The sequence below is a fragment of the Mytilus galloprovincialis genome, chromosome 8, assembly GCF_965363235.1.
Source record: "Mytilus galloprovincialis chromosome 8, xbMytGall1.hap1.1, whole genome shotgun sequence".
Taxonomy (NCBI): Eukaryota; Metazoa; Mollusca; class Bivalvia; order Mytilida; family Mytilidae; genus Mytilus; species Mytilus galloprovincialis.
In genome coordinates this window covers 36,916,464-36,988,552 of record NC_134845.1, presented here as the reverse complement: position 1 = coordinate 36,988,552, position 72,089 = coordinate 36,916,464, and the positions used below count along the sequence as shown (strand labels likewise).

At 31.8% G+C, this 72,089-nt stretch overlaps 1 protein-coding gene and 3 long non-coding RNA genes across 4 annotated transcripts; 3 read left to right on the top strand and 1 right to left on the bottom strand.

The window, feature by feature from the left end:
* Positions 1-11,465: 11,465 nt before the first annotated feature.
* On the top strand, positions 11,466-19,056 carry LOC143043272 (uncharacterized). Its single transcript, XR_012968285.1, has 3 exons — positions 11,466-11,714; positions 12,395-12,471; positions 18,947-19,056. It is a non-coding gene; the product is annotated as an uncharacterized LOC143043272 (long non-coding RNA).
* A 3,286-nt stretch (positions 19,057-22,342) lies between these two features.
* Positions 22,343-27,195, top strand: LOC143043271 (uncharacterized). The gene is made up of 3 exons (XR_012968284.1): positions 22,343-22,571; positions 23,252-23,328; positions 27,065-27,195. It is a non-coding gene; the product is annotated as an uncharacterized LOC143043271 (long non-coding RNA).
* Positions 27,196-36,157: 8,962 nt separating this feature from the next.
* LOC143043270 (uncharacterized) lies at positions 36,158-39,867 on the top strand. The gene is made up of 3 exons (XR_012968283.1): positions 36,158-36,294; positions 38,261-38,316; positions 39,738-39,867. It is a non-coding gene; the product is annotated as an uncharacterized LOC143043270 (long non-coding RNA).
* A 23,456-nt stretch (positions 39,868-63,323) lies between these two features.
* On the bottom strand, positions 63,324-65,366 carry LOC143043269 (uncharacterized). The gene is made up of 3 exons (XM_076215660.1): positions 65,300-65,366; positions 64,494-64,570; positions 63,324-63,392 (listed from the first exon to the last, which is right to left on the bottom strand). Exons 1-3 carry the CDS (start codon positions 65,364-65,366, stop codon positions 63,324-63,326), a joined length of 213 nt encoding a protein of 70 aa, XP_076071775.1.
* Between the last annotated feature and the right edge of the window lie 6,723 nt (positions 65,367-72,089).

The window sequence follows — 72,089 nt, the reverse complement described above, 5'->3', positions numbered from 1 at the left end:
AGTATTTCATAAATGACACAACGTATTTCTGAGATAAGCAAATAATCCATATCACTTTCCTACAATAAACATTACAACTTTATCCCATTTGTTTTATTAGGTTTGTGTATATATTTTTGGTCCAAAACACTTAGCCAAAAGCATTTTTGATCCGCCACATGGTATGTACTAGTGTAGGTGTCCACTGTCCGCTTGACAACTCATAGTATTTTTTATAGGAAAAGTTTCGTTCGTGTCAAAAATCCATGTATAAAGGTTATCATAAAATTTTGAAACATTGTTTGTTTATTTGAAGAATGTATGCATCAAAAACAAAAAACGGGAATACCGAACTCAAAGGAAAATACGGAAAGTCCCTTATCAACTTGCAAAATCAAAAGCTCAAACACATAAAACTAATGGAAGCAACTGTCATATTCTTGACTTGGTCAGGCATTTCATTTTGTAGAAAATGGTGGACATCTATGTGACTTCTATGCGTAATGATGTCGATTGAAAAATTACAAGTTGAAACTGCTAACCCATTCTAACATTTACTCTTGAAGTTTTAAGAGAAATATAAACTAAAAATATATTCCAAGCTGACGTCATTAGCAAATGAGCAGATATCGATGTTTTAAAAACTTTGACGAAAACCATTGTTTTCGAGGATTGCAATATTTAGTTTTAAATTTTTACACAAGAAGGATAAAAAGTAAGATTACAAAAATACTGAACTTAGAGGAAAATCAATTCGGAAAGTCCATAATCACATGGCAAAATCAAATACCAAAACGCATCAAAAACGAGCGGACAACAACTGTCATATTCCTGACTTGCATTTGGTACAGGCATTTTCAAATGTAGAAAATGGTGGATTAAACCTGGTTTTATAGCGCTAACCCTCTCACTTTGATGACAGTCTCGTCAAATTCCGTTATATTTTCATTGATGCGTAAACTAAACAGACACAATAAATAAAAAAGTCAAAATAAATTATTGATATCCATTATGCAACTGGTACTTGGTATCAATTGTTTCTGTCAGAAATCAACAATTATGCTTCAAAAAAATGGAAAAGAAAAAACCATGTAAGGCAAACAGATTGGATTACAGATGAGGCTCAGAACAATCAAGTTGGAATAGAGCCATACATTTTGCAATTCATGAACCTTTTACAGCTTGCGATAAGGTGTGGGTTTTGTTCGGTGTAGAAGACTGTACGTTATCCCATATTTGATAATAACAATGTCTCATTGATTACCATAGTATTTATCACCATATCTCCTTGTTTCAAATGTATGAGATGATTACATAAGAAAATAAGAATAGTAAAATAATAACTGCAGGATGAAGTATCAATTAATCTGTAGTTGAGAAACTTCGATTTTGTTTTGATAACAAGTGCTATTTTGTTCGTTTTTTGCTCATCTGGCCTTACATGCCAAGTGAGCTTTTCTTATTACTAAGCATCTGCCATTCGTCGTCGTCGTCGTCGTCCGTCGTCCGTTAACTTTTACAAAAATCTTCTCCTCTGTTACTATTGAGACAAATTTAACGATTTTTTGAAACTGTGTCACAGTCATCAATAGAGTATCAGGTTTGAAAATGTGTTCGATGACCACGCCTGCCAACCAATATGGCCGCCATGGCTAAAAATAGACGAAGCGATAACATGATGTTTTAGCTTATATCTTGAAAACAAAATCTGACAGGTTAAAAATGTTCATCAGGTTTAGACATCTTGTCAGGGAAATTTTTAGATGAATCAGACTACCCGTTTTTTTGGTTACTGCTCCTTTTCAGATTTTGATTATTATCTTGAATATTTTTATATATATATATAGATTGGCTGTTAGCAGCAATAATGTTCATCAAAGTAAGATCTACAAATAAGCCAGCATGACCAAAAATTGTCAATTGTTCCCTTAAGGAGTTATTCCCCTTTATAGTCAATTTTCAACAATTTTTAACAATTTTTCGTAATTTTTTGTAATCTTTTCGAAACTACTGTGACAAATTTAGCCAAAATCATCATTATGGTATCTAAGTTAAAAATGTGTTCAATGACCCCGCCTGACAAAAAACATGAACACCATGGATGAAAATTGAACAAAAGAGTTAAATGCAGATTTTGGCTGGTTACACTGAAACTAAGCAAAAGTATAACGGTTGCATTATATCATGTTTCCATTGTTAAGCAACATATCAGGTTTGCGATACAGGTTCATTGGAGCCTTTAGTTAAATATTGTTTTTGTCTCAGTAAGGGACCTGAAATTGATTAACATGCCTATCATTTATGAAGACCACATGTTGAGTTTTAATTAAGCATCTTTAATTTGCTGGTTTTGTTTGGTTGATGTACGTATACCGAAAATCTGCTTTTTATTAAACAGAAATTAAAACAGTGCTAATAACGCTTAATTTCAGGTCAAGACTATATACTTATACAAGTAACTATGATGGTATTTTTTTTTCATTTCTCGTATATTCAATAATGTAAGCATTTATTCAGAATTGGATAGGTAAAAATTGAAACCCAGACAAGATCTAGAACACTCATGATTTATGAGGTCAAATGCATACACATTATACAGACAATCTTATGCACAGCGTATGTAGGTAGATTCGTTTAATTTTAAATTATACAAATTTACGTGCTTTCGAGAGTTAAAGAACTAACTGAACTTCTAGTGGTCAGATAAAATTTGATACTAGTAATTGTCAATTAATCATTTTGACCACTGTCATTTCCGTTAATTACAGAAATTGCAGTTGTTTGTTTATTTGCATCTTCTCCTAGAAACGTCTTAGTTATGACATTTTAAGTTTAAATGTCTAACATATCTAATGGTACATTCTAAGGCTACTTTGTTTTTTTGACCCGGAAAACATCTTCGCATGTTTTACTTTATTATATCAATTGTTAGCTCTACAACCTAACGGGAACAGAAAAATATAATTACCATAAAAAGCGTTAAACATGAAGGATTTAGATAATGAAATTGTCTTTTTTAATATACTCTATACTTTTATCATTGACAAATAGACATAAAACATGCAAGTATATAAAAGCACTGTCTGAAAATTAAAATATCCCAGGCAGAGTTGATCAAATCGCCTCTGTTTCCGACTATAAATAACTATATAATACAGCTTCTTATTGCGGATACGTGTTAAATTGGCACACAATTTAATATAGTTAGACAGTTTCGACTAACTCTATGTCATAAATTTTATAACATGTAGAGGCTCCGCTGTTGAAATTCAATAAATACGTTTATGCAATAGAAACATAGAAATACTGTGTCTGTAAAGTAATTCAATAGAATTAATTTCTGAATGCAATTCATTGAAATGATTGCTTTATGTTGTCTTAGACGCCGGCAACACAGGAGATCTAAATACTAGTGTGTCTTTTGATGTCAAGTTTCCTCAATTGGATTTTTCAATTAGATATATTAAAAAAAATCCTGATACATAAAAGAATTAAAAGAAATCGAACATGATATTTTCCTTTACAAATATTGTAACAAGTATATTATTGAGCATATCTAAACATGTAGACAATGACATAACAAAACATACATCAACAGATCACAAAATGCAACCTCATCTAAAAATGTATTCCTTCAAATAATCCAACGTTCTATTCATTGCACCACATTTGTACGAACATAATCATCTCGTGTTTCCAATAAAACAGATAAATAGTTATCAAAGGTACCAGGATTATAATTTAGTTCTCCAGACGCGCGTTTCGTCTACCTAAGACTCATCAGTGACGCTCATATAAAAATATTTATAAAGCCAAACAAGTACGTAGTTGAAGAGCATTGAGGATCCAAAATTTCAAAAAAAAAAATTGTGCCAAATACGGCTAAGGTAATCTATGCCTGCACGATCTCTGTATGACAATGTTGGAACATAACAAAGTCAACAGTAGATTTGAATACAAATTTTCTGGTTAAAGCACTAAAATGTATCTAGTTCTCTAAAGGGCCACTAACTAAGAGATATATACAAAAATTAGATTATCCAATTGTTTGTTCAATCATTAATGAAAGTGAAATACAATGTAGTGAAATAAAAATTCGCTTTTAGCAGACAATATTGTTTAATTTAGTCAAAATAAACTAAGAAACATAGATGAGAAAATTAGTAACATGCAAGTGGATAATTTGACCTTATTTAATCTTTTTTATGTGACCTTCAATTCTGATTTGATGTCCTTTGTAAATTAAAATAGAAAATTCTGAAACAAAATCTTTTCCACAGAACGTCTCATAGAAAATAGCCAAAACATATCAAAACATGTATTTGTATAAATAAACCATTTTCTATTCACTAGACATCAAATAATGTAGATATAGGCAACTATAGATCACCGTACGGACTCAGTAAGGATCAAAATCCTTATCCGTATATAATAGTACGATTGTAGGCTATAAACGGATCCGAAATAACATAGTGTTAAAAAATTAAAACGAAAAAAAAAAACAAAAAAAAAACAAACAAACAGTATGAATAATGTAAGAAACAATAATGTTGAAATTAACGAAACACTTACATGATAGCTTTATATATACAGACAGTATTTGACAATGACTGAATCACAAACTTCTGACTTGAGACAGGCACCTATACCAGTACAGGCGGAGTTAATGAAAAATTTAATAATATACCATGACACATATAGTACATGCATTGACATCCGTGCCGTGAAATCACAACATATACAGATATATAGAAAGAGTAAGGAGGTAATATTTCTAACGTATTTACCCTTTTCATTATAAAAGAATGCTTTAAATGAGTTGCAGAAAATACGTTTGCAAATTAATATTTAATCGTTTAAGAAAACTGTGGCTGGATAAAATTGGCTAGAAGTGTAGTGTAGAAAGCTAAAAATTCATAACTGTTCAATTTGCTGAGTATAACCTTTGAGTAGCATTGGGTTACACAAATTCTACTGTATCAGATATAGGGATAGGCGGTAATAAGGCATTATTCAAAAGAGCCGTCGTCTTCTCATGAACAATTTACACTCTAATCGAAATGACGACCACGTTCGGAATGAAGATGATAATACGATATACTTGATCATTTCATTTTTAATCGATATAAAACTAGATAACAACTTTAACAGTGACATTTCGAAAGATTTGTTGTGACAAAAGAGAAATAACTCATTTCAAGTTTTATGCATTAATGAATATAAAAACAGATAAATAAATATTTGTACAAATTACATCAGTTTATTGAATGTTTTAGAAAATGTGATAACTATTTCAAATGGAAGAATTGTTTTTACTTTTGGATAATATGAGTTCTTCTGTTGTCATAGAGGTATTGGGAATAAATGCCTTTACTTGTTACCACTTATATGTTTCACTTGTAATTGCTGAAGTCCTGTGTTTTTTTTCAATTGCGATTTCTTCTCGATTGTGACTTACCGAAGGGAACACAACATACATCACTAGTAGCAATATAGAGCACTGCTTGATTATACGAGTTGATCCCCGGTTGTTGTAGTTTTTTTTAGTTTTTGGTTGCCCTTTTTACATATGTTTATCTTTTTTTAATTGCAAGAATATATAATGAGCTAACTACATGGTATTTATTTGCGTTCTCGTTTTGTGTTTTTTAGCGCTCTTTGGAATATCGTTGTTATATCAATTATTACTTTTTTTTAATTTTTCAATTACAATATATCGTTCAAATTAGTCCATGAAGTTTGCCATTTTCGAGCGCTCTATTCAACAACAGAACTGTCCGCCGGAACCTTTTGTAGTTAACTGTAGTCGAATCATAAGCAATCATGGGACATCTATTCATTTATCAATTTTCAGACCGTTTGAAAATTTGAAAGCTTTTTATAGATATTGCATTTGGCTAGAGATAAAGTTTACAAGAATGTGTTCAAATACAATTTATTATTAACTTATTATTAGTATTTGGTTACTAATAGTAATTCTGTTCATTCGATGGTTGAGCATCAATACTGTATTTCCATTGCTTAACACTAATTTATCTAAGAACATTGTAATTCATTACCTTGTCCACTGTGCATGCATGCGCTACGAGGATAAAATAAAGGTACTTTCAGTGATGTTTATTTTTTAATTCATTTCTGTTCAAGCAATTTCAAAAATACATGGTCCGGTCATGTTATGCGACCGTAAAACACGTGTAAAGTTTAGCAAGCTATTACTCCAGGTTTAATCTATCATTTTCCATAGGAATTTGCCCGTACCAAGTCAGAAAAAAGACAGTTGTTATCCATTCGTTTGATGTGTTTGAGCTTTTGATTTGTTCCATTTAATTAAGGACTTTCCTGATACATATTTAAACACTCATACGCGCATAATTGTAATATACATGTACTTCAACTTCTAATATAGAAAAAGGAGGGGGAGTATAACTGCCACATATTCGCATAAGTGCCCTATATATGATCGCAAGCCTTCAGCAATAAGAACAATGCATACTGTATAGTAAGGACCTCGACATGAAAAATATGAAACAATTCAAACGAGAAAAAAAAACGTTTCAACTTATACCAAAACAATTTTATAAGAAAAGGTAGCGACAGAATGCAAGTTCCTGATTTATCACATACGTTATTTAACCTTTCTATAATATAGGGATATAATTAGCTACATCCGGTTTAAAAAAATTGTTATAATCGTATGACAACTACATGTAACATAAAACATAGCATTGAGTTTTAAAATGTGTTGACTTACCTCTAGAAATTGACAATAATCATAGTCGAGAACAAAACTTTTATAACAGAGATATTATTTTGACAGTGTTTAAAATTGTAAACCAGGTATCTATTTTTAAAACAACTGAGTCACTACCACTGCTGGTGAATGTTTCCTTCTCGAAGATATCATAAGTCTATGTGTGTTTCTTGGTTAATTGTGAGATTGCACTACTGTTTGGGTAACGAGTTCTACCAACGTCCACAAATATCGAAGTTGTAAGTAATAGTAAAAGTTCAATGATAAGTTAATATTGATATTAAAAGACCTCCGAACAAAAAGGGGTGTTCAGATCCCCGAGCCCGAAGGTCAAGGGGATTTGAACAGCCATTTTTGTGAGGAGGTCTTTTAATGTCAATATTAACTTAATCATTGAACTTTTACTGACTTACAAACCTTCAAAAATATAAGAAAAGTAGATAAAAAGCACTTGCAGAAACCTAATTCCCCATAATTGGACGAGTCTAAATATGTTCAACATAAATGATAGTTAAACAGTACTCAGACTGATATATACAATTAACAGTTAACAAATTGCAATGAAAACGGACCGATTTAATGGCATTACATCATATAAATATTTATTTGTCATAATTTTTTTAGCATTAAAATAACACCAAATGATAGTTTTACAAAATTAAGGAGTAAATTTATATTTTTTTAACCAACTTTTCAAAATAACGATTTCTTATTTAATAAATGAGGAAATTAAAAACCCAAACAGACCTCATTTAAAACTGACCAATGAACATTCTGGCCAACAACTTCTTGCTATATATACTTGATAATTTTGAACTGTCAGTAATCATGAATTAGATTCGTTAAGATCAGACCTTAGAAAACAGTAAGTAAACTCTTCAAACATTATTCATCCGGTAAATGTTCATTTTATTTCTGATTCGGTAATTTTCCTACATTAAGTTACATGCGAATGCAAAATAATTAGTTTTGTCTATTCAGTCCAATTAATTATATAAGATGTTGCTTAATTTATTTTCTTTAAATAAAAACTATGCATGCAAACTTCAATGAATAAAACCGTATTACACTAGGTTTCACTGGCCCGATCAAGATGTGTTAGGTGAGATTTATTCGCAAGTTCAATGTATTAAATCGAAACAAACTCTTTAATTTAGTCGTCCGTTATTCCCTTCTCATGTCTAAATGAAGCAAAATCACCTGAAAAAGACTATCTTTTTTTAATATCACATTGCCTGACAAAAAAAAATCATATGTTATAAATCGTATTAAAACAGTAGGTAAGAACCATAGTAAAAAAATATTTAAAACTTTTTAATAAGCAGTCAGTTATGTAATAGATTGAAGAGACCCCCCCTAAAAACCCCTAAAAATTTAAATCATGTCTTTGTGTGCTAAGTACTAGTACAGGGACATTAATAAAGTTGAGTGTGATTGATTGTTGTTTGCTTTACGTCCAGTAGCAAATATTTCATGCTTACACATAGATTTTAAATACAATAGGTAGGTCGTGCAATAGGAGGTCGACAGTGAGGTTGGACGTGAAACTTTAAAATACTACTGGAAAATGAGGGTATATTGAATAAGGACAGAAATTTAGACTTGCAACAACTAGCAACATTCGTACCACTCAAAAAATAAGTGTAAGACTTTTTAATTTGCCGAGAGCGTTGATCCATAAAATCTACCCAGAAGTCAATCATCGATGTTTACGTGAAGATTACAATATCATTTCACGCATCCAATTTAGGTTAGATACCTTTAGCTCGCTTTAGTAACTGTGAAAATTCTATGACTGTATTGTGAATTGTGTTTTGGTATGATATTCTGTACTACCGATCACTAACGCTCTCCTTGTTGGTCTCATGAGGGGGTGTTCGTCTCGTGAGCGGGAAGTCATTTGTTCGAATCCCGAACGGGTCAAACAAAGACGTTAATTAAATTTGTATTCTATTTCAACGCTAAACACGAGGCATCATAGAGTAAGAGCACAGACAGGCCGGCTCAGAGTCGGAAATGTGTCCGGGTCGGGTGACTTTTCTTCCTGCGAACTAATACCTTGTGAGCTTACACAATACAAAAACCACTCAGCGTGTCAGTCTAGTAAAAACGGGGTTAATACTCTTATTATATTTACATGTTATCGTCCTGAATATTAATTTTATTTGCCGCTGGTCGTCATCAATTATCATCATTTATTTTCCGTTATATTATACAGTGAAGTGTTTTTCTTTTACTGGTTTATGTTACAGCTTCTTAAATTTTCAACGATCAAAATTAAAATAGGGCAGGTGAAATTTTTTAACCAAACACTTGTGATTGTTGGGATATCTTTGACGGTAAATAATATTAAATCAAATGTGTCTTTTCGGATATATAAAATTTGACGTTAAATGTTATTGAATTACCTCCGTATTACTATTATTTAGTCATGGGTCGGTTTTGAACTTATTATTCTGTATACGCATCTTTCTATAAAAAAAAGACTGAATGTTGACTCTAAATATTTTAATTTATCTGTTTCTTTGGGTTGCTTTCGCATGAATGTATACCTTTATCTCTTTTTATTCAAAACCAAATGATTCACTTTGGTATAGAAATATTGACATCTCTGGACCTCTCCCGTCCAAAAGTACAGATCCGTATACCATTGCTAAATGGGTGCGTTCGTTTGGCTTATCGGATATATAAATGCGCAGCTTTGTCCGATCGAAATATAATAGGAAATTCATGTATATCCGAAGCCTGGTGTAGTAAGAATTTCACGCTATCTATACCTTTAAAAACATTAGCGGGAAAGACGATCTACGCACGAGTTGAATGATTGAAATGTGTAAACAACAAGAAAGGTCATCTAAAACTTTTCAAATAAGTCGCATGGCTGATTTTAACAACATTTTTTGTGCTAGGACAATAGTAGATGAAAACAAAATATAACAAAACCGATCAGCAAGACAATATAAAAAAAAAAAAATTAAACGCCCAAAATAATTGAATTCTTTTATAAATTGTTGTCAACATTTTTTTATCTTTTTATTTTGCTTTTATGACAACTATTATACCAGTCTGAGATATAAATAAACTTGAAACAGCAAATGTTGTGACATAGACGAGACAGCCGTCATTGTACGCTTCAATATATGAGTTATTGCCTCTCAATGAAGATATATTTTTTCTGTTCTTATCCCCTCCCCCTATATTAGTTTTGCTTGAAAGTAACCTCTGCTGTGTACTACGACAACGTTTTTTTAATGTTAAAAAATGATGAAAGAAATGCTAAGATTTACGCTTATAAAAATCAAATATATATACAAATGAAATATATAATAATTGGAAAACTGTTTGAGATAATAATCAACTGAGGACAAATGATTATACATCACTAAATGAAGCTGATTATTTTATTGCTCCTTTGTGTCCAGTGGAAAATATGTCATGCATATTCACGACATGATGCAAAGTGGATCAATCTAAAGCAAATGCTTACAAATTTAGAGTGGCACTTTTTACAATAAGGCAGAGCGTTCGTTAGAGGTAAAACGTATGCTGTAATAGAATAGATTTGAACCATGATGATCGAACTCGTAAGTTAAGCTATTAGCCGGCCTCCTTCCCTCTTTTTTCTTCACCATTGACGAATGCCATAAACAAAACGTCACGAATTTACAATCAATAACGGCCACTATAAATAAATGAGATATGGATTTTTTTTTATAAATAAATTCCTATTGCAGCCAACATCTCCCGGTTCGGGACAGGTTATTATTTCCACAAAATACCGTTTAATTATTGATCGGAGATACTTAAGCAACCAAAAGCACTTTAAATAAAAAAAAAATCTTCAATTGAAAACTATGGTATTTCGCTGGATGTTTTTTCCCGGTCCTATTTCGGACCCCCTGATTTTAAGAGGGCGTATCTAATTAGTCATGCCCAATTAACTTTAAGTATATTGAACCTCAACTTAAAGACCTACACCGGGTAAATAAGTTCGAGGTACAATAAGTAGACAATAGAAATCCTTTGTAAAATGAGATCGTCCCAGGTATCTTATATAATTATTTTGCGATGAATAACAATGAAAAATGCACGAGCAGGTTTGTAACTGTTAATTGTATATATCAGTCTGAGTACTGTTTAACTATCATTTAAGTTGAACATATTTAGACTCGTCCAATTATGGGGAATTAGGTTTCTTCAAGTGCTTTTTATCTACTTTTCTTATATTTTTGACGGTTTGTAAGTCAGTAAAAGTTCAATGATTAAGTTAATATTGACATTAAAAGACCTCCTCACAAAAATGGCTGTTCAAATCCCCTCGCCCTTCGGGCTCGGGGATCTGAACACCCCTTTTTGTTCGGAGGTCTTTTAATATCAATATTAACGTATCATTGAACTTTTACTATTACTAATAGAATAATTATTATTTACAGTACAAATTTTACTGCACAAGATATATATTGGGACAAAAAAAAATGTCTTTTTAATGATGTTCGAGGCAAAACTATCAAAAAAAGACAATAAACCGTATGCATGTAAAATAAAAAATTCCAAAAAAATAAATAAAAATCATTCAAATGTTAAACTGTTCCAATGACATAATTGTTTTTCATATAAGCTGATTAAAGAATAATTTTTAAACATGTCGTAATCATAATATATTTCTTAACCTATGTATTATTTAAATTTTTGCACTTTACACAATACATATTGCAGAGTTTTCATTGTTGTGGATTTTTGACATTTTAAACAAACGTTGTAAAACATGTTGACACAATATATAATTCCTGTAGTAACTTTTATGTACGAACCAGCTGTTCTATCCCACTGAATGTATATATAGTTGTCCTGAATCCAGCTCATCGTCAGCCTCAATATAATCGTCAAAGCGAATAGTTGAAATCAAGCTTGATAGACATGAAGTTATTTGGAATCATAGTCCTTGTTGCTCTGTTGATGGTGGCATCAGTTACAATGCCAGTTGGTAAGTAGAGTGAGAACAGTAACAATGATTAAATTATATGCCTCAAATTGTCTCGATTTGTATTGCTATTTCATTATGTTTGTTGTTGGAAATGAAAAAAAAAAGCTTTTTTTTTTAAGTATGTCATTAAACTAACAAAGTAAGTACAAATCTGCGATAGGATATATAATATTGACGGTCAAAAGAATTAAGAACATATCAGAATATTCATATAAATGCAAAAATACTACAACAGTAATGTTTTATTAGGGCATCTGTTAGATTCATATTCGTACTTAAGTCCCTTTTCAATGGTTTGTAATGCTACTTGTAACTCTTTTTTTCAAGACGTTATTTTTTTGCTTAATTTGCTTAGTCTTTACTTTTTCTATGTTGCATTTTGTGTACTGTTTTTTTGTATTTTCGGGTTTTCTGTTTTTTTTGCAATGGCAGTATTAGTTGGTTTTCGACTTATGAATTTGAATTTCCCTTTGGTATTTTTCGCCTCAAAATTTATGTATATATATAAAATAACCAAACTTATCCAATCCCCACAATTCAATTTTTAAAATGATACATCCGTAGAAGTTTATTTTTCGCAAATTAACATTGATTCCAAAGTTTATACACAGAAAACACAACGAATCGCTTCTGATTGTAGACCAATTATATTCATTGATAAAAAAATCTTATAATTTCAGCTGCCTCAGGAAGATATAGGAAGGGTCATAGAAGATATAAAGGAAGTCATTCTAGCGGAGGACATTCTGGCGGAGGGGTAATTGGAAAATTTTAGAATTTATTATTTGATTGATAAGGAAAACTGTTTTTCAATGTATGGAATACTTCTGCTTTTATATCCTGTAAACATATATCAGTGTTGCCAGTGACTGGTTGATAAAGATTATGTTGATAGAATATCATATGCTATCTTTATTCTATAAGATATGAAAAGGGTTAAGAGTTGTCGATTACAATTTTGCCAGCTTGGTAATATGTGCATTTCACTACTATGAATGATACCCGTGACTTTGAAGACTGCTAAGCGACACAAAACCAATAAACATATTATATGCCAAATGTTAACATTTGTTAACAAACATTTGGGTAAACTTTTCACAAAAATCCTAGACAGATTTCAATTTAAAAATAGCATTATTATGATTTGTCCATATCGTGACGATGGTTTCATGATTACAGAGTGCAACACATCACAAATTGATGAGTTCTTTGCAATTGCAAACAACATTGACCCTGTACTTAAGTTTACATATAATTTCTCCAATACAGAAGTGACGTACGTAGAAACTGAGGTGTACAAAGGGGAGCGTTTTAAATGGAGCGGTTTCCTTGACATCAGGTTACATGTCAAACTATCTGAAACGTATCAGTACCTCCCAATTACAAGTGCACATCCTAAACATACTTTAAGAAGAATTATAACAGGTGAAACAATTCGTCACATAAGAAGCAATAGCAACGAAATGATCTTAACAAACATCTTCTGACTTTGGAGAATAAACTTATAGATAGAGGTATGATAAGTTGGAAACTGCAAAAAACATAAAAGATGTGAAATACAAGATTAAACGATGCAGTACTCTGTCAGATAATTCTAGACAAAGGGAAATTCCACTTACACTAGTAACTAAATATAACCCTACAGTTATAAATCTTAACAGAGCTATTAAGAAACATTGGCAAATTGATGAATATTGTAAAACAATATTTAAACAGATGTCTATCATTATATATATATATATGTTTCTAGTAAAAAAGGCAATTAGTCATTACGACTCTATTAAAACGGTGTCAAGTCTTGAGGTTTAAGAATGTATGTTGGCGATGGGAAACTTTGCATTTGTGGAAAGTTTACCAAGATGTTTGTTAATAACTGAATATTGCTTTTTTTAAAACAATTTTCATTCCTCTAGTTTTTCACAATAACCATGATAACTTTTGAATTGATAAAATATTCTGTCCTAACATATTACATTCTGGATTTTTTTCATATGACCAGCAAATATTGAACAAAACTTTGCCGGTTTTGGCATAGTTTTTGTGTTATATCATTTGCGGAATGAAATCAATAGAAAGATTGGGCTTAATCAATATACAGAGATATAACGACAATATTTTTTTTGTTTTGTTTCTGATTTATGCTATGTAATTCCCGTTACAAAATGTAAACACGTAAAATATGAAGAGCATAATAATACAATGGAAATTTATTTGAAAATTTAATACATAAATATTGATTTCTAAGATAAATTCAAAAAGTTGGAAATCCATAAACTTACAAAATTAAACACTAGACCATATCAATTAACAGAACGAATAGAAGACAACTGTTATTTTCCTACGGAAGCCCTGGAGTGCCATGCAAAAAAAAAATTCAACTTGTGCGCACAAGTTACCAGCTTGCGCGCACAAGTTACTATCTTGTGCGCACAAGTTACACAACTTGTGCGCACGAGTTGTACAACTTGTGCGCACAAGTTACACGTGATCTTATAGACATGCGCTGTTTTGCTAAAGAGACTGCTTTATGGAACGCCGTAGCTGCCGAATACAAACATATGTTTATATACATGAATGCACATACTTTTCAATATCTGCACATGTTTTTTTCTATGTATACACATACTTTTCATAGTTTACTTTATATGCACTTACTTTTTATATATATATGCACATACTTTTCCTACATATGCACATCGTTTACCTTATATGCACATACTTTTCTATATATATATTTGAACAAAGTTAACCTCGTATGCATATACTTTTTTTCTATATATGCACATACTTATTCTACATATGAATGTACAAATGTATTTCTGCATGTGAATACCTTTCTCAGTATATATCACCGTGTATCATCAGTACACCGGATATAGGTACTAACCAAGCGGGCATGATCGATTTTGACCTTACACGGTAACGAAAATCTTTGTTTTGCTTTATCAATATTCAATGTACATTTCTCAACATTTAAAATTCCTGCTCCCAAATAATTTTCGCATCGATATTTTCCTATTCATAAAAGAACTTTGATATTTTAATAAGATCAATCAACTTGTACATGCGCAAATAGTTGTGAATGTCAACACTAACTTTCAATTTCGATACAGTTGTTGAGACATTTACATGTTTTAACTGAAAGAAATCTAATACAGGGCAAAAGTAATAGTTACCTATCATAAAACTACCTGCGATTACTCATTCCTTGAAACTTTTTAGGTAATAAACGAGTATGAAAATAAAGTTTTTGTGTACGGTGTACAACAACTTAACTATGCACCGTACATAAGGATTTATGTGGTCAGCTAAACACCGTACACAACGCTTCTTTAGGGATAAAATATCGAAAAATAACATATATATGAAAGATTTCAATGCCAATTATTGAAACAGCTATACTTATTACACACACACATTGACCTTCTATCAGAAAAAGAGTTGCAATGAATATAGAATTATATCGGATGAGACGAGGACCAACTTCTTTTACAAGTATTTGCACATGCTTTTAGTAATCCCTCTTGTTTTGGGGAAATAATGAGACATCTCTAATCATCAACTTACGACCAAATCATTTCTTAAAACAGCAATTATGTTTAGATTGAAGTACACATTGATATTATAAGAACAAAACAAAGATTTTTCGTTACCGTGTAAGATCAAAATCGATCACGGCCGCTTGGTTAGTACCTATATCCGCTGTACGATGATACACGGTGTATATGAACATAGTTTTTCAACGTGAGAATTACAATTCATATTATGCTTTTCTGTTGTTTTTTTCAAACTGAACTAAGGGTTCCAATATCATAAAACGAATGTTTATTAAGAATTTCTTAATGTTGTATGTTGTTCAATTAAGCAACTTTTTACATCATTTCATATGAATGCAATACTATTTTGGCATGTATGATGGTATGGCGATGTTGTCTTCATCTATAGTCACTTGTTTTAATGCCATAACTTTGTATTTTGTATGAGTCGTTTGTATTACATTTTAACACATGGATTATTATCACTAATGGCGTGTTGAATTCAGTGGTTTTTGTCCCAACAATTCAGTGATAACGGGTCACAAATTATATTAATGAATTTAGTTTGGTGTCCGCACTCTGTCGTTAATTTGCCTTATCCAAAATTATTGAAATTCACACACAATGTTAATAATCACACAAAGTTAGGCCGAGTTAGAATTTGGGCAGTAATTTTTTGGACAATTATGCCCCTTTATAACTTGGAAAATTGAAAATTTTAAGCGGGGGCATTCGTGTTTTCAGACTTTTTTTTTGATACAGGTTTTATGTTTTATTAGTAAAAACATTAGTAAGAGCCGAATGCACTTTGTCGGTGTGGGAATAATCTATAAACAGTGAATGTAAAATGTCATAGAGTGAGACAAAGGTATTACTGTCCAGCAATGGCGAAAACTATTTCTATAGAGCTTTATATTTTCGGTATTAAGATAGAATACCTGGATGCTTCATACTTTGTTTGTAATAGCCTTATGTTTCGAAGTTTCCGTCTGTCATATGTTCTTTGGTACAGCGACTGGTTGAACAAAATTATAGTTTTTTTTGTCATGTGAATTTCTCCCTTTTTATGAGTGATCAATGTTAAAATTAAGTTATTATGTACGTTGCTCAGATGTAATAACGCAGTAGGTCAACTATATGTGGCACATTTTCATGATTCATAATTCTTTGGTCAATGTTAATTTTTTTCTATAAAGAGTGTATAAGAATGGCCCACTGAATTTCTTGATGTCTATAAAAAGATGCCCATTATCAAAATGTTCATCACAATCAAAATGTAGATATGTCAAACGTATTTAAAGGGGGCATACTTGCTCGAACTATCCCGGGTTTTACATGTGCAGTAATATCAAGCTGGGCTCTTGGGCCATTTTATCAATTTGATCAGTAATTTTATATTATATCTTAAAGAGACAAAAATTTTGATAGAATCATGTATTCATTTTCAAGTTGTAAGCTTTTGAAAATTGGGGGTCGGGTGGGAGTAATGTATCTCTCTTGAATTTTTCTCTTTGTATACGAAAGTAATTATATATATAACTTCGTTAAAATATCAAAAAAATAAACTGTTTTCATAGAAATGGTTATGTAACGCCTTTTTGTAATTTTGACAATGCAAATGTTGAAACCAAAATAGCAATACCTTAACATGTAAGTTATGGAAATATTCAAAGTTGATGAACCACGACTGAAAGAACGTGGCTGAACAATATCCATGGAAATGTGCCAATATACAACTACATACAAAATACCATGGACTTATCATAAGTCGTTCCCTTTTAACAAACATAAACTTGTAAACTATGTAAAAGTTTCAATGTCAATAAACCATGATGAGGGGGTGGGCTTTATAACCTCCATAGAAATATGAATTGCAAATGCCAATAAATTTTCAAAGTCAATAGACAATTACTGAGGGGACAGGGACAAATATTATCTATGGAAATGAGATGTTCCTATACTTATACAACTGCATAAAACATATCATTGAACCACCACTTGTGGTTCAACATAAACTAGACCTAATCACAAACTAATACATTGCAAAGCCAACTCCGACGCCGTAAAAATAAAATGTATACGTATTGAAAAGCTTTAAAAAGGTGTGAATATCAAATATGATATGACGTGCTGCAGTTCTAAATTATGATTTGTCTGATTTACTCTGTATTTCTTGTTTTGCGTCTACATTTTCAGCATTTTGGGATTAAGGTGAGAGTGCAAAAACAAACAAAAAAAGAAATGAAATTTTCCTAGTTATAAAGGAGCAGAACTGTAGTACAACAGGTGACTTTTTGCGTTTTATAGTTTTTTTACCTTTGTGTATGAGCTTTATCAAATTAAGTAGAGGCAAAGTTGAATTAGAGTGCAGTAAAATAAAATGGAAAGATGGAAGGACAGACGGTAAAACGAACGATCAAGGGTAATACATGTATAATGCCCCATACGCCTATCGGCAGGGCATAAAAAAATTCCACCGTCTTTGGTCCTTTCTATAACATCATAATAATAGAAAACAATTCACATTTCGAGATCTTAGACTATACTGAATACTTTGAAAACACATTAAAATTGGTAAAGAAAATGGCAACTTAAATTAACAACTTTTGAACCGTTAGTGGTAATAATCCTTGTGTTAAAATTTAATACAAACAAATCGACTCCTTCAACGTTTTGACATAAAAACCAATTGACTATAGATGAAGACAACAGCGCCATACCATCATACATACCAACATAATATTGCATTCATATAAAAATTCCAACAGTTGCTTAATTGAACAACATACATCATTACGAAATTCTTAATAAACATTCCTTTTATGATATTGGAACCCTTAGTTCAGTTTGAAAAAACCCAACAGAAAAGCATAATATGAATTGTAATTCTCACGTTGAAAAACTATGTTCATATATACTGAGAAAAGTATTAACATGCAGAACTACATTTGTACATTCATATGTAGAATAAGTCTGTGCATATATAGAAAAAAGTATGGTTAATTATGTGCAGATAGATAAAAAAAAAAAATGCGCATATATGTGCATATATAGAAAAGTATTAGCATATAAGGTAAACGATGTAGGAAAAGCATGTGCATATATATATAAAAAGTAAGAGCATATCAAGTAAACTATGTTCATATTTATGAAAAGTATGTGTATACATAGAAAAAAACATGTGCAGATACTGAAAAGTATGTGCATTCATGTATATAAACATATGTTTGTATTCGGCAGCTACGGTGTTCCTTAAAGTAGTCTCTTTAGCAAAACAGCGCATGTCTATAAGATCACGTGTAACTTGTGCGCACAAGTTGTACAACTCGTGCGCACAAGTTGTGTAACTCGTGCGCACAAGTTGTGTAACTTGTGCGCGCAAGTTGGTAACTTGTGCGCACAAGTTGAATTTTTTTTTTGCATGGCACTCCAGGGCTTCCATATTTTCCTGATTTGGTAGAGGCGTTTTCCGGAGAAAAAAAGTGGGTAAACCTGGTTTTATAGCTAGCGAAACATCCCACTTATAACCCAGTTGTTTATAGTATTGATAACAAAATCCGATAAGTAACAAACACAGACATCATTGGTTAAAATTATAATGATTGGGATCCAAAGTCAAAATGTCTAACGTACATGATATATCACAAGAAATATTAAAACAAACATGACTAAAATATATACTTTCATATTTTTCAGCATAGTGGACATGGTGGTAAATATCACGGCTATCCTAGAAATGGTGGAAGCTACCGTTATAGAGGATGAAACTTTAAAACACAGGATTTTTTTTGTTTTTATTTGTAATGAATAAAACAATTGCCTGATAATACATGTAATATTGTTCATTACTGAAAGCCATATTGCACAGGAAATATTTATGAATAAGAGCATAGGGTTTACAGTTGACCAAACAAACTCAGTATTAAAACCAAAAAAAAAAAAAAAAAACAGATTTAGTAATGGCATTGGTTACACTAGGATGTATAAAATATCATGTTACGTTTTCCATTATAAGTTTGTCACAGAAAAATAAGCTATGAAATATTTGAAGTCTTTCACGGCAAAGCTCCGAACAATTTCTTTTTTTTTTTGTAAATCCTATTGATACGGTTTTCGGTAGGATTTGTGTTGTTTAGTCTATTGTTGAACGTGTGGACATGTAACGCAACAAATAAGGTAAATTGTGTAAGATGATTTACAAAAATTCTTTCACATGAAAAAGAAAATAGCCAAAACGTATCAAAACATGTATTTGTATAAATATACCATCTTTGATTGATTGCCAATGAAAGAACTATTCACTGGACACAAAATGAAGTAGATATAGGCAACTATAGATCACCGTACGGACTCAGTAATGACCAAAAACCCTTATCCGTATATAATAGTACGCTTGTAGGCTATAAACGGATCCGAAATTACAGAATGTCAAAAAATTAAAACGAAGAAAACAAACAGTATGAATAATGTAATAAACAATAATGTTGAAATTAACGAAACACTTACATGATAGACAGTATATGACAATGACTGAATCACAAACTTCTGACAGGCACCTATACCAGTACAGGCGGAGTTAATGAAATATTAAATAATATACCATGACACATATAGTATCTGCATTGAAATCCATGAAATCACAACATATACAGATATATAGAACGAGTAACTATGTAATATTTCTAACGTATATTAACTAACGTAACCCTTTTCATTATAAAAGAATGCTTTATATCAGTTGCAGAAAATACGTTTGCAAATTAATATTTAATCGTTTAAGAAAACTGTGGCTGGATAAAATTGGCTAGAAGTGTAGTGTAGAGAGCTAAAAACTCATAACTGTTCAATCTGCTGAGTATTACCTTTAAGTAGCAATGGGTTACCCAAATCCTACTGTATCTGGTATAGGGATAGGCGGTAATAAGGCATTATTCAAAAGAGCCGTCGTCTTCTCACGAACAATTTACACTCTAATCGAAATGACCACCACGTTTGGAATGAAGATGATAACACAATATACTTTATCATTTCATTTTTAATCCATGTAAAACTAGATAACAACTTTAACAGTGACATTTCGAAAGATTTGTTGTGACAAAAGAGAAATAACTCATTTCAAGTTTTATGCATTAATGAATATGAAAACAGATAAATACATATTTGTACAAATTACATCAGTTTGTTGAATGTTTTAGAAAATGTGATAACTATTTCAAATGGAAGAATTAGTTGTACTTTCGGATAATATGAGTTCTTCTGTTGTCATAAAGGCATAGGAAATGAATGCCTTTACTGGTTACATTTATATGTTTCACTTGTAGTTGCTGAAACCCTGTGTCTTTTTCTCAACTACGAGTTCTCCTCGATTGTGACTTGCCGAAGGGAACACAAAATACATCACTAGTAGCAGTATAGAGCACTGCTTGATTATACGAGTTAATCCCCGGTTGTTGTATTTTTTTTCAGTTTTTGGTTGCCCTTTTTACAGATGTTTATCTTTTTTAATTGCAAGAATATATAATGAGCTACCTGCATGGTATTTATTTGCGTTCTCGTTTTGTGTTTTTTTAGCGCTCTTCGGAATATCGTTGTTATATCAATAAGTACTTTTTTCATAATTTTTTGAATTACAGTATATCGTTCAAATTAGTCCATGAAGTTTGCTATTTTCGAGCTCTCTATTCAACAGAACTGTCCGCCGGAACCTCGCAAAATTAACCCGCTTGTTAACGTCATTCTATGACCTATAAGTATTCACATGTGGTCCTTTTGTAGTTAACTGTAGTCGAATCATTAGCAATCATGAGACATCTATTCATTTATCAATTTTCAGACCGATTGAAAATTTGAAAGCGTTTTATAGACATTTCATTTGGCTAGAGATAAAGTTTACAAGAATGTGTTCAAATAAAATTTATTATTAACTTATCATTATTTGGTTAGTAATTTTGTTCATTCGATTGCTGAGCATCAATACTGTACTTCCACTGCTTAACACTGATTTATCTAAGAACATTGTAATTCATTACCTTGTCCACTGTGCATTCATGCGCTACGAGAATAAAGGTACTTTCAGTGGTTTTTTTAATTCATCTCTGTTCAAGCAATTTCAAAAATACATGGTCCGGTCATGTTATGCGACCGTAATACACGTGTAAAGTTTAGCAAGCTATTACTCCAGGTTTAATCTAACATTTTCTATAAGAAAATGCACGTACCAAGTCCGAAAAATGACAGAGGTTATCCATTCGTTTGATGTGTTTGGGCGTTTAATTTGTTCCATTTAATTAAGATACATATTTAAACACCCATACACGCATAATTAAAATATTCATGTACTTCAACTTCTAATATAGAAAAAGGAGGGGGAGTATGACTGCCACATATTCGCCTGAGTGCTCTGCATATGAACGCAAGCCTTTAGCAATGAGAACAATGCATACTGTATAGTAAGGATTTCGACATGAAAAATATGAAACAATTCAAACGAGAAAACAAACGTTTCAACTTATACAAAACTTTTATAACAGAGATATTATTTTGGCAGTGTTCAAAATTGTAAACCCGGTATCTATTTATAACAACTGAGTCACTACCACTGCTGGTGAATGTTTCCTTCTCGAAGATATCATTAGTCTATTTGTGTCCCTTGGTTAATTGTGAGATTGCAGTACTGTTTGGGTAACGAGTTCTTCCAACGTCCACAAATATCAAAGTTGTAAGGGACAATAATAGATAGATTATACGATTAATAAAAACAATTATTATTAACAGTACAAATTTTACTGCACACGATATATATTGGGACAAAAATGTCTTTTCAATAATGTTCGAGGCAAAACTATTAAAAAAAAGTCAATAAACCGTACTCATGTAAAATAAAAAATTTCAAAAAATAAATAAAAATCATTCAAATGTTAACCAGTTCTGGTGACACATTTTTACATATAAGCTGATTAAAGAATAATTTCAAAACATGTCGTAATCATAATATATTTCTTAACCTTTGTATTATTTAAATTTTTGCACTTTGCACACCACATATTGTAGAGTTTCATTGTTGTGGATTGTTGACATTTAAAACAAACGTTGTAAAACATGTTGACACAATATATAATTCCTGTAGTAACTTTTATGTACGAACCAGCTGTTCTATCCCACTGAATGTATATATAGTTGTCCTGAATCATGCTCATCGTCAGCCTCAATATAATCGTCAAAGCGAATAGTTGAAATCAAGCTTGATAGACAGACATGAAGTTATTCGGAATCATAGTCCTTGTGGCTCTATTGATGGTGGCATCAGTTACAATGCCAGTTGGTAAGTAGAGTGAGAACAGTAATACTGAGATTAAATTATGTACATTCAAATTGTCTCGATTTGTATTGCTATTTCAATATTTTTGTTGTTGGAAATAAAAAAAAACAACTTTTTTTAAGTATGTCATTTAACTAACAAAGTAAGTACAAATCTGCGATAAGATATATAATATTGACGGTCAAAAGAATTAAGAACATATCAGAATATTCATATAAATGCAAAAATACTACAACAGTAATGTTTTATTAGGGCATCTGTTAGATTCATATGCGTACTTAAGTCCCTTTTCAATAGTTTGTATTGCTACTTGTAACTCTTTTTTTCAAGACTTTATTTTTTGCTTAATTTGCTTAGTCTTTACTTTTTCTATGTTGCGTTTTGTGTACTGTTGTTTGTATTTTCGGGTTTTCTGTTTCTTTTGCAATGGCAGTATTAGTTGTTTTTCGACTAAAGAATTTGAATTTCCCTTTGGTATTTTTCGCCGCAAAATTTATATATATATATATAAAATAACCAAACTTATCCAATCCCCACAATTCAATTTTTAATATGATACATCCGTAGAAGTTTATTTTTCGCATTTTAAAACTAATTCCAAAGTTTATACACAGAAAACACAACGAATCGCTTCTGATTGTAGACCAATTATATTCATTGATAAAAAAATCTTATAATTTCAGCTGCCTCTGGAAGATATAGGAAGGGTCATAGAGGATATAAAGGAAGTCATTCTAGCGGAGGACATTCTGGCGGAGGGGTAATTGGAAAATTTTAGAATTTATTATTTGATTGATAAGGAAAACTGTTTTTCAATGTATGGAATACTTCTGCTTTTATATCCTGTAAACATATATCAGTGTTGCCAGTGACTGGTTGATAAAGATTATGTTGATAGAATATCATATGCTATCTTTATTCTATAAGATATGAAAAGGGTTAAGAGTTGTCGATTACAATTTTGCTAACTTGGTAATATGTGCATTTCAATATTATGAATGATACCCGTTACTTTGAAGACTGCTAAGCGACACAAAACCAATAAACATATTATATGCCAAATGTTAACATTTGTTAACAAACATTTGGGTAAACTTTTCACAAAAATCCTAGACAGATTTCAATTTAAAAATAGCATTATTATGATTTGTCCATATCGTGACGATGGTTTCATGATTACAGAGTGCAACACATCACAAATTGACGAGTTCTTTGCAATTGCAAACAACATTGACCCTGTACTTAAGTTTACATATAATTTCTCCAATACAGAAGTGACGTACTTAGGGACGGTGCAATATTTATCAAGCAGGGGGGACCGGTGCAAATCGCAAAACCTGTTTGGAAAAAAGTATTGTCCCATGCTGATGTGATAGGAAAAAAGTTATGTCCCATGACCTCTATTCATTAAAAAAGTATGTGTCCCATGAATATCATGAATATATTGAGTGAATAAAAACACAATCTGTACCTTAAATAACGTAAAGCAACAATATTTATTGTGATATAAATGTTTTTGACAATCATTTTAACATTCTCGACTAGTCTTGACCTTCAAATTTAGTTTTGACTGGTGTAAATCAGCCCATCTAACTAAATTAAATATTGATCTTACAAAATTCAAACTTATTAGGTAGTTTGATTTATTGCTGTGAAATGAAAGAATTTAATTTTACAATAGGTAACAATAAAAATTATTATATATATTCAGATAGGTATCTTTAATTTTTTTAAAAACTTTTTCATATCAACTTGGATTTTCATCAAACTATGCAGCTATCTTAGAAATATATTAAGCTTACTGAATCCCATGTCATGTAGTTTTTTGTTGTATTGCTGTAAAATTTAAGAATTAAAGTAATCTTGGTAAAAAAAGCTAGGATTTGCAATTAAGATAGGCATCTTTAATTTTTTTAATAACTTTTTGAAATCAACTTGGACTTGCATCAAACTATGCAGCTATCTTAGAGATATATTAAGCTTACTGAATCTTAGGTCATTTTGTTTTTTGTTGTATTGGTGTCAAATTTAAGAATTAGATAAATCTAGGTCAAAAAAGGTAGATTTTGCAGTTCGAACAAAATAGAGATAGTACACTTTACAATTTAATGGTTAAATTTGACAGCAATACAACAAAAACAAAAATGACATGGGATTCAGTAAGCTTAATATATATCTAAGATAGCTGCATAGTTTGATGATAATCCAAGTTGATTTGAAAAAGTTATTAAAAAAATTAAAGTGTACTATCTCTATTTTGTTCGAACTGCAAATTCTACCTTTTTTGACCTAGATTAATTTAATTGTTAAATTTGACAGCAATACAACAAAAAAACAAAACGACCTGGGATTCAGTAAGCTTAATATATATCTAAGATAGCTGCATAGTTTGATGAAAATCCAATTAAAAAATTAAAGTATACTATCTCTATTTTGTCTGAATTGCAAATCCTAGCTTTTTTTTTTTACCAAGATTACTGTAATTCTTAAATTTGAAAGCAATACAACAAAAAACTAAATGACATGGGATTCAGTAAGCTTAATATATATCTAAGATAGCTGCATAGTTTGATGAAAATCCAAGTTGATTTGAAAAAGTTATTAAAATAATTAAAGTGTACTATCTCTATTTTGTTCGAAATGCAAATTCTAGCTTTTTTTACCTAGATTAATTTAATTCTTGAAAATGACAGCAATACAACAAAAAACAAAATGACCTGGGATTCAGTAAGCTTAATATATATCTAAGATAGCTGCATAGTTTGATGAAAATCCAAGTTGATTTGAAAAAGTTATAAAAAAAATTAAAGATGCCTATCTGAATTTATATAATAATTTTTATTTTTACCTATTGTAAAATTAAATTCTTTCATTTCACAGCAATAAATCAAACTACCTAATAAGTTTGAATTTTGTAAGATCAATATTTAATTTAGTTAGATGGGCTGATTTACACCAGTCAAAACTAAAATTGTTCATCATATTCTGTTTCTGTTTGAATGTTTCTTGTGTGTATTTTTGGGCTAATCAAAATAAAATGTTTACTACTTAAGCATTTGAAAAAAGTGTATGTCCCATGCATTAAGATAATGAAAAATCATCAGGTCCCACTACTTTGCACGTTGAAAAAAGTACATGTCCCCTTACCATCTGCACCGGTCCACCCTGCTTGATAAATAATGCACCGTCCCTTAGATACTGAGGTGTACAAAGAGGAGCATTTTAAATGGAGTGGTTTCCTTGACATCAGGTTACATGTCAAACTATCTGAAACGTATCAGTACCTCCCAATTACAAGTGCACATCCTAAACATACTTTAAGAAGAATTATAACAGGTGAAACAATTTGTCACATAAGAGGCAATAGCAACGAAATGATCTTAACAAACATCTTTTGACTTTGGAGAATAAACTTATAGATAGAGGTATGATAAGTTGGAAACTGCAAAAAACATAAAAGATGTGAAATACAAGATTAAACGATGCAGTACTCTGTCAGATAATTCTAGACAAAGGGAAATTCCACTTACACTAGTAACTAAATATAACCCTGCAGTTATAAATCTTAACAGAGCTATTAAGAAACATCGGCAAATTGATGAATATTGTAAAACAATATTTAAACAGATGCCTATCATTATATATATATGTTTCTAGTAAAAAAGGCAATTAGTCATTACGACTCTATAAAAAACGGTGTCAAGTCTTGAGGTTTAAGAATGTATGTTGGCGATGGGAAACTTTGCATTTGTGGAAAGTTTACCAAGATGTTTGTTAATAACTGAATATTGCTTTTTTTAAAACAATTTTCATTCCTCTAGTTTTTCACAATAACCATGATAACTTTTGAATTGATAAAATATTCTGTCCTAACATATTACATTCTGGATTTTTTTCATATGACCAGCAAATATTGAACAAAACTTGGCCGGTTTTGGCATAGTTTTTGTGTTATATCATTTGCGGAATGAAATCAATAGAAAGATTGGGCTTAATCAATATACAGAGATATAACAACAATATTTTTTTTTGTTTTGTTTCTGATTTATGCTATGTAATTCCCGTTACAAAATGTAAACACGTAAAATATGAAGAGCATAATAATACAATGGCATTTTTTTAGAAAATGTAATACATAAATATTGATTTCCAAGATAAATTCAAAAAGTTGGAAATCCATAAACTTACAAAATTAAACACTAGACCATATCAAGTAACAGAACGAATAGAAGACAACTGTTATTTTCCTGATTTGGTAGAGGCGTTTTCCGGAGAAAAAAAAGTGGGTTAACCTGGTTTTATAGCTAGCGAAACATTCCACTTATATCCCAGTTGTTTATAGTATTGATAACAAAATCCGATAAGTAACAAACACATACATCATTGGTTAAAATGATAATGATTGGGATCCAAACTCAAAATGTCTAACGTACATGATATGTCACAAGAAATATTAAAACACACATGACTAAAATATATACTTTCATATTTTACAGCATAGTGGACATGGTGGTAAATATCACGGCTATCCTAGAACTGGTGGAAGCTACCGTTATAGAGGATGAAACTTTAAAAAACATGATTTGTTTTTGTTTTTATTTGTAATGAATAAAACAATTGCCTGATAATACATGTAATATTGTTCATTACTGAAAGCCATATTGCACAGGAAATATTTATGAATAAGAGCATAGGGTTTACAGTTGACCAAACAAACTCAGTATTAAAACAAAAAAAAAAAAACAGATTTAGTAATGGCATTGGTTACACTATAATGTATAAAATATCATGTTACGTTTTACATTATAAGTTTGTCACAGAAAAATAAGCTATGAAATATTTGAAGTCTTTCACGGCAAAGCTCCGAACAATTTCATTTTTTTTTGTAAATCCTATTAATACGCGTACGGTTTTCGGTAGGATTTGTGTTGCTATTGTTGAACGTGTGGACATGTAACGCAACAAATAAGGTGAATTGTGTAAGTCGATTTACAAAAATTCTTCCACACGAAAAAGAAAATAGCCAAAACGTATCAAAACATGTATTTGTATAAAGAAACCATCTTTGATTGATTGCCAATGAGAGAACTATTCACTACACACAAAATGAAGTAGATATAGGCAACTATAGATCACCGTACGGACTCAGTAATGACCAAAACCCTTATCCGTATATAATAGTACGCTTGTAGGCTATAAACGGATCCGAAATTACAGAATGTCAAAAAATTAAAACGAAGAAAACAAACAGTATGAATAATGTAATAAACAATAATGTTGAAATTAACGAAACACTTACATGATAGACAGTATATGACAATGACTGAATCACAAACTTCTGACTTGAGACAGGTACCTATACCAGTACAGGCGGAGTTAATGAAATATTAAATAATATACCATAACACATATAATATATGCATTGAAATCCGTGAAATCACAACATATACAGATATATAGAACGAGTAACTATGTAATATTTCTAACGTATATTAACTAACGTAACCCTTTTCATTATAAAAGAATGCTTTATATAAGTTGCAGAAAATACGTTTGCGAATTAATATTTAATTGTTTAAGAAGACTGTGGCTGGAAAAAAATGGTTAGAAGTGTAGTGTAGATAGCTAAAAACTCATAACTGTTCAATCTGCTGAGTATTACCTTTAAGTAGCAATGGGTTACCCAAATCCTACTGTATCTGGTATAGGGATAGGCGGTAATAAGGCATTATTCAAAAGAGCCGTCGTCTTCTCACGAACAATTTACACTCTAATCAGATGATAACACAATATACTTTATCATTTCATTTTTAATCCATGTAAAACTAGATAACAACTTTAACGGTGACATTTCGAAAGATTTGTTGTGACAAAAGAGAAATAACTCATTTCAAGTTTTATGCATTAATGAATATAAAAACAGATAAATACATATTTGTACAAATTACATCAGTTTGTTGAATGTTTTAGAAAATGTGATAACTATTTCAAATGGAAGAATTGTTTTTACTTTCGGATAATATGATTTCTTCTGTTGTCATAGAGGCATAGGGAATGAATGCCTTTACTGGTTACCACTTATATGTTTCACTTGTAGTTGCTGAAGTCCTGTGTCTTTTCCTCAACTGCGATTTCTCCTCGATTGTGACTTACCGAAGGGAACACAGCAGACATCACTAGTAGCAGTATAGAGCACTGCATGATTATACGAGTTAATCTTCGGTTGTTGTAGTTTTTTCAGTTTTTGGTTGCCCTTTTTACATATGTTTATCTTTTTTTAATTGCAAGAATATATAATGAGCTACTTGCATGGTATTTATTAGCGTTCTCGTTTTGTGTTTTTTAGCGCTCTTTGGAATATCGTTGTTATATCAATTAGTACTTTTTTTCACAATTTTTGAATTACAGTATATCGTTCAAATTAGTCCATGAAGTTTGCCATTATCGAGCTCTCTATTCAACCACAGAACTGTCCGCCGGAACCTCTCAAAATTAAACCGCTTGTTAACGTCATTCTATGACCTATAAACATTCATATTTGGTCCTTTTGTAGTTAAAACTGTAGTCGAATCATAAGCAATCATGGGACATCTATTCATTTATCAATTTTCAGACCGTTTGAAAATTTGAAAGCTTTTTATGTAGACATTTCATTTGGCTAGAGATAAAGTTTACAAGAATGTGTTTGAATAAAATTTATTATTAACTTATTATTATTTGGTTAGTAATTTTGTTCTTTCGATTGCTGAGCATCAATACTGTACTTCCATTGCTTAACACTGATTTATCTAAGAACATTGTAATGCATTACCTTGCCTACTGTGCATGCATACTCTATGAAGATAATGGTACTTTCGGTGTTTTTTTTAATTCATCTCTAGTCAAGCAATTTCAAAAATACATGGTCCGGTCATGTAATGCGACTGTAATACACGTGTAAAGTTTAGCAAGCTATTCCTCCAGGTTTAAGCTAACATTTTCTATAAGAAAATGCCCGTACCAAGTCAGAAAAATGACAGTTGTTATCCATTCGTTTGATGTGTTTGAGCTTTTGATTTGTTCCATTTAATTAAGGACTTTCCTGATATATATTTAAACACCCATACACGCATAATTGTAATATACATGTACTTCAACTTCTAATATAAAAAAAGGAGGGGAATATGACTGCCACATATTCGCCTTAGTGTCCTAAATATGAACGCAAGCCTTCAGCAATGAGAACAATACATACTGTATAATAAGGACCTCGACATGAAAAATATGAAACAATTCAAACGAGAAAACAAACGTTTCAACTTATACCAAAACAATTTTATAAGAATAAATATATCAGAATAGAACAAACCACAACCTCGGACATGTTCGTAAATAATGCAGCGGAGTTAAGTATGTTTCCGAGTGCTTATACCTCTCCTAACCTGAGACGGTGGTAAACAAAACTAATTGTAAATAATCAGTTGTTAATGGTATATATCAAAAGATTTGTATAAAGCACAAATCTACTCGATAGAAACAGTAGACACACATCACCGAAATAAGAGTAATCGCAGTTATTGAAATCATGTTCAAAACCAGTTACAACTAATAAGTATAAATCATAATCTCTAAGACAGACTAGAGTATCAATCAGTACAGATCATACGGATGTTAGTCAAAAATAATCGGAGAAACGCACTACTATGGCAATCAAAAATGTAAGCCATATTATGGTAGCGACAGAATGCAAGTTCCTGATTTATCACATAGTTTACGTTATTTAACCTTTCTATAATATAAGGAAACAATTAGCTACATCCTGTTTAAAAAAATTGGTATGGAGCCAATTGACAAGTTATTACACACTGATTCCTAAAATAAAGGTTACTAGTAATTTTTATTCTGGTTTTAAGATTTGACTTCCGTTAATCGTATGACAACTACATGTTACATAAAACATAGCATTGGTTTTTAAAATGTGTTGACTTACCTCTAGAAATTGACTATAATCATAGTCGAGAACAAAACTTTTATAACAGAGATATTATTTTGGCAGTGTTCAAAATTGTAAACCAGGTATCTATTTATAACAACTGAGTCACTACCACTGCTTGTGAATGTTTCCTTCTGGAAGATATCATAAGTCTATTTGTGTCCCTTGGTTAATTGTAGATTGCAGTACTGTTTGGGTAACGAGTTCTACCAACGTCCACAAATATCGAAGTTGTAAGGGACAATAGTAGATAGATTATACGATTAATAAGAACAATTATTATTAACAGTACAAATTTTACTGCACAAGATATATATTGGGACAAAAAAAAATGTCTTTTCAATGATGATCGAGGCAAAACTGTTAAAAAAAAGTCAATAAACCGTATTCATGTAAATAAAAAATTCCAAAAAATTAATAAAAAACATTCAAATGTTAACCAGTTCCGGTGACACAATTTTTACATATAAGCTGATTAAAGAATAATTTCAAAACATGTCGTAACCATAATATATTTCTTAACCTATGTATTATTTAAATTTTTGCACTTTGCACAATACATATTGCAGAGTTTTCATTGTTGTGGATTTTTGACATTTTAAACAAACGTTGTAAACATGTTGAAACAATATAAAATTCCTGTAGTAACTTTTATGTACGAACCAGCTGTTTCTATCGCACTGAATGTATATATAGTTGTCCTGCATCATGCTCATCTTCAGCCTCAATATAATCGTCAAAGTGAATAGTTAAAATCAAGCTTGATAGACAGACATGAAGTTATTCGGAATCATAGTCCTTGTTGCTCTATTGATGGTGGCATCAATTACAATGCCAGTTGGTAAGTAGAATGATAACAGTAACAATGATTAAATCATGTGCCTCAAATTGTCTCTATTTGTATTGCTATTTCAATATTTTTGTTGTTGCAAATAAAAAAAAACCTATTTTTTAAGTATGTCCTTAAACTAACAAAGTAAGTACAAATTTGCGATTAGATATATAATATTGACGGTCAAATGAATTAAGAACATATCAGAATAAACATATAAATGCAAAAATACTACAACAGTAATGTATTATTAGGGCAACTGTTAGATTTATATACGTACTTAAGTCCCTTTTCAATGGTTTTAACGAATTGGTATTTGAACTCTTTTTTTTTCAAGACTTTATTTTTTGCTTAATTGCTTAATTTGCTTAGTCTTTATATTCTCTATGTTGCGTTTTGTGAACTGTTGTTTGTATTTTCGGGTTTTCGGTTTCTTTTGCAATGGCAGTATCAGTTGGTTTTCGACTAATGAATTTGAATTTCCCATTGGTATTTTTCGTTGCAAAATTTATATATATATATAAAATAACCAAACTTATCCAATCACCACAATTCAATTTTTAATATGATACATCCGTAGAAGTTTATTTTCCGCATTTAAAAACTAATTCCAAAGTTTATACACAGAAAACACAACGAATCGCTTCTGATTGTAGACCCAATATATTCATTGATAAAAAAATCTAATAATTTCAGCTGCCTCTGGAAGATATAGGAAGAGTCATAGAGGGTATAAAGGAAGCCATTCTAGTGGAGGACATTCTGGCGGAGGGGTAAGTGGAAAATTTTAGAATTTATTATTTGATTGATAAGGAAAACTGTTTTTCAATGTATTGAATATTCCTGCTCTTATATTCTGTAAACATATATCAGTTTTTTTTTTTTTTTTAAGACTTGAAATACCTTTATTGAAAATCACCTGAATACAATTTTCCTTGTGTAACCCAGGGAAGAATACACAAGGGGCCCTGTGTTTACAATGATCCAACGTCCAGGGATAAACGGTGGACTCTTATAAAAAAAAATCTATTTTATATTTTTTCCATACATAAGTTATACATTCATATTAATTACACAGATTGAGTTTGCGTATAAATTATTCACAATATTCTACCAGTAAATAAAATGCATCAAAAGTCCCCCAAAACACACTATAATCTACACAATAATTTACCTTTACTTATATAACTGACATTTTATTTTTTGTACTTTTAACACCTGGATTACATTGTTATGTGTCGGTCAATGATTTTATAGGTCACATGCTCGACCTTGTAAATGCGTGTATTGTATATTTCTATAGTTGGATGTATTATTATGTTCTAAAAAGAAAAGGAAAGTAAGTACAAATTATTACGTCACTTACTAATGTATAAGATTTATTATAAGTTTTATTTCAGCTGCAAAATTTTCATTTTTAGATGATAATGATTTGTCCATAGATTCAATTAAACTGCTCAGTTCCCGTTTTGCATATGCTATCAATTGACTGGAAGTAAAACTTTTAGACTGATATTTGATTATATTCCTACATTTCCAAATAATCCATTTAACTGTATTCATAATCGTATTAGTTATGACATTGTACTTTTTGTTGTAATCGTACATTCCTAGTATGATAAGTTCTTCGCTCAATGGAATATATACAGTGTTATTAAGTACATTATATGTTTTAAGCGCATCAAAAATGTGTTCCCAAACAACCATTATAATGTTACAGCTGTGAAAAAGGTGTGTGAGAGTTTCGTTTTCAGTTTTACAAAAATGGCATTTGCCATTATTTGATTTGCCGATTCTAAATAGTTTTTGCTCCGTATAGATAATGTTATGAACAATTTTCCAGCTAATTTGATTTGCTTTCCTAGAGGACATACTTTTATTTAAATTTATCCAGATCTTTTTCCACGGTAATTCCGAATTATACTGAATATTCCATTTTATTTGACAGTTTGGAACTATATCTAAATTTAACGAATATTGGATTAATTTCAAAGATATCTCACTTGGGATTACTACTTTATTCTGTTTATCGTAAAATTCAAATGTATTTTTAATGTAATAACCATTTTTGGGGGGTTCTGGATCAACGTGGACGTTTTTTAGTCTGTCCTTGAACAATTTTGGAATAGCTAATTTCAGCCTTGTCCATTCCGAGATCCAGTTTCTCTTATCTTTAAGAGTATTGTATATAAAGTTTAAACATATATCATTGTTGTCAGTGACTGGTTGATAAAGATTATTTTGATAACATATCATGTGATATCTTTATTCTATAAGATATGAAAAGGGTTAAAATTGGTCAATTAGCATTTTGCTTACTTGGTAATATGTGCATTTCAATACCATGAATGATACCCGTGACTTTGAAGACCGCCAAGTGACATAAAACCAGCAAACATATTATATGCCACATGGTAATCATGGAATATTGCTTTTTTTCTAAGAATTTTCATTTCTGTATACGTAGTTATTCACAATAACTTTTAGATTGATAGCATATTCTGTTCTGACATATTACATACTGGATTTTTTTTTATACGACCAACAAATATTGAACCAAACTTTGCCGGTTTTGGCATAGTTTATGTGGTATTCAATTTGCGGAATGAAATCAATAGAAAGACTGAGCTTAAACGTAACATATTAGTCAATACACAAAGATATCACAAAAATGTTTTTTTTTAAATAATGGAAAAGCGTTTTGTTTCTGACTTATGCAGCGGTTATGTCATAAAATGCGTGGTAAAGGAAACTTGAATTCCCGCTTCAAAATGTAAACACGTAAAATATCAAGAGCATAATAATGCAATGGACGTTAATTAGAAAATGTAATACATAAATATCGATTTCCAAGATAAATTCAAAAAGGTGGAAATCCATAAAACTGACAAAATCAAACACTAGACCTTATCAATTAGCAGACCCAATAGAAGACAACTGTTATTTTCATGATTCAGTACAGGCATTTTCCGGAGAAAATAGTGGGTTAAACTTGGTTTTATAGCTAGCGAAACATCCCACTTATATTCCAGTTGTTTATAGTAATTATAACAAAATCCGATAAGCAATAAACACAGACATCATTGGTTAAAATTAAAATAATTGGGATCCCGAGTCAAAAATGTCTAACGTACATGATATATCACAAAAAAATAACACACGTGACTAAAATATATACCCTTATATTTTACAGCACAGTGGACATGGTGGTAAATATCACGGCTATCCTAGAACTGGAGGAAGCTACCGGTATAGAGGGTGAAACTTGGTTAACAGGAATAGTTTGTTCTAATTTGAAATGAATAAAACATATGCCTGATAATACATGTAATATTGTTCATTACCGAGAGCCGTAATGCACAGGAAATATCTATGAATAAGAACATAGGGTTTACAGTTACTAAAAAAAAAACTCAGTGTTAAAACGAAAAAATTAATTTAGTAATGGCATTGGTTACAGTTTAATGTATTTAATAACATGTTACGTTTTACATTATAAGTTCGTCACAGACAAATGATCTATGGAATGTCTGAAGTCTTTCACGGCAAAGCTCCGAACAATTTCGGTTTTGTGTGTAAATCCTATTACTACGGTTTTCGGTAGGATTTGTGTTGCTCAGTCTATTGTTGAACGTGTGGACATGTAACGCAACAAATAAGTTGAATTGTTTAAGATGATTTACAAAAATTCTTTCACACGAACAAGAATCAAAAAGAAATTTTAAATGAGGAGATTCTTGTCCACTTTTTTGGCTCAAGATTTTTTACTTGCCTAATGGCATATAGTGAAGAACAGAGGAGAACTTGATAGCGCAAATTACATAAAAGGTATCAAAGGTACCAGGATTATAATTTAGTACGCCAGACGCGCGTTTGGTCTACATCAGACTAATCAGTGACGCTCATATCAAAATATTATAAAGCCATAAAACATAAAACATAGTGATAGGAAACGAAATTTAGATTACTATGCTTAGTTCTGTGAAAGAGGGACAAAACTTTCCAAAGGGACATTAAAACTCATTAGGCGAAGATTAACTGACAACGTCATAGCCAAAATAGAGAAGTAAAGTAACCAACAAAAAGATAATACTACGCAAATTAGTTTTATGGGAGGATAAACACATTTTGCTCCACATGTGGAACCTGTGATGTTTCTCATTTCAGTTAGTAACGTTCTGTTTCTTGTTTTTACAAGACAAGAAGAATCGGATTATAAAGGGACAACGATCAAAAGGGTCATATCGACAATTCATACTACAAAAAAGAACCAGTTGCAATTACAATCTTAGACAATTAGGTTGACTGGTTTCCCGTTTTTTTTATTTGTTAATGCAGATAACCGTGCTATGAAAGAGGGTCAAAGATACCAGAGGATATTCAAACTCATAGATCAAAAACATTTTCTTAGTAATATATAATGTTTCATATATTTTTGTATATACATTCAACTTCACGTAACAACCAAATAGCAACATTCCAGACGCCACGTGCACTTTTAACAGAGTAATATGGACTGTTGTACTTGATGACTACATATTACTCCACAAGGTAGCTTGTACGAACAGTATTTTAAATATAAACAGCAGTGCAAGGTGCATTGAGAATGCAAAGCATGATTTGTTTATTTACTTAGCATAAAATACATTAACTTATTTGTTTTTTTTTTATAAATGTCCGGTTGTGCGAATTGTAATGAATTAATTATGTAATTACATATGTTATATATGTATATTAATATGTAAACAAATATGTATAAGGATCTAAATATGACATTTTTCATTCACATACATTTTAAGCCCGATAAGTGCAAACATAAAAGTGAAGTGTTAAAAGATAGCCTTTGCGTATAGACATGAAGGTAGTCGGAATCATACTCCTCGTTGCTACGTTGATGTTGGCCTCTATTACATCTTCAGCTGGTAAGTACAAAACGCAGCAAATATGGTTAAAATGCTACGTTTACTATTTTTTTGAAATAATTGGTAATTTTTGACATTTGTATTTACACATAGTACCTTTATCCTTTTCAGGAGAATTGTCATGTTAAATATCAGTCCCACAGATCACACTCAAATATTTCAATTATCATTACCTCAATTCTTTTGTTTTATATGTTTAATAGAGATAGGCTTGTCGCAGATTTTGTGCTTTCAATGGAAAAGACGACGGATGCCACACATGGAGCAAGTTTTGATTACGTTCTGGATTACCTCAGATAATTTCTAGCTTTTTGTCTGGCCCTGTCGTTCGTTCAGTTTTTATTTTCTATGTTGTGTTTGTAGAATGTTTTAGTATTTATTTATTGATGTCTTCACCTCTCTTTTACAGCGACAGCTCAGAAAAGTGTTTCTTAAAGTTACCAATGAAACTTTTTTTTTTAACTCATATGTGTTTTTATCATAATATTTAAAAGGTTTTGGTCGCAAATTTAGCTTGGCTTCTTTATGGTCAATTTGTTGTAAAATGCTGTTTTTTTTATTGTTTTGTTTTTTTGTTTATGCAAAAGTGTGAACTACTTTTTATCGATGAATGAACGTTTCTGAAATGTACAAATTCAATAATTTCATCTTTTGTTCATTGATACATCTGCATTGTCGCGTTCTAAGTCAATAAACACAAAGCTGGGATAACAATATCTAAGGTTAGTCTGACATCAGAAGATATCAAATCAAACAAGCAATTACAAATTCAAATATACAGTAGGTATGCCCTTTTTTTTTATTTTAGTTAATTTATATATTTGTTTCGGAGTTAAACCTGTCTCTGGTGTGATTTTTTATGCGTTGAAGACATATTGGTGACCTTGGGCTGTTGTCTGCTCTTTATTTTTTTTATTTTCTTTTTTACGTGGATAATATATTTTATTGCACTCTATTGCTGTTAACAATATACTTAGTGTACGGCATTGCACTAAGTATCCCTGATATATTAGTTATTAGGTATCCAGGGAGAATATCTAATAAAAAGTAAATTGATGTTACATTACAATATTACAATATTTTAAATGATTTCATGTTTACCAGGGAATTTCACTTCCGTCTGCTCTTTATTAGAGTTGTTGACGTTCTCTCATTTACACGTTCCCAATTCCCTTCTCATTTCTAAACATGAAAAGGTCAAACATATTCGTATTTTTTGGACAAAATAAATAGTAATTTTTATTGTTTAAACATTGTTAAACTTGTTTGATGTACTTAAGTATTATTTTGTGCCCAAATTTTTTTTCAAATGCATTTTTTTATAATGTAAATGTAAGTAAAAAAATACAACAACCAGACCTATTCATTCTCCACAAAATTTCTTATTAGTAGTTCATACTTCCATGAAATGATGTCACACGATTTGTGCTAAATAAAATTGTGTTCGGAAAGCAAACGAATTATCTATCGTAATGTACTCCATGATAATGAAAAAGATTCATTAATTAATATGAAGTTATTTACTGGTCACTGGTTAGTCTTGTGTGGACGAAACGCACGTCTGACGTTTTAAATTCTAAACATGATACCTTTTGTTAGCTATTATTCATGGGTTTCTCTGTCGTATATTTTCTCCCATTTATTTGTATTGTGATCCTGTCATGTAATGTTGTCATTTTAATGTTATATTTAACATTGCCATTAAAGCGGGAGGTTCAGCATGCCACAAAACCAGGTTCAACCCACCATTTTATTTTCTTAAATTTCCTGTACCAAGTCTTGAAAATGGCTACTGTTAAAATGATAGTTCGTTTCTGTGTGTGTTACATTTTAATGTTGTGTTTCTGTTGTGTCGTAGTTTTTCCTCTTATATATGATGCGTTTCCCTCAGTTTTAGGATTTGTTTTTTTCTCAATCGATTTATGAATTTCGAACAGCGGTATACTACTGTTGCCTTTATTTACAGATGCTTACATGTATGGAGGATATAACAGAGGATATAGGAGATATAATAATGGAGGGGTAAGCGGAATTTTATTTCAGTATCTTATATAGTTCAATATTGAAGAAAACCTGTCTTACATGATAAATCATTTTGGATATAAATCATTTTACAAAGTAACGATTTTTATCTTTAGAATAAACAAATGTGTCGTTGGAAAAATGCATATTTTTGAAAAACCTGGTAAATTATAAAATATGACAGACCAAACCTATTATTCTTGGTGTTGCATTGATGAGAATAATACAATTTGGAGAAGGTTCAGTAAAACCCCTTTTTGGCCCAAAAATTAGGCAGTTTTACAAAATTGTGAACTTGTAATCTTTTAGCTATTTATTGGAAAGTAGAAGGCCTCTGCTACATAAATATGGGCTGTTTTTGACAATACAATGCACATATATCGTGTATTAGCATCATAAAGTCATGCTGAATTACTGAAATATTTTTCTACAATTTTTGCATTTTAGTTAAATTTTAGACAGTTTCCGTCTTAAATGAAAGTGGCCGCATTCGTGTTCATTCATAATATTGAAATGTAAGTTGTATTTGATGATTATATATAACATATTTAAAGGTTAAGAATGAACACGGATGCGCCCACTTTCATTTTTGACAAAAACCATCTGAAAAGTGACGTTTTTTGGCCAATTGATAGATTTTTCATATTAAAGCTTGACTCTGAGCGTTTTTAATGACTGAATCTGTTCACATCTTTCACATAAACTAATCGAATCAATTGAAATAGATAGGCACTTTAGTGTTTAAAAAGTGTACAAAATCTCTCGTTAGATAAAACTGAAATTTGAGGCCAAAGTCGGTCCTTACCGGACCTACTCCTTTGGTTTGTGTATAGTTTGCAAAACACGAAAAACCTTTTTCGGATAACAAGTTTTACAGGACATGATTTTTTGTAATTAATTTCATTGGCTAAATATTTAGGATCCTTCAAACACACTAAATATGACATTGTAAAAATAAAACCGCTATGTGTGTGTTTATTTTTAATACCATATTGATACAGTCAATCAATAAGCTATGATTTTAAGAATATTAAATTCAGTTTAGAAAAAGACAGACACATCAAACCTTAACAATAACTATAAACAAATCAACAGTTCAAGTTTAGTCTGAGAGTTGAAATATTTTTCTGTATAGACAATGATAGTTACAAAACACATATATCGTTCTGGGATAATATACGCAGGAAATATATATCTTAACAGGTACAGGATATCGTAAATATATATATTAAAGAATTCGTTATTTAGATATAGGAAAGATGTGGTATGAGTGCCAATGAGACAACTCTCCATATAAATAGCAATTTATAAAAGTAAACCATTAAAGGTCAATGTACGGCCAAAAATGATCAATTAATACATTTCAATCAGTGGACACAATTCTCCAAATAAACCTTTAAATTTAATTCATTTTTTTTTAGTATGGAAATTATGGTCGTAAAAATTACGGCTACCCTTCATATGGTGGAGGTTACGGATATGGAAGATGATACTTAAAAAAAAAGGGATCAGTTTCTGAGTATTTGAAATAAATAAAATGATTTTTTTGTATGTAATGTATAACTGTTATCTTTTTAAATACAGCTAATGTTTGGTATTATACTTAGTTATGTAAAAGTAAAACCGACTAAGATTGGATGTTGGATGTGAACTGATTGATAATTTAGTTCAATATGCATGATTGTTCTCGTTTGAATTGTTTTACATTGTCATTTCGGGGCCCCATTCTTGTGACCCATAGTTGTTAATTTTTGTGTCATTTTGGTCATTTGTGGTGAGTTGTTTCATTGGCATTCATACCACATCTTCATTTTTTATAAGAGTTACAAAAAGAAAGGTTTTTAGCACTGATATTTCTCAAGATACAATTGATAAATTTCTTTTGCATCCATATACATAAACTGATCTTAAATACCAGGATTGAAATTTTGTATTTGCGCCAAACGTGCGTTTCTTCTACAAGACTCACCAGTGTCGCTCGAATAAATAAGTTTTGCCAAATAAGCAATGATTATCTATTCCTGAGGTAGAAAGCCTTAGTATAAACAAAAATCAAAGTTTTGTTAACAGTTAATTGATTATTATGACCACATTAATGACAATTCATTTCAACACAGAAGTGTTGACTACGGGTCGGTGATACACTTGGGGAATAAAAACTCCATCAGCAGTGTCACCGACCCAGTGGTTGTAAATTAACTCATAATATATACCAGGATTGAAATTTTGTATTTGCGCCAGACACTTTTATCTACTAAAGACTCATCAGTGAAGCTCGAAACAAAAAAGTTAAAAAGATCACATAAAGTACAAAGTTGAAGTTGATGTTATTTGTATAGGTGTTTGCTGATTTTGGTCATGATTCGAAATGCAAAACAATACAGAAACAGGTCCGCAATGAATGGTGCATAATAAGTCCCCATTGTATTAAGCTAGGTTCACACTGCCGATCAGATCAACTCGATCAAGCCCGATCTAGCCAAATTACGTGATCGGGAGACTGGTCTGACTCAATCGACAAGAATGTTCGGGATAGTCTACCTTGCTCGTCATCGATCTGACTTTCTACCCGAAAGTTTTTGACATGTCAAAAACATTCGAGTAAGGATCGAGAAGCAATTCACTCGAGAAGAGATCGAGAATTCGTCGAGTAGCGGTCGAATTGATCGGGAAATGATCGTGTAGAGATAGAGTTTGGTCGGAATACAAAAATTTTACCGATCAGTACTCGATCATTTCGACCTTTGCTCGACTGATGCATGATCATTTCCAGATTAACTCGACCATTGCCCGATCGCTTCCAGATCACTGCGACTTGTATAATTATTTTATCCCAGACCAACTCGACCAATACCCGATCACTTCGCGATCACATTCGACCACTCTTCGATCTCTTTTCGGCCATATACGAGAACACATGACTGTTACACGATCCTCTAAAAGTGTGTGCAGGATCTGATTAACTCTCATAACTTTGCTTCTGCAAATATATATTTTTAACTGTACAAAAATTCCTCCTTGTACAGTACGTGTCTTTACTTTTGCAAGGAAAGGTAACATTTTGCAAGAGAGGCAAAAGACACCAAAGGAACAATCAAACCGACATAGCCATAGCGAAAAACGGTAACCGACGAGAAGACAAACAGCAGTCCAAATAATATAGAAAACTAAAAACTTTGCAACACGTAACCCAACAAAACCTTGGATGATCTCAGATGTTCCGAAAGGGTTGGAAATCCTGCAATTTTGGCACCGGCGGATTTTTCAAATGTTAAAGTAATTGTGCAATAATATTCATTGTTAGACTGCTTATGACTAAGTTATCTTTCAAAGTATTTTCCGTTTGTCCAGAAATGTTTGTAGCATAGAAAAAGAAGATGGGGTACAATTGCCAATTAGACAGCTCTTCATAGAACACCAAATGACACATAAATTTTCAATAACAACTATAGTTCACCTTACAGTAATTTTTTTTCATTCGAATTTTTGACATAATTTCACACAAAAATGAGAAGAAACACAAATATTTTTTTCATTTGGTGCGAATTTCTATCTAACAGTAACGATACAGACTATTCAGCGAGCACACGTTTTAATTATTTGTTTCTAACATACTTTTGCAAGTTTGCATAAACTTTCACAAACTATATACTCGCTGCAAATGCGTCTACAGTTTGGCGTTCGGTGTTTGTTAGTTCAAACGATGCATTTCTTTTTAACTTTAACATTAAATCAATTATCTAAACGTGTTCTTGCTTGTCATAACTCAAAAACTTGTCTAAAATGTCTCAAAATTTCAACCCCCCCTAACCAAACGATTCATTTGTTTCTACTTATGTAACGTTTAACGACTATAACAAACGGCACACAACGCTTACCAAACTTTGGTTAGAAAGAAATGCACTCTTGCTCTCTTGATAGATATATGTAAAGTTGAAAACTGTTTCAGAAAAGGTATCACACCAGGGGATCGCAATTGTACTATGAGTCAAATTTTTGCGAAATATGTGCCATCTTTGCCCTCTTTTTGCAATATTTTTTGGCAAATACATACAGGTTGTTGCCATACAGCTAAAAGAAAATAAATATCTTTAACCATTCAACTACTGGATATCAAATCTATGAAAAACACTGATTGCATACTTATGCTCCTATATTTGACAAACAGTACGCTTTATTTGTAAGAAAGCAAGGAAATGGTGACAGTAAAGTTTATGTATATTGCTATCTAACATAAGTGCTAATCCAGTGACAAATCTCTTGTGGGGTCATTTCCAAAAAAAGCGATAAAACTACCATTACATATCAGTGTCCATTATGAGGAGGCATGAGAAGCATTGGGTTCCTCTTTGTTGAGTTAGTGCCAGTCTCTCATACTGCCCACATAGTGGTCGTCGTGACAGCCACTGTCTCACCTACACTTCTGGGCGTCCGTTGCTGTCTACACCATCTTGTTCCCCTTCTTTGCACTCTACAAGCTCTGTCACAGCTATTAACCTGTCTCTCTGAGCTCTTACCACCTTGCCCTATCTTCACTAGCGAAGGGTTACGATCCACTTCCTTCCTCTCGACGTGGAAAGGAGGGAAGTGGATCGTAAACCTTTGCTAGCAAAGATGAACCTTGTCCACAAATTCAATTGCTTTATTTCTATGTAGATATTTTAAATGTATGATTTTACTCGGACCATCTACTGAATATAACCAAATAAACGGAGAACGTGTCCATGGGACACCGATAATGCCCCAGCTAGCATATATAACGTCATCTTGAGACGTACGTGCGTACGGATGGACAAGGGTAACACTTAATGCCCATTTCGAAGCGGCGGGGAATAAAAAAAAATCGGACGTTTTTATACTAAAAATGTGCATATCTGACCAATTCCCGATTATCCCTACGATCAGGTCGATCTGGTCTGGTCTAGATCAGGCTGAGATCGTGAATAGTTGAATAGCTATTCGAGTGAAGATCGTGTAAAGATCGTGTAAAGATCGTGATTTGATCGGAATTATCGAATAAGTATTCATTTTGTTGTCGGGATGGATTCGTGATGGAGTCTTTAAGGAGTCGTGAATGGTCGAGTTAAGGTCGTGTACAGTCGGATGGCGGTCGGGGTAGAAGTCATAAACAGGCCCGATTAAGAATTTGGTTGAGCTTGGTCGTGGAAATTTGGACAATCGGGATCATCGAGTTGATCTGATAGGCAGTGTGAACCTAACTTTAGATAACATGATGATATACAGAATCACCAAAGCGAAAACAAGTGTTATCAAGAAATAAAAAAAAAAAAAAAAAAACGAAAGCAAAAAATCATGGTCAGTTATCGTATCAAAGCAGGTCCAAGTGACATATTTCGTTTGTTTGTTGTTACTAAAACATTACCTAAAAGAGTTCGAACATATATATTTGCATTCAGATTTTTAAACGCGCATTAAGTTAAGTGTGTGATTTTTGTCTTAAATTCATATGAAACGAGTGACTGGTGATAAATAGTTTTATCTAATTATTGAACCAATTGAATGCATGCATATTTAATAACTTGGTCCTATATAAACGATTTTATTATTTTTTACGCATTTATATCATGTTATCATCACAATGTTTTTCTCTCAGTCTGTTAATTTATGATGTGGAAATATGACAGCTAATCGATTGTCGTATTTTGAGGCCGTAGCTTACCTAGTGTCATCTAGGTAAACAATCAACAAAGACTCATGGATATTGAGCACGAGAATAACATGTACAATCAGATAATAGTTTATTTCTGTGCCAGATCTATGCGTATTTCGATCACCGAATTTTACTGAAAAAAGTCACGCTGAGTTCAATGCATACGGAAAACATTTCGGCGAATTGTTTACTGGAAGCAAACAATTAAAAAAAGGTAAATTTCTTCTTAATGTTGACAAATTATAAAATTTTCTTCAGAAAAAAGTAAATGAACATACGTTTAATAATAAAAACTAGCCATTAAGTTATAAAAATATATGCATATTTTTTTTACAAATTGATATTGATTCACTCATCAGATCTTTGAATCGGAAATACACACATGTATTATAGGACTTGGTGTTGGCTTGATTTGTTATCTTTTCTATATCGGATCGGGAATAGAACATCTATTCAATTAAGTAGTTGTGTGTGTTATTGTATAATTCCACACTGTCCAAAGATATAGGGGAGAGTTTAGGTTTCATAAAACATATCTAACCCCGCCGCATGTTTTTTTTTGCGCCTCTTCAAAGCCAGGAACGTCTAGCATTTTTAGTTTTGAATAAAGTTGAGAATAGAAATGGGCAACATGTCAAAGACAACAACCTGACCAAAAGGCAGATAACAGCCGAAGGCCCCCAATGGGTCTTTAATACAGCGAGAAAATCAGGCACCCAAAGGTGGACCTCAGCTGGGCCCTAAAAAAATGTGTACTGAAAATAGACGTAATACTAAACTCCAACATATATAAATGAACTAAAATATAAAACAACCCAACATACAGGTCTAACACTGGTCAGAGGCCCCGAACTTAGAACCGGTGCAAAAATGCGGTTTGAAGAAACATGTTTTGTGAAATCTCTACCCTCCCCTTTACCTCTAGTCGGTGTATGTTAAAGAAACACAAAGCAATACGAACAATAAAACTCAGTTTTAATAGTTCGACCACGTTGTTTTTAATATTTGGTTGAATTGTATTTTTTTGTAGTTTAGTGATGTGTCCATTTCGCAGACCTAACAAACATACTTTTTAAGGGCTATCTGAATCCCGCTTTCTGTGCAGGAATTTGTCATTCCTTTGAAGATCAAATGGTCGCCTTGTGCTGTTTTCTGCTCTTTTGTCGGGTTGTTGTCTCTATTATATGTTAAAATTTCTTTAATCATTTCCTTTATTTTTATTTAAAAATATATAAAGCTGCTTGCCGCAATACAGATGCGACCTTATTAAGAAATATCGTACCTTTGTAGGTCCTTTTAAAAAAGTGTTATCATGTTTATGAAATCCAAACAACTAGGAAATTGTTATTGGGAATTTTTAAATATCGACAATTAAAGCTAACACAGATTGATTGTCTCTTAATGACCATTGAAAATATCATGTAAATCTATCCCTGTATTTGCTTCAGTTTAAATTGCCTCTCTATCTATAACGAATTGAGGTTCAAAATACATAATACCTATATGGAGTTATTTTCTTTCAGAACGACAGTAAATTTTTTTTCAGAATCAACCCGGACGATACCATGTTTCAACGAAATATGCTCCAAGGCATAAACTAAGGACCTGTGTGAGGTCATTACTTTCCTTGATAAAAATGCAATCTATAATTTACTTCAAAATGTTATTCGTCTGATAGTTTTTTGTTGCCGATTTTATCAATCGATGATAGGTGTAAAAGAAACCGTCATTGCTCGCATTTTAATTTTAGAAACAAATAACGTGAAGTTTTGTTAATTTATCGCTACAATAAAGAAACATTCTCATATATGTGAGATGAATTTTAATGTAGACTTTCATAAAATAAAGCCAGATTTAACATATTCGTGTGTTAGATTTTGAAAATATTATTGAGTCACACTGAATAGGTTGATTGAGTTTTGGTTGCTTGCTTAACGTCCAGTGGCAAATATTTCATGCATGTTCAGGACGATACACACTAAACAGGAAATCATAATGTGACCTACATGTATTTATATTCGTCTTCGTGTCAGTTCTTAACTTTTTTAAATTTATGTATACCTTTTACTCTATCAGATGATCAACTAATAAGATAATCTTAATATATTCTATTGAATAACATTAACGTAACTCAGAAAAGGGTCGGGTGCTGAGGGTATATATTATATCCTGATTATCTGTAAATAAAATGTATTGATATTCAAAAGACAATCTTTCTGAAGTTTTTATTCGATTCAATTAAAATTGTTAGAAAAATAACCAGTTTTCCGCGATAGAAATGACATTACGAATAGAGTAAAAAAAAACATACTCCCTCCCCCTTTTCCATAAACTAAATGGTACAATAAATTACTTATCGGATGGTAACAATACATGTGTGTCTTACTTTATGCAGTTAAAGTAATATTATTATTGTGTATGGATAATGTTTTTTAAAAGGTTTATATCTAGATTAATTAGGGAGTTTTATTTCACATTCTAAATGAGCCGTAGGGCGTATTAAAACCTGAATGCATTAGAAAGGAATATCCCACTTTAGTGTTGTCGGTAAACTAAGATACTAAATTTTGCAAATTTTATAAAGAATAATATTTTTTGGCGGTATATAAGTCAGATAATGCATATATTAAGGTTTTTCTTGTCGTAGAACACACCTCGGGTGGTCAGGATTGCTCAAAGAAAGACCTCCCTACGGTCGGCCTTTCATTTGATCAATCCTGACACCCCTCGGTGTGTTCTACGACAAGAAAAGCCTTAAAATATGCATTATCTATAACATAATCATGCCATAAACGGGACATGATATGAAAAGTAAGTGTTCAACAAACAAATGGAAGTTTTTAACGACCTTGACTGGCTATACAGCACGGTCGGTAAATAAGTGTTCGCTCTATAGAGATGACTTATATAAGCCAATTTTAATGTCCTTCAAATTTAAATCTTTAAGACATGATCAATTCTAACAAGAAATGGAGCAAATCAAAGATTAGGGTGGTATGTATTAGAGACAGTAACTATAATCATTAAATAACTGTTTAAAATGTACCAAACACTTTAAAAACAAAAATAATCAATGAAATGGAATCAGGGCTTTAGTATGAGGGATATATATATATATATATTCTTTAATTCAAAATGATTGATTGTCTCTTATTGACCATTTAAATAGTTATCATGTAAATCTAGCTCTATATTTGCTTCAGCTTAAAGTGCCTCTCTACTTTATAACAAATTGAGGTTCAAAATACATAATCATGCCATAAACGGGACATGATATGAAAATTAAGTGTTCAACAAACAAATGACGACCTTGACTGGCTATACAGCCCTTGCATGGTCGGTAAGTAAGTGTTCGCTCTATAGAGATGACTTATAAAGGCCAATTTGAATGTTCTTCAAATTTAAATCTTTTAGACATAATCATTTCTAACAAGAAATGGAGCAATTCAAAGATTAGGGAGGTATGTGTTAGAGACAGTAACTATAATCAGTAAACAACTGGTTTCCTTATAAATGTACCAAACACTTTAAGAATGAATAGCCAATGAATTGGAATCCGATGAGGGAGATATATACATTGCTTAATTCAATTCTGAATTCAATAACACAATACACGTTGTTTTCATGTAAAAACAGAAAAAACGGCAACCGGACAGTTGCAATCCCATGGGACTAACAGCATCACCGAAGGTTTTAACCAAGAGGTAGTTATAACATTACCAGTACAAACGTTTTGCACCAGATGCGCATTTCGCAGTGTCTCAACTTAAAAACACTGAACACTCTTGAGTCAGCAAATGACAAACACGTTTGTTCTTCATCTGAAAGTTATAGTTACATTGCAAATTTTACAATATCTTAACAACAATTCTGTAAAAGCGGAATATTGGATGACAAGAAAACAGACATTTTCTTTCTTTCTTTCTTTCTTACATGAATAAATAAATAAATAAAGTAATGAATAATGTTTCATTTATTTCATATACAACTTCACGTATCAACCAAATAGCAACATTTCAGACGCCACTTTCAACAGAGTATAAAAGAACTGTTCTACTGGATGACTACCTTATAGTCCATCACGATAGCTTGTACGAACAGTATTGTAAATATAAACAAAAGTGTAAAGTGCAACGAGAATGCAACACATAATTATTCTATTTACATATCATTAATAACCTTAACTTATTATTTTTGTTCAAATGTCTGGTTGTGCGAATTGTATTGAATTTTAATTGTGTAATTACATATGTTATACATGTATATTAATATGTAAACACACGTATAATGATCAAATCATTTATATGAATATTAAGCCCATTAAATGCAAACATAAAAGTGAAGTGTTAAAAAACAGCATTCAATTATTGACATGAAGTTATTCAGAATCATAATATTTGTTGTGTCGTTGATTTTTGCCTCAATCACAACTCCAGTTGGTAAGTAGAAAACACAACAACTATTGTTAAATTGCTACGTTTTCTATTTTCTCGATGTATTGGTAATTTTCGACATTTGTATTTTCACATATATAATAACTTTCAAATGTATACTTTTCAGGCGAAATATCATGTTATAAAACAGTCCAATATCATACTCAAATATTTAAATTATTGTTATCACAATCCCGTTGTTTTTAATGTGCCATTGAGTTTGACGTCGCAGATTTTGTTCTTTAAATGCAAAATACGACGGATGCCACACATGGAGCAAACTCTGCTTATGTGCCAGATTATCTTATATCATTCCCAGATTTTGTCTGGCCCTGTTGTGTATTTTTGTATTTTTTCTATGTTGTTTTTTTGTAGACCGTTTTAGTATTTATTTCGTTAATATCTTCGCCTTTCTTTTACATCTAATGCTCAGAATGTGTTCCATCTAGTTACCTATGGAACTCTTTTCAACTCATATGTGTTTTTAACGTAATATTTGAAAGATTTTGGTCGCAGGTTTAGCTTGGCTTCTTTTTTGTCAATTTGTTGTAAAATGCTGTTTGTTTGCTGACCCACCCCCTTTCTTTGGAAAAGTGTTATATACCTATCATCGACGTATGATTGTGTAGTTTTTCTCCTTTTCCAAAATGTACAAATTTGACAAATTCATTTTTTGTTCATTAATAAAACAACCGTAGCGCGTGTTTAGTCAATGAACACAAAGCTGGAATAATAATATCTAATGTGTGTCTGACATCAGAACATATTAAATCAAACAAGCAATTAGAAATTCAATAGTAAAGCAAGTATGTTTTTTTTTTTAAATTTTAGTTAATTTATATATTTGTTTTGAAGTTAAGCATGACGTCCATTTTCACTGAACTATACTAGTACACATGTTTGTTTAGGGGCCAGATCAAGCCTGCTACCTTGTGTAAGAATTTCCGGATGCGTTGAAGACACATTGGTGGCCTTGGGCTGGTGTCTGCTCTTTAGTGGGGTTTTTAACGATGTCTCTTTTACACGTTCCAAATTTCCCTTCTCATTTTTAAACATAAATGGTCAAACATATTTGTAATTTTTTTGATAAAATAAATTATAATTTTTCGTTGTTTAAACTTGTTTGATGTACTTAAGCATTATTATGTGCCCAAGAATTTTTTCAAATGCATTTTTTCCCAAATTGTAAATGTATTTCCAAAAACTCAACAACTGGACACATTGATTCCTCTTTCGACAACATATCTTACTTTCATGAAAATAATTATTCAGCAAATGCACAATGTCCCCTTTGTTAATGTTTAATTAAATTGAACTCAAAAAGCAAGCGATGGAGTTATCGTATAGTAACAAAAGTTATCAAAGGTACCAGGAATTTAACTTAATACGCCAGACGCGCGTTTTGTCTTCATAAGACTCACCGGTGACGCTCAGATCAAAATAGTTATAAAGCCAAACAAATACAAAGTTGAAGAGCATTGAGGACCCTAAACTCAGAAAATTCTTAGTTTTTCGAAAAATTTTGGCAAACAGAAATTTATTAAAATGACCATATAATTGATATTCATGTCATTCGAAGTGCTGACTACTAGACTGGTGATACCCTCGGGGACAAAACATCCACCTGGATGATAAAATTAAACTCATTTATCAATATGATGTTACTTACAATAGCCAATGCAGGATTTCCCTTTAGAAGAGGATATATTAAGGCAACAGTAGTATACCGCTGTTCAAAACTCGTAAATCCATGGACAAAAAAAACCAGAGAAACTAAAAGATCTTATGGCAGAGGGGTAAGTATGTTTTGTTCGTATCTTTATAAGGTCAGGATTGAAAAAAACTGTTCTTTCGTGTTAATTAATTTTGTATATATATCAGCTTATTTAGACAGGAAATTGCCTTTTCTGATAAGAGACACAAGCATTTAACATAATCCTAATTTTTAGAAAGAACTAATATCTTGTTGGAAATATTAAAACAATATTAAAAAGCTGGTGAAATATAACAAGTGACAGACCAAAACTATTATTCTTGAAAAAAAAACCGAATCTGTTCTGTGTTCTCATTTTATTAATTGCATTGGATTAGTTATTAAGATAAGATTTTTCCAACAAAGTAATTACGACATAATGTAAAAGTAAAATATTTTTTGTATATCATATTGATACAGTTAATATAGGAGATATGTTATTTTAGAACGATACATTAATTTTATAAAAAGGCAGACACACGAAATCGTAAAAATAATTAGAAATAGACTAATAACTGATGTTAAGTTTGAGAGTGGTCATATTTTATCTTTAGAAACAATTAAAGATACATAACAAACATCATCATTCTGCAAGTATATGCACAGGAAATGTATTCTTACATGAAAAGGCTATCATAAACATATTCATTTAAAAGTTTGTTATATAGTAATGTATCGCTACAAGGCTAATTCAATACAAAATGTACGTCAAGTAATTTAACGACAGTGTATTTAGAGGAGGCAACAGGAGAATGCCTTAATATAAATCTTCTACCTAAAGGTGTAAAGTTGAATCGATGATAACCTCATTCAATCAAATTGATCTTAAAAATATTTCTTTTTATATCGACCAATCAATAATAAACCTTACGTTTTTACTAGAATAACGAAAAGTATGTGTTAGTTTAATCATCTAATTATCGTATCTCAAAAAGTCGATAAATGTGGCTTCAAGGTTAGGCATCATACATTAGTATTTGTCTAATTAAAGAAGGGATGGCTAAACATAGAATTGTAGATACATACAAATTTCATTTCCTGAAATAGACAATGGGAAATTGTCGAATAGAAACTTGAAATAAATATGACCGAATGAAACTTGTTATGTGTATAACTAAAATACATAAATAACTTTATAAGACATTTAAACATGATCAATTCATATATTTCAATCAATAGACATTTCTACAAACAAACTTTTATTTTTTTTTCAGGGTAAAAATTACGGTTATCTTGAAGGAGGTTACGTAGGTAGATCTGGATGATACTTAGAAAACATGGAACAATTTCTGAAATATTTGAAATAAATAAACTAATTTAGTTACTGAATTCATATACACAGCTTATATTTGGTACATTTGCATTATGAGAAAAAAGGTTTTTAGTTACTTAAAACCGGCTTAGAGTTGAAAAGAAAATTTTTTTAGCAATAATATTTCTTAAAATACAACAAAAGATCTCTTTTTTATCCAAAATATTTCTACTGTCGAAAATACAATATTTAAATTATAAGTTTTAATGACTTGAAAACCTAAAAAAAATAGAAAATCATTCTTCCGATGCAATGGACATACTAAGATGTGGTATGAGTGCCAATGAGGCAAATCTGCATCCATTGCACAATTTGTAAAAGTAAACCATTATAAGTCAAATTATAGTCGTTAACACGTAGCATTGGCACACACCTAACAGCAAGCTATAAAGGGTCCCAAAAATGGCTAGTGTATAACATTCAAACATGACAACTAAAGATTCTATTCTATACAAAAAAACATAGAAACACTTATAAACCGCAACAACAAAAAAATAGCTCAAACAGGGATAAAATCAATAAAAATGATCACCGTTACAATTATCATGTAAATAGATGATAAACTTTTGTATGGTCATTACATAGATTGCATTTCTTTCTAACCAAAGTTTTGTAAACGTTGTGTGGCGTCTGTTGTAGTTTTCTAAACGCTATACAAATAAAAACAAATACATCATTGTTTACTGACCCTGTTTGAACTTTCAATAATGCATGCACCTATTATTGGTTAACAGGTTTTTTGCAAACGTTGAAACAGATGCATTGTTTAATCAGGTTGAAGTTAAAGACAATGAAGCATTTGTACTACTAAACGATGAACGACAAACTCTAGACGCATTTTTAGCGAGTGCATAGTTTGTCAACGTTTATGTAAACTTTGCAAACGTATGTTAGAAACAAATAATCAAAACATGTGCGCGCTTAGTCGTTTGCATCGTTTGTGTTAGAAAGAAATGCACTCTAATTAATTGTTGCATAGGTTACATGTTACATGAAATGTGTGATTCACTGCCCCAGATTGACAATTATATTTTCACTTAAAATTACCCAAATTATACTTTCGCTTACCTACACATAATTGTCAATTTGACGTCACATACTCTTGCAATATAAGGAAGTTCATTGGTTAATTGATAGAACAAAAAGACTTGATATTAAGAACACTTTTTTTTTCTTAAAATAAAATATGATTAAAAAATGAAACGGTAAAAGTCTTTCATTTTAAGTTATAATTACAAAACCCTATGTGCCCGGTAAAAACAAAATGCATCCACGGACTCAAGACGTCAACAAAATCTTTGCCTTTATAGGTGATGTAGGTGAAAATTACTCAAAAATGTTCTGTAGGCAAATCTCAGCAACATTGGTACCAAAATATAAATAAAAAGTCGTAAAAATCTAAGAACGATTTCCAGCATTGCCTGCATACGGAGTGTTATATATCTCCAAATAGATACGATATTCACAAACCTGTATTTCCGACCATTATGTCCTTTATAGAAGGTTGCTGCTCACAACAGTGCTATTAAACCAAGAGTTCTAAACGGTGATGTTGAGATAATTCCTTTACTTTAATGGATGCCATCGAGAGTTTGTTGACGTTAGATATTTCGATAATGCATAATTAATTGGTTGAGACAATCCCACGTGTCATATTCCCCTCTTTAATGGCGGGACTAAATAGTGCGACATTACCAATGGCTAATTTATATAACGTTTAGGGCGTCACTAGTAGGTCTTGTGTGGACAAAATGCACTTCTGGCGTATTAAAATTCTAAACATGTTGCCTTTTGTTAGCTATTATTCGTTTGTTTCCTTGTCAATTGTGTTCTCCTATTTATTTATATTGTAGTCCTGTAATGTTGTGTTGTCATCTTAATGTTATATTTCACATGGCCATATAAGAGGGAGGTTTGACATGCCACAAAACCAGGTTCAACCCACCATTTTTTCCTTTAAAAATGTCCTGTACCAAGTCAGGAATATGGCCATTGATATATTATAGTTCTTTTCTGTGTGTGTTACATTTTAACGTTGTGTCGTTTGTTTTCTCTTATTTTTGAGTGTGAATTCACGTTACTATAAGACGTGTCGTGGTACTTATCTATCCCAAATTCATGTATGTGGTTATGATGTTATATTTATTATTCTCATAGGATTTTGTTTAATGCTTAGTCCGTTTCTGTGTGTGTTACATTTAAATGTTGTGTCGTTGTTCTCCTCTTATATTTAATGCGTTTCCCTCGATTTTGGTTTGTTGCCCCGATTTTGTTTTTTGTCCATGGATTTATGAGTTTTGAACAGCGGTATACTACTGTTGCTTTATTTGAACTTTATAAATAGCGATAGCAGAAAAACTATTATCGTGTTCAAATCTATTTCAGACTTTGAAGCAAAAAGACTAAAAGTTAACTTTTGATTCATTCTGTTTATCAATGTGTATGTTATGTTTTGTTTATAAACCATGTGGATTAGAAAAAAACGTATGCAAACTTATATTTTATGTTCAGGTAGTAAACACAGCATATGTCGATGAAATGAAAAAAATATTTCCCTTGGCTTCGGGAGATATGAAGATTTTTCTCACCCGGGAAAAATCATATTTTCCTCTGTCAGAGCCCTCGTGAAATATAAATTTTCTTGGGTGAACAAATCGTCATATCTCTCTCAGACACGGGACATTAATGTATAATGTTTCTGATATTTTAATGCCATTTACAAAGTCTTAATAGATATAGGAAGATGTGGTGTGAGTGCCAATGAGGCAACTCTCCATCCAAATAAAAATTTTAAAAAGTAAACCATTATAGGTCAATGTGCAGCCTTGCCGATACTTGGCTCACACCGAACAACAAGCTATAAAGGGCCCCAAAATTACTTGTGTAAAACCATTCAAACGGGAAAAGCAACGGTCTAATCTATATAAAAAAAAACGAGAAACGAGAAACATGTTTAACCAAAATGGAAACATCACACAAGCAACTATCAACAGAGTATCAAGAATTGGGGTACTGAAATACTACTTATTATAAAACAAAAGTTCATTTGCATACTTTACTTAAACCTGTATTGAATTGCCCAACGAATGATATATAGAATACAAGCAGATGTGGAAAAGCAATTAAAATGTGATAAACTATAACTTGTTTATTCACGTAGCATAAAATGCATTTAACGTATTTTTTATAAATGTAAGATTGCGTGAATAGGAAATAATTAAATGTATAATGTGTAATGACAAATGTTACATAATTAATTAACATTTATAAGTAAACTAACATATGAGGAACTAAATCTGTATTATAACATAAATATAAAGTTTAGACTCGACAAGTATACATGAAATAGTGAAGTGAAAATAAAAAGACGACATACAGATATGAAGTTATTCGGAATTATAGTCCTTGTTGCTCTGTTGATTTTTTCATCAGTTACAATACCAGCCGGTAAGTAAATAAAACACCTAAATTGATAAAAATGCTAAGCTTCGATTTTTCGTGATTTTTGTTATCATTTTAGTTTCTTTTGACATTTATTTACTATTACATCATTTATGTATCAAGTGTATACTTGTCAGAAAAATTACCACGATTAAACATCAGTTTCACAGATGAAAGGGATATTTTCTTATAGTCCTAATCACAATCACGATTGTGAAATTGTCAAATTAGACGTATCACTGAATTGTTTGCGTAAATTAACAATAACACGGAAGCCACAGCTGGAGCAGGTTTTGTTTACATACCGGAGCACATAAAATCTACCCTGGCTCTTGGAAGCGACAGCTGGAGCAGGTTTTGTTTACCTACCGCAGCACATAAAATCTACCCTGGCTCTTGGAAGCCACAGCTGGAGCAGGTTTTGTTTACCTACCGGAACACATAAAATCTTCCATGGCTCTTGGAAGCCACAGCTGGAGCAGGTTTTGTTTACCTACCGGAGCACATAAAATCTTCCTTGGCTTTTGGAAGCCACAGCTGGAGGAGGTTTTATTTTCCTACCGGAGCACATAAAATCTTCCCTGGCTGTTGGAAGCCACAGCTGGAGCAGGTTTTGTTTACCTACCGCAGCACATAAAATCTTCCCTGGCTCTTGGAAGCCACAGCTGGAGCAGGTTTTGTTTACCTACCGGAGCACATAAAATCTTCCCTGGCTCTTGGGAGCCACAGCTGGAGCAGGTTTTATTTACCTACCGGAGCACATAAAATCTTCCATGGCTTTTGGAAGCCACAGCTGGAGCAGGTTTTGTTTACCTACCGGAGCACATAAAATCTTCCCTGGCTCATGGAAGACACAGCTGGAGCAGGTTTTGTTTACCTACCGGAGCACATAAAATCTTCCCTGGCTCTTAGAAGCCACAGCTGGAGCAGGTTTTGTTTACCTACCGTAGCAAATAAAATCTTCCCTGGCTCTTGAAAGTCACAGCTGGAGCAGGTTTTGTTTACCTACCGTAGCAAATAAAATCTTCCCTGGCTCTTGGAAGCCACAACTGGAGCAGGTTTTGTTTACCTACCGGAGCACATAAAATCTTCCATGGCTCTTGGAAGTCACAGCTGTAGCAGGTTTTGTTTACCTACCGGAGCACATAAAATCTTCCCTGGCTCTTGGAAGCCACAGCTGGAACAGGTTTTGTGAACCTACCGGAGCACATAAAATCTTCACTGGCTCTTGGAAGCTACAGCTCGAGCAGGTTTTGTTTACCTACCGGAGCACATAAAATCTTCCCTGGCTCATGGAAGCTACAGCTGGAGCAGGTTTTGTTTACCTACCGGAGCACATAAAATCTTCCTTAGTTCTTGGAAGCCACAGCTGGAGCAGGTTTTGTTTACCTACTGGAGCACATAAAATTTTCCCTGGCTCTTGGAAGTCACAGCTGGAGCAGGTTTTGTTTACCTACCGGAGCACACAAAATCTTCCCTGGCACATGGAAGCCACAGCTGGAGCAGGTTTTGTTTACCTACCGGAGCACATAAAATCTTCCCTGGCTCATGGAAGCCACAGCTGGAGCAGGTTTTGTTTACCTACCGGAGCACATAAAATCTTCCCTGGCTCTTGGAAGCCACAGCTGGAGCAGGTTTTGTTTACCTACCGGAGCACATAAAATCTTCCCTGGCTCATGGAAGCCACAGCTGGAGCAGGTTTTGTTTACCTACCGGAGCACATAAAATCTTCCCTGGCTCTTGGAAGCCACAGCTGGAGCAGGTTTTGTTTACCTACTGGAGCACATAAAATCTTCCCTAGCTCTTGGTCAGGTTAGTATTTCTCACATTCATCAATTTACTTATAGTATTTGTAGTAAACGATACTCTCTTTAGATTCATATGAGTTATTGTAGTAATGTTATATAGATTTTGGTTAGAGTTTTATGTTTTTTTTATTTGCTCAATATGTTGTAAAATGTGTTATATTTTATAGACCAATTTGTGTGTGTTCACTGTCCTTCTTTCTGTAAAAGTTTTATCTTTCCACCATCCACGTATAATTTTGTAATTGATGAAATGTAAATATATTTGAACTTGCTCGTTTTGTTCATTAAAATAAATTGAACAAAATAGTAACCAGCGATGTCTTTACAAAAAGCGCGTTCCTTGTTAGTCAGTATAAAAATACAAAACTGGGAAAACATTATCCAATGTAAGTCTGAAATCAGAACACATAAAATAAAACAAGCAATTGGACATTCAATACTACAGTAGGTTTTCATATTGTAAAGCCCCCTCCCTCCCCCTCCCCCTGTAATAGATCAAGTAAATTTTCAGAAAATAAATGTTTTTACTGTTTGGGTTAAATGGAATTGGACTGAAAAATCAAATGTTTATTTTTTTCTTTATTGCACCGACTTTGATGATAAATATATATTCATTGATTAATTTAATGACAATTACAGCTGCTTATGGAAGATATAACCAAGGGCATACGGGGTATAGAAGACATTCGGTAAGAAGGGTGAGTGGAAAGATTTTCTTATTCTCCTGGTATAAACCACCCATCAATGTAGACATAAAACCAATACTTGCACCAAATAACCAAGTATAATCAATACTTGTACCAAATATCCAAGTATAGCCGATACTTGTACCAAATATCCAGGTATACATATACACTCTGAATATACACGCCATAAAAGGCTATAATAAATACCAAAGACTTTGTAAAGTTGATAGTCGCACGACAACGCCGATGCTCTATAGTTAATAAGAAATAAACACAATTCATACATATATATCTACACATAAAATATATAATTCAAACATCAGTATCAAACAAAAAACTCTCCAAATAAAAAGCTTAATAAGTTTTAACCAGAATTAAAATTTACCAAGAAAATTCGACTGCTCAGATTGACGATGTCGTGCTGAATGATTACATAGGCAATAAAATTCCGCGAGAATAATTTTTAAGCGGGAAAACATTACGCCCTCTATGCTATATATGATGAAACACCCAGGAGAAATTAATTTCATTCTAATGCACTGCCCGTTTAAACGAATGAAATTATAATTATCTTATTTGGTTCAGGTTTAAAGAAAATAGTGGAGTTTGTTTAAAATTGTAATGGATTGTTTGTTGTACGTCCATTACTCATATTCAGTCGTAATATATGACTGAATACATTGACAAAATATTTGAAACTAAATAAATATTATTTGATATAATCAGGTTTCATGTTTTCAAGATGAGCTTTTCATTGCTCAATATATGTACTGATTTATATTCGTGCTTATGACAGCAGTAACACGACAAACGTGTACGGCACACTCTCTCCAATTATTTATACTATTTCGCCTCCTAAATCTCGAAAAATTTTCAACACACTAAATATGGTCATACAGATATCTTTAAATGAACATGAATCAAACATTAATACATATTCAATAAACAAAAACAACAGTAACCCTGAATTTTACAAATTCTTGTTTTTATTAACGTATCAATAAAATCCAAATCTTCTTGTTATAAAGTGCTAAAAGACTGGTTAACAAATAGAGTACATGACAAGTCGGCTTTGTTATGATTCTTTTGACCTCAATGTAAACAAAAAGTCATAATATCATATTTTGAATTCATGATCATATTGCTTTAATATAAGTAAATTTGGAATTTGATATCATATTAAGACCGGAAAATGATGTTTCTATTAAGACACACAAGCCTATTACAGAATCATAATTTTGTGTCAGAATGCATTAGTTTATTGCTTAAAATATAAGGTTTTTTTTGAAAAAAAGTGGGTAAAATAAAAAAAAACTGCAAACCAAACATTTCGTTCTTTTTGTTGAATCGACAAAGATAAAACGAACTCATCCAGTGTTTATTTGCAAAAATGCAAATACATGTGGCTAAAGATACGTTTAACATGATAAATATTTTTTAATTTAATAACATTGGCTAAATATTTAAGATCAGGTCTTACAAATAATTAGAATAAATATATGTTTTTAGAACGAGACATTGAATAAAGAAAAAGACAGACAAATGAACAACAATTTTACAATGTTTCGTTTTACAGTTGTCATTTATGTCTTTTTAAATTAAAGACAATTAAAGTGACATAATACAATTTACCGTTATGACATAATCTACGCAGTAAATATTTTTAAAAGGTTAACAAGGATAGGTAAGCATAAACAAAATTAGTTTAAGGCAGAACCCAACACCTTCCCCCAAATTAATTTGGCTCGTTTAATTTTCATAACATTTTGACAAAGTATTAACTTTGACCCTTTGACAAAAATATAAAAAAATCAAAGAATTTGAACCAACCATTTTATCAGAAAAATTACACTGATTATATAACAGTTTGACAAACACTAATTTTGATCATTGAGAAGCTTCATATTCCCTTAAAAATGCAACGTGATTAAAACATTAGCTGATTTTTCAGAGTTATCTCCCTGTAGTGTTAGGTACCACCTTAAGAATTCGCTTTGTTTAGCTAAAAGAGCAATAACTATAAATACAAAATATACTAGTAGTTAAACTATTGGAAGTAAGAAACAATTGAAGTGTCCTTATATAAAAGAGGGGCGAAAATACCAGAGGGATTTAAACTCATAGATCGAAAATAAACTGACAACGCCATGGCTAAAAAGAAAAAGACAAACAGTACACAAAGCACAACTTAGAAAACTAAAGACTATATAAATTCGTGTCCTGAAAGGAGCAAAGGTTTCTGAACAGTTACTAAATCCAATCTAAGTTACTGACTTTCCGTAAAAATGACTAGTATTAAAAACAATCAAAAGTTTAAGCGTCGAAAATGGACAACATAATTGCCGTAATGTTTTAACATAAAATACCAGTTACATAGCGAATTCATTTTTTAAATAACAGAAACCTCATTCCGACTTATACATATAGATTCCTACACTGCAAGAAGTGTATTACTCTATTTCTCCACTCGAGACAGTTAAATTTTATTATTAAAAGCGCGAGGCTTGCCGCGCATTTTAAATAATTAAATTCAACTGTCGAGAGTGGAGAAATATCGTAATACACGCGTTATAGTGTCGGAATCTGTTTTCTGATGACTTCAGTCATTCTTTTCCAAAGATTTTCAAAAACTTGTGTTCTTCATATGCGACGTCATTAGGCAAGGTCGCCTTTTTCATGACGTCACAATAGGAAAATTTAGAAGAAAACAAAACATTTTGACGTCATAATTAAATTTCGACTAATCATTTTCCGAGAACAGATTTTTCACTAGTGAGGAGAAATATTTTTCTCACACCAGTCAGGAAATGTGAAAATAGCACAAAAATTAGAGAAATTGAAATAATCGCAAAAACCGTATACATGAAATGTATAACAAATATGTAAACCACTAACAAATCTACTTGCACACTACAATACGATTACTCAATATGTTTTACACAATGGACGATTTCTCAAACAACTTTAATTTATTTTGCAGCCTAGTGGTGGTGGAGGTGGTGGTGGTGGTGACTATTACGGTTATCGTGGGAGACATGGTGGAAATTACTGATATAGAGGACGATACTTTGATAAAAGATATAGTTTCTGAATATTTTAAATATTTTTAAGTTTTGCTATAAAATATATCTTTAAAACTGAGGTTTACATTTGACATATTTAACATGTTTAATACAATTCGAAATACTGATTTGAGCTACCAACGGAATAGATTACCATAGTCATACGTGTGTGAGTTTGATAGAATTTACTGTTGAAATATAATGTGGCTAATAAAAAGCTTGACATCATAAATAGTTTTAAATATTTTTTTATACCATACTGACACATTCAACAAATTTAAACTTTTTTACTAATTATTTTATGTTTTGTTTAAAGTTTTTTGTCAAGTTTCTTCTTAAAACAATACACAGATAAAGACAGCAGTTGTTTATCACTGTCTGATAGACCTTGCACGATCAAGCAAACCCAAATCAGGATAACAAGCTAAAACGAGGGAAACACATCAACAATAAGAGGCAAACAACAGAACAACAGAAACATTGAACTGCAACACAACCAATTACCAACGTACATTATGACATGATGTGAAATGTCAAAAATTTATTGCAATTATTGGAAAGAACACAACTATGTAAAACAGCAGTACAAACATTAATATACAACAAAATACTATTCTATATCATACAATGATCAAAGTAACTGAAGTACTTAGCTGACTGGTAAGGAAACACCCATTCTGAAACTCTTTTTCAAAACATCTCAGACGACATGTCGTACAGCTAGGACATAAGTAATAAGCGGAGAAACAATGATATGCAGTATTAAAAATATGTTCTACAGAATATTGAAATTCAAAAAAACACAACGAATGCAAGTATTCAAAACCACCAAGGGATTTATTCGATTACCTTAGCCGTATTTGGCACATCTTTTTGAAATGTTGAGACCTCAATGTTCTTCAACTGTATATTTGACATACCAAAATATACTTATCAATGCATTTCTAGTTACATTATAAGCTCAACAGATGCCACATGTAGATCAGGATCTGCTTACCAATCCGGAGCACCTACGACAATCCAAGGTTTTTCGTGCTGCTCTGTGTTTAGTTTTCTATGTTACGTTTTGTGCACTCTTATTTGTCTTTTTATTGTATTCTCCGATGGCGTTGTCACTTTTGTTCTTTGTCCCACCTTTATCCCCATTTGAATATTTTATCCCATGTTATCTTAAGCGAAGATGAATATTAAAACTGTATTAAACATGTTAAGTAAATTATAATTCAAGATAAACGCAAATTCTGAGGAAATCGCATGAACTCTTATGAAAACCAAACTAAGTGCGTTAATAGAATAGTCTTCTTATTGATAAATAGGTGACGACTGATATAAACATGTAGGTTCCAAACATCGTGATCTTGATCTCGTCCACTTTTCATCATAAATGACCTACTAAATTAGACTCATCGTCAAGTATGTATCTACATGAATATTACGGCGGATGACACTAGTGGAACAAGATCTGATATCCTTCCAGAGCAAATGAGATGACTCCTAGTTTGATTCGTGTTTCTATGTTGTATTATGATTACTGTCTTTTGTTTTTTTTGTTTTTTTTTCTCTTTTATTGGCTTGGCATGTTTGTTTGGATTTCGGCAACAGTTTGAATATCTATTTGGAAATTTCGACTCTCTTAAGTATGTACACATTACGTTTTATTACAAATTAAAGTTATATGTTTTTGAGCCTTTGATTTAAAAGGGACTTTCAGTTTTGAATCAGCCTTTGGGTTAGAATGTTAGAATTTTTTGTTATTTTACTTTTTAAAGCTCATAAAATTAAAAATGGAAATGGGAAATGTGTCAAAGATACAACAACCCGACCAAAGCGCAGAAAACAGCCGAAGGCCACAATAGGGCCATTAAAACAGATAGAAAATCCCGCATCCGGGGGCGTGCTTCAGCTGGCCCCTAAACAAAAATATGTAGTATAATGATTTACTTTTATAAATCGTTATTTGGATGGAGAGTTGTCTCATTGACACTCACATAACATCTTCCTATTACTTGTTCAGTAATAATGGACATCATACTAATCTCCGAAATATATAAATGAACTAAAATTTAAAATCATACAAGACGAACAAAGGCCAGAGACTCCTGACATGGGACAGGCGCAAAAATGTAGAAGGGGTTGAACATCTTTTTCTCCTAATCCCCCCGCCAATATAGTTGTCTCATTGGCAATCATACCACATCTTCTTTTTTATATTCACAGCAATACGCTGTTTAAAAGAAGCAAAGTCTGATGTAAGAATAGGTAACAAAAGAAACTTAGCAACATTGCAATGATACATAAATGAATAAAGTTACTGACATGCCCGCTCCAAACCTCAATTAAACTGATTGAAAGATTATGTCTTCATCAAATGAATATCTACACAACCCCTTCCGTTAGGGGTTTAGTATCATATCATCATAAAATATATGAGAAGAACACAACTCGTATCATGCCAAAAACTGGTTTTAGAACACATGTGTTTATTTCCGATGCAAAGACGCGGCCTATAATTGAATCAATACTAAAGCCAAAATATAACACTTTTAATGAAAGGAAGGCAAAAGATACAGAGAAAAAGAGGGACAGTCAATTATATCCCTTCTTAATAAGTCTGTTTAAAAGGTTTTGTTCGCTTTTTAGGTGAATGCTGACACTCTGTGTTTTGTAAAAATAATTTTAAACAGTAACATCATTATTTAATATCAATTTCCACATCAGAAAACACCTTATCTACAATATAAAAATAGTGTGTGATATAAGAACTGCAATAATAAATAGGAAAACATAATTCATCATTTTATTTATTGTAAATACTCAGGAATGACTACTGTGTTTAATTAATCATCCCCTATATCTGTAACTTCCACCACTCTTAGGATAGCCGTGATATTTACCACCATGACCACTGTGCTGTAAAAATGAATGAAACCTATTTGAAGAAATCTGAGTTGTAGTCAATGTTTTGTTGATGCTGCTATGTTGCGTATGATAATATTGAGCGAGGAATTTCGACAATTGCCGTAAAAAATCTGATGATAAAACCACTGAACTAGTCAAAACAAGATTCTTTTCTGTATTCAAAGAAATGATTCTTCTTTATATATGTGTATGTTTGTAAAATAAAAAAAGACTTTAAAGTGGCGAACTTTCTCTAAAAAAATCTTTTTTTTTGTTTTTTTGATTCAAATACGCTAAAAAAAAAAGAAGATACGTTTACCTTGCCTTCACATACATGTGACATTGTTGTTGTTCCAGCAGAATTTAATTGAATATTTTTGGGTCATAATAAATATTCCAAAAATATAATTTACCCCTTATACTTATAATGATATAACTGGTCATTGTTAATCAATCTGATCGGATGTAATTTTTTTTTTATCTTAACATGTAAATCTTATACATGTTTAGCGGGATATGTTATATATGTCTATGTTTATATGGACAGAAATGGCAACTCGAAAGTTACATAAAATCATTCCAGAAATGGACGAATGTCTTGATAAACACTAATTGATAGGATTTGATGTTTTCGTCTCTCTCCCAAATAAATATATAAGTTATATACATGTACTAATTTATTTACCATATCAACATAATACAGAAAATGATATTTTTCTTATTGTGGCATGATATATGAAGTTACATATCTGTATTATATATTTTTAAAATTTGTTCTCAACTTTTTCCTATTTCAAAAAATAAACAGGCTGCCTACTGCGCACTCGCATGGCTATATTGTTTATGTTCAGCGGTCTCATTCAGGGGTACTATGCATGGTATAGGAACGCAATTATTAACGGATGAAATGATCGATCTCGATTAAAATGTTTTTATATAAATACATAAACAGGAAGTCGAAATATTTTATGAATATTTTAAAAATCACAAAGTCAAGGATAACAAACGTATATGCTTTTTTTTTGTTATATAATATACAAAGATGCATTCCGACTGATGAGTCGAATGCAGTTTTCGTACATCATTAGATAAGTAAATAAACTTCAAACTTACCCCTCCTCCAGAATGTCCTCCACTAGAATGACTACCTTTATAACCTCTATGACCCTTCCTATATCTTCCAGAGGCAGCTGTCATTATCATAATATTAATAAATGAATACATGTCTATCTTCTGAGTTGATACTTACAATAAATATAAACATAAATAGAGATACAAATAGAGAGCTTACTCGTGCAATTTGATTTTTCTAGGTCTCTTTATATCTGTTATAGGTTATATGAAAAAAAACTATATGTTATTCATTGTTAGTATCTGCATTAGATTTTTTTGTGGATCGAATTTCTTGCATCAGTTAATTAATTGAATTACCTTTGTTTCACTTTCAATGATGACATACATTCCTTTAAATAAGCTAATACGCACAATTCATATTTTATCCATCTCTAGCTAAGGGGTTTAATTGAGGTTTACATACACACGGACACACAGAGGTCGAATTAATCAGTTGCAAGTGAATAATCCTTCATCAATGTTTCTTGGCTTAATTTGACAAAATTGAACCATACTGGCGGCTAAAAGCGAATTATTATTTCACTATTTTATGTTAATTAATGTTTGAATAAAAAAAAAAACATTATACTTTCGATTTTTTGTATACACATAACTAGTGCTCCTTTAAAAACACTTTTTATCCAAATTTTATTGATAAGATAACTTCAGAACATACCTGTCTGTGTTGTAGAATTAATGTTAACAACGAGAAAGAGACAATATAGTTACAATGCTTGATTGAATTAACATGTCAAAAACTCACAAAACAATTCAAATCCATGTATCTGCAAGCATTTTCTACTTACCAACTGGCATTGTAACGGATGCCACCATCAACAGAGCAACAAGGACTATGATTCCGAATAACTTCATGTCTGATTGAATAGCTTGATTAGAAAACTTCGCTTTGACGATTGTTAAGATGCTGACGAATAGCATGATTCAGTTCTAGTATTTATATCCATTTTGAAAGAAACAGCTGGTTTATACATATAAGTCATAACATGACTTTATATTGGTTTAACATGTATTATAACATTTGCTCAAAATGTCTAAAACCAAAAGCAAATGAAACCCTGCACCATCCAATGTAAAAGAATTAACATATAACATGGGTTAAGATTGATAAAAGCATAAATTGCTGCTTATTGCGCGTTGTAAAATTAATCTGCTTATGTATAAAAAAAATGTGCACCACTTTAAACCTGTTTTATTTGAGAACAATTTTTTTATTGCATGTATGTATTATTTCTTTCATTATTTACTCTTAATATCAGCACACCAATGTTTAATCTTAAAATTTGCCGTAGCAAATATTTGCTCTGCCTTGACAGGATTAGAACTCTAGCTATTTGGATATCGTTAAAACATCGTCAGACTGAACTAAACTATTCAGATTTAAATGGCCAGATATTGACTTTCCTCATCAGTAGAATCAAGATTTGTAGCACCGTTCATGATATATTAGGCATGTAGATGACATTTTTTTTTTTATTAACTAAATCTTTTTTTCTCATCATTAAAAGACTCAATATTTTAGAGAATTTGTCGAATTGGTTTGTGATTGATATGAGTCATGCCAATGTTTTTAATACAAAACCTTAGTGTATGAAGTGACGAAGGAAAAACCAACATAACTAATAGACTAATAGAAAATTTAAAAGCAAAAGGATACACAAGAGACATTATAATATATTTGTTGTTCAAAAGCAATAATGCCGGTGAATATTGAAAGCTGAAAGCTGTTCTGCATGTTATTATGCACTTGTTTATGACCCTTTCATTTAAATTGCATATTAAATGATTCTATATTCAAAATACCCGATGTATTATCAACGTATGCAGCGAAACCATAGTACACCAGAAACATATTATAGTTGGCGATTTAAGTATGATTTCTATCAATTTTTGTGTTAAAAAAGAGGGACGAAAGATACCAAAGGGACAGTCAAACTCATAAATTGAAAATAAACTGACAACGCCATGGTTAAAAATGAAAAAGACAAACAGACAAACAATAGTACACATGACACAACATAGAAAACTGAAGAATAAACAACACGAACCCCACCAAAAACTAGGGTTGATCTCAGGTGCTCCGAAAGGGTAAGCAGATACTGTGCCATGTGTTGCACCCGTCGTGTTGCTTATGTGATAACAAATCCGGTAAATAGTCTAATTCGGTAGGTCACATTCATGAAAGGGAAGGGGATTGTAGTTACGACGTAAGGAACTTAGCCGATATCATTTGTGAAACGGTTATTCCATAACGGTCAACCAACTCGTGATGGCGTCCGTAAAATTTACGAAGGGATGATTTCAACTTCACCATTGGAACTCTTGGTTTAATAGCTTCCTTGTGAGAAGCAACCCTCTATCAAGCACGGGAATATCGTATTAATTGACCTCATAATTCTAGGAAAAAAGAATTTTTATATTAAATTAAATCTACACTATCCTTCATATTCGGAAACATAGTTCCAATGAAGTGCTAAGTTGGACAAATGGTGAACACGTTATCAATTTTTAAGGAAGATGTCATACTTTGACCATTTCAACCTTATCAAAATATAAAGGAATGTTTGTTTGCACATTTTAAAATTATTTCAATCTGTGTAGTAAAAATTCTCAAGAGTGATATCTGCATGCATGTTACTCAATGGGCCAATAGACTAATTTAAGTTGTTATCTTTAAATGTCAATAACCCTCCCCTAACCATGGACAGTGGTGTTACAGTACAACAGAAGAAAACAATGGGAACAGAAACAAGTCACAGATCGTTTGGAATTAGAAAAGATTAAACAGAGGAACCGGTCTTTCTAACATTTCCCAAGGATTTACCAGGAGAGGAAGAAAAAAATTAATGATTAAACACGTTCTTTTAGTTTTTTTTATTTTCCTTTCTTTTTTTAGTGTTGCAAGTTCTACTGGTATTGGTGACTTCATCTTTTAATGTTGTTGGGTTTAATTGTTTACATTTCTACAAAACTCAGCAGAAAAAGTTCCACATGCGATAACCTCATTATACGGTTTCCTACTGACCCTCTACGGATCATACAATGTGAATAAAATACATAGGAGATTAGGACCTCGGTCTAACCCCCTATGTGTGTACTACCCTTCTATGAATCCGTAGGGTGTCTGTAGCGAACAATTTTACTTATATTGTCATTCAGTTTAAAGAACTGCCTATACATTTAGGACATATACGCATTACCAAATGCGACTAAAATTTGCAGTTACAAGCATGTGTTGCAGGTTCTAAATATTGCCAACTTGAACTCGTCATATAAAGGTTACAAATATATTGTCAATCAAGCATCTTAATGCAAGTGATTCTCAAAACATTTGATTTGTTAAAAGACGGTTACATCGATTATATCGGGATAGGGCAGTAATCAGTTTACAACATTGAATGTCGTACATGCTAGATATAGATAATCACGAAACAAACGAAATATGTAATTACATTAGTTTCTTTCAAAACTTAAGCAGTTCCCTCAACAATAATTGTTATTGCTCATCACACTTACAAATCTAGTATCAACATCATAAGATTTTTTTTAAATGAAAATAAACTTCATAATTAGCTTTTAATTACATAATAAAATATGAAAACATATTCCAAAAGGGGAAGTCTACAAAAACTGACAAACAGACTCCATCAATCATCGAAACAAAAAACAAAAAACACAACTGTAAACCAAAACTTAATATCATCTATGAAATAATAAGGATGTGACTTTAATTAATTTAAATCGTGTCCACCGCTCGACATTAACATTCATTATGATGTTAGAAACACATTTAAATCGTTCAAGGTTGGTAAACATATTTATATTTACATAATTATGTAAAATGTGTCATTTCATAACTAGTTCGTCATGTTTCATATAATCAGTCATTGAAGAAAATAAGGTAAATCTATGTAATGTTGTGTAAGTAGACTAATCTTATGTTGTATCTTTAATGCACTAGGCCAGCTGGTTATATGCATAGTGTATACTAATTTCAATATTTAAAGCGCGAGACTTGCCGAGCTTTTTAAATAATTAAACTTTAACTGTTGAGAGTGGGGAGATGTAGTGGTAGAATATGTTTCCGTAATGATTTTAATCCTTCCTTTTCAATTATTTGCAGAAAGCTTTGTTCTCTTTTTGGGACGTCACCAGGCATGGTCGTCTTTTTTCATGACTTCACAATTGGAAATTCAGAAGAAACAAAGAAAATGTCACGTCATGATTAAATTTCGACCAAGCATATGCCAATAACATATATTTCACTAGTGAAGAGAAATATTTGTCTCGCACTGATTAAGAATTTTGGAAATAGCCCGGAAATTAGAGGAAATTGAAGAAAAGTATGAACATGACATCAAGTTTTGTAAACAAATATATGAAGTTAAACAAACTCATAGTTTTTGTTGTTCTGTTGACGTTGATTTTAGTTGATATGCCGGTTGGTTAGTATGCAAAGTGGAAATAATTTATTTATTGAGGAAATAACTAGATTCAGTTTACGTAGTGTATCACAGTGTATTATGTTTTTCTTCTTCAAATAACAAACAGGAAGGAATCTGACAAAAATTGGGTTAGCATATATTATTTACTTAGTATATAGATTTCGCCTAAATTATTGATGTAACAATTTCACATACTTTCAGTTATGTCATTATCAACATAAATATATGACGATTTCTATTGAGTAGTTTCTCCACAAAAGACCACATGATTGGGAAGTAAGCAACAGTAGGACATCGTATGGCCTTCAGAAATGATCGCAACCAATATTGCCTAGCAATAATAAAATTGATAATGGAAATGGGGATTGTGTCAAAGAGACAACACTCCGACTTAAGGGCAGAAACAGCTTAAGGCCACCAATGTGTCTTCAAAACAGCGAAAAAACACGCTACCTGAGGCGTGCTACAGCTAGCACCTTAACAAAAATGTGTACTAGTTCAGTGATAATGGACGTCATACAAAAATATGTAAATGAATCAAATCAAAAATCATACAAGACTACCAAAGGCCAGAGGTTTTTGACTTGGGACAGGCACAAAAATGCGAAAAAATTACATATCAACCCTTACCTTATACCTCTAGCCAATATAGTAAAACAAACACATAGCAATACGCACAGTAAAATTCTGTTGAAAAGATTCCGAGTCCAATGTCAAAATAGGTAACAAAGAAACTAAACAATATGACAATGATACATGTATTAACAAAATACTACTACCAGTTACTGACATGCAAGTTCAAGACCTCAATTAAACTGATATACCAGCTCCAGACCTCAATTAAACTGATTGAAGGATTATGTCTTCATCATATGATTAACAGCCACAATCACCCCCGATAGGGTTTTAGTATCAATCAATCATGAACAATATGAGAAGAACAAACATGTCCTAAGTCAGGAATCTGATGTACAGTAGTTGTCGTTTGTTTATGTAATTTATACGTGTTTCTCGTTTCCCGTTTTTTATATAGATTAGACCGTTGGTTTTCCCGTTTGAATGGTTTTACGCTAGTATTTTTGGGGCCTTTTATAGTGTATTGTTCGGTGTGAACCAAAGCTCCGTGTTGAAGGCCGTGCATTGACCTATAATGGTTTACTTTTATAAATTGTTATTTAGATGGAGAGTTGTCTCATTGGCACTCACATCACATCTTCCTATATCTATAACCCGTATTATGCCAACAACTGGTTTTAGAATAAATGTGTTAATTTCAATGTCCCTATAAGTGAGTCAATGTTTAAGCCAAGATGTGCCATCTTTAATGACTTGCCAACAGTATTGTAACTACATCTCGTCTTAATTCATATGTTAAAAGGTTTTGTTAGCTTTTTAGGTGAACCCCGTGATTGTTGTGCTTTGTAAAGAATATTACCACAAAAGACTGGTTGTGAAATACGTGACGTAAAAGATGTTTTCGTGTTGATTTATATTTACGAATGATGTCCTTGTACCGATGATAAAATTTACTAAATGTTTTGACTTATCTATGATATCAAAAACCCTGATGTAATATTTTTTCTGTAAAACATAGAATTCGTTCGCTAAAATCTAATACGTTGTTACATACAAAAGCGAATTGTACCAGTTGAGATATATAAATACCATAAGATGGTGACAATATAAACATCTGAAAATATTATTGATTTTTTGTTTAAGATGTTATTATGATCGTTCTTTGCTGATTTTAGTCATGCATTGTAACTCACAACAACACAGAAACAGGTCCGCATAAATGATATACAATTTGTTCCTAACAAGCATTCTATAAAAGCACCCCAAAATGACAAATATGAAAAAACCAAAAATAACCCAAGAAAAACGAAAAGTCTTATTTAAGTACAAGGCAATAAAAGAAAACACATAGGATTTAAATACTCATCAGGTAGATGATAAACGAATTGTGGGAAGAATATTTAGTTGCTGATGCATTACTTAAAAGTAATTACTGTAAATCTGAATAAAAAAAAGAAAGAAAGGTTTGATTATTTAATTTTAATATATCATGATGTTTTCAAAAAGATCCTTTGATAAAGAGAAAGAGTTTCAGTTACAAAGGCTACTGACTTGGGACAGGCACAAAAATGCGGCGGGGTTAAACATGTTTTTTTGAGATCTCAGCCCTCCTCTATACCTCTAGTAACTGAAGAAAAAACAAGACGCAGAACAATACGCACAGTAAAACTCAGTTTAAGAGAAGTCCGAGTCTGATATCAGAATAGGTAACAAAAGAAAATCAACAAAATGACAAAAATACATAAATAAGAAAAGACTACTAGCAGTTACTGACATGCCAGCTCCAGACCTGAATAGCATGTTTAGTTTTGTGCTTTCACGTCCAGATCACAATGAACTTGAAAAAAAAACTCAAGCAAGCACGGCTTGAAGACTGTTTGTAATGTTTATAGTGATTCATACCTTGGGTTCATGTTTCTCAAACTGTATTTATGCACTGCTGGATTATGGTGACAGTTTTTATAAGTTTTTCAGTTTCTCTTCCATTAGAGTTTAATGTCCAATTAGAAGCTTTTGTCTCGGTGTTAAACAGGAGCTCATAGAACTTATGAAATAACTTACATAGAACACTGATGATTACAACATTTGTCAGTGGTGCTGGTTTTTAGTATTTCTTTTTTTTCTTCTTCAAAAGGTGCAAGTCAAGTCATGTCTCTGTGTGATCAAACTTATCAACGTCGGTTCAAACATTATGACGTCGCTGATATGTATAGGTCAAAGTTAATTTGACGTCACAAAGCCGTGATATGGAATTTCATTTAAAGCTGGGCAGAGTGACATATATAGACAGTGGGACGACCGATAAGTGAAGCTTGATATAAAAACTTCGCTTTGGTGTTTTTTTTGTATGGTGACGATGAACATGATTCTATACTAAATTAAATATAAAATGTGATTGAACCAGTTAATTGTTACATAGTGATAACAGAGATTTCATATTGATTCAGCATGTTTCAAAAACAGTGTTTTCAAAATGTCTAAAACCGAAATCGAGGGAAACCTTATAATATGTATTGTAATAAAAAATGCATATTGCATGTTTGTAATTGTGTTAACT

What these genes read in the sequence shown, in the direction of transcription:
- LOC143043269 (XM_076215660.1), bottom strand. Translation starts at nt 65,366, where the DNA reads ATGAAGTTATTCGGAATCATAGTCCTTGTTGCTCTGTTGATGGTGGCA. An exon ending in ATCCGTTACAATGCCAGTTG is followed by an intron (nt 64,571 to 65,299) that starts GTAAGTAGAAAA and finishes TGATAATGACAG; the next exon opens with CTGCCTCTGGAAGATATAGG. An exon ending in GAGGACATTCTGGAGGAGGG is followed by an intron (nt 63,393 to 64,493) that starts GTAAGTTTGAAG and finishes TCATTTTTACAG; the next exon opens with CACAGTGGTCATGGTGGTAA.